This window comes from Mobula birostris, chromosome 5, assembly GCF_030028105.1.
Source record: "Mobula birostris isolate sMobBir1 chromosome 5, sMobBir1.hap1, whole genome shotgun sequence".
NCBI classification, from domain to species: Eukaryota; Metazoa; Chordata; class Chondrichthyes; order Myliobatiformes; family Myliobatidae; genus Mobula; species Mobula birostris.
In genome coordinates this window covers 181,609,447-181,660,891 of record NC_092374.1, presented here as the reverse complement: position 1 = coordinate 181,660,891, position 51,445 = coordinate 181,609,447, and the positions used below count along the sequence as shown (strand labels likewise).

Below are 51,445 nucleotides of genomic sequence, written 5' to 3'. Positions count from 1 at the left end.
GGACATTTGGCCTGTCCAGTCTGGTTCACTATTTCATCATGACTGATCACCCCAATCTCTTGTTTTCTCACTGTATTCTTTCATGCCCTGAGCAATTAAGAATCTATCAACCTCCACCTAAAATGTACATAAAGATTTGACCTCCGCAGCTGCCTGTGGCAAAGAATTCCACAAATAAAGTGAACCCCAACCCAACGATAATGATTCTGAATTCTGGACAGTTCCTCCTACACAGGCCCAGCCCCAGAATTAACAAACTGCCAGTGTGAGCCTGTTCAGAGCTTGAGCAAGCGTTCCAGCTCGGGTCCTATGTTCTATGGGTGGAGGAACAGCAGGAGCCTCTGACTCGCCCAGAGGTGTGTTGGCATGCTCATCGTCAAGTTGTGATGGCAGGAACAAGGTAGCTGAATCCTCCAGATCTTGGTGGGCCGGGTTAAGGCGATCCAACAAAACACATTCAGGCTTTCCCCTCTCATCTATGACAGAAATCTTTTTTTCCTGTTCCAAAGCACAAAATGGGCCAAAGCAGATGTTGGTGTGCATCGTGATGGACAAAAACAAATGAGGTGGAATGTAGCAACACACAGACCAAATGCTGGAAGAACTCAACAGACCAGGCAACATCTATGGACAAAATTCAATCGATGTTTCAGGTCAAAACACTTCAGCAGAACTGGAGAATAAAAGCTGAGGAGTAGATTTAAAAGGTGGGGAGGAGGGGAGTGAGAACCACCAGGTGAAAGGTAAAACCTGGAGGAGGTGGGATAAATTAAAGAGTTGGGAAGTTGATTGGTGAGATGACGTGACAGGGAAAAGGGGACTGGGGGGCATGACTGGAAGTTTGAGAAATCGATGTTTCCGCCATCAGCTTGGAGGCTACCCAAACGGAGTACAAGGTGTTGTTACTCCAACCCAAGTCTGGCCTCATCACAACAGTGCAGGAGGCCATGGATGGACATATCGGAATGGGAATGGGAAGTGGAATTAAAATGGGTGGTGACTTGGAGACCCCACTTGTTCTGGTGGATGGAGCGTAGGTTCTTGGCAAAGCAGTCTCCCAATCTATGTCAGGTCTCACCAGTATTGAGGAGGCCACACCGGGAGCACCAAACACAGTAAATGACCCCAACAGACTCACAGGTGAAGTGTCGCCTCACCTAGAAGGACTGGTTAGGGCCTGGCTGGTACTGAGGGAGGAGATGTAGGAACACAAGAACCCCAGAGTGCTGCACACCATGATGGGAGGTAGGAATAGGCACAAAGAAATTGAATTTATTGAGAAGGATGGGGTGCAGATGAGAGGCTACCTGTATACCAACTCAGCTGTAGACAACTGAAGGTCCTCTTGTGGAGCTCTTCTGAGCCCCAGCAGGACCCACGGAGGACAATCATGCCAACACGCATCCATCAGGGAAGTCCTCAGAGCAGCCTTTAAGGCATGGTGAAACACACGCATTGGCCACTGGACTGCAGCCGTATCGCCACCGTGTGATCTACCCTAATTCCAAGGTTCCGGGCCATCGCAGCCCAGGTGATCTGATATGAATTGGAAACCGCAGTCACAGGAAATATCAGATAGGGTGCTGAACCACGTCTGAAGACATCATCAATGCTAGAGGGACGACTGCTAGCCACCTGGTGGTCAGTTCACCATGGTAAAGAGGTGTGTGGACCCACGGGTGGGTGGTGGGGGAGGGGGGAAGAGGGCCAACAAGGTCCACATTGACATGGTCAAACTGTAGTTCAGGACCTCAAAATATGCCAATGGCGTCTGGACATCATGGATAATTTTTGCCCACTGACGCTTCACACAGGCTTCAGTCCAGTCATGTACGTCCTTGATAAGGCCATGCCACACAAACTTTAGTGCAACCAGTTTCTGTGAGGGCTTCCAGCCCAGATATGAGAGGCCATTGATGGAGTCAAAAATAGTCAGCCTCCAGTTTGTGAGCACTATGGGGCAAGGGTGATTGGTTGGAACATCACACAGGAGAGAAACCCCAGCTTCTCCAAAAGTAATGTCAGCCAACCGCTGGCCTGCGACCGCTGTTCAGTAAGCCTGAACCTACTGGTCAGTTGCCATGCTGGCACGGTTGATGCTGCAATGCAGTCGGCACTGTCTGGCATTCGTACCAAAGTGAGCGTGGTTAAAAACACAGTCCCGATGTCATCTGTTTCACAGCCGTAGGCATCCTTATGTTGGGGGCCTTGCTGACTGGGCTTATTTGAGGTGGAGAGAGGAGGAAGAATGATGCACTGTTGCCTGGCTCAGAGTCATCTATCAGCCTTATCAGCAATTTCCCCATAGTCCATTATGGAGGGCTATGCAAACTCGACCAGGCGTTTGCTGCATGAAGAGTTCTTTAAAACTAAAACAAGGATAGTGATTTCCCAGAAGGGACAGCATTAGCTCTGAAATAGCTGAGGCCGGGCAAGGAGAGCAGCTGTTCGGGGTGCTGAGAGTCTGATAGTCCAAAAGTCTGTAAAAGGTGAGTTTTCAGTGACTGGTATTTATCATGTTTAGGCGGGTGTTCTAGTAGACTCACCACTCTCGCAGCCGTGGAACTGCTGGGTGACGCTACCACATAGAAATATTTGGTGTTGTCACTGAAGATTTCTCTCAGCGCAAATTGGGCCTTGGCTTGCACATACCAAGCAATGGCATTTTGCTCCCAAAACTCCAGCCGACATGTTCAATAACTCTGGAATCATCCGAGAGCATCGGGATCACCAATGTAGGTTTTCACAAATAAAACAGTGGAGGAACTTAATGTTTAGAAAAATACGTAGCAAACCATTTAATCAACATCAAAAGTCTGAATACAAAGCACATTAAAGGTTCTGTATATAATTACCTCATCACGTCAGACAAACCTCTGAAAGTAAATCCCAACCCAATGTTCGTGGTTGTGAATCCTGTACATTTCCACCAATTACATTACCCTACAATTGCTGTACTGTCTGTGCTTCAGCAAGACTTCCAAACTCCAGTAGCTTTCCTTCATGTGTACTGCATAGACAATTGGTATTGAAGGGTGGACATTGCTGTTGTGTAACTGCACAGGGTTCAAGATTAACACTGAAGAATCAATAAAAAGACATCATTGTTATGGGTCAGGCTGGCAACACAAAGCAAACTTTTCAGCTTGTATTGTGGGTGATATTTCAATTGATTTGAATTATGAATTGAAAGAACAAATACAGGTGATTCCAAAAACCATGGCGCATGATCGGGAAATTTCATGGCGATTTTCATGATCAGCAGCCCAAAATCCATCAGATACACCCAAAAGTATTCAGGAAGCAAAATCTTTGTGACCAGTGTAACTGCTGCTCTTGTCACATCCTGAACAACAAATGCATAAAAAAAAATTGTGCAGTGGCTCTTTCAGTTACTGGCCTCTCACTGCCCTGGTCAGCTCACTGCAGGAAGGATGTGGATACTATAGAGAGAGTGTGCAGGAAATTTACAAGGATGTTGCCTGGATTGGAGAGCATTCCTTATGAGAGTAGGGTGAGGGAACTTGGCCTTATCTCCTTGGAGCCACGGAGGATGAGAAGTGACCTGATAGACGTGTATAAGACACTGAGAGGCATTGATCGTGTGGATGCTCAGAGGCTTTTCCTGGGGCTGAAATGGCTAACACGAGGGGGCATATTTTTAAGGTGCTTGAAAATAGGTAGCGAGGAGATGTCAGGGTTAAGTGTTTCACACAGAATGTGGTAGATATGTGAAATACGCTGCTAGTGGCGGCGGTGGAGGTGAATACAATTGCATATTTTAAGAGACACTTAGGTACATTGAGCTTAAAAAAAAGTAGAGGGCTATGCACTTGGGAAATTCGTGACAGTTTCTAGAGCAGGTTACATGTTTGGCACAATATTGTGGGCCGAAGAGTCTGTAATGTGCTGCAGGTTTCTTTGTTTCCATGTTTATTCACATTCAGGGGATGATCCTGAGTCAACGTGTCATGTCATCTGAAAATGCTGTGTCCTGAAATGTAACAACGAGGTGTTTCCAATAGTAAATTCCCAAATGAAACACATATTTACTGTTTTCATGGACAATATTTCTCAGCCATTTTTAAGGCTTTGAGGAGATCCGGATGCAGCAAATCACGGCATCTTTCAAATCGAGGCACTACGACAAACAGAAGAGCTTTTGTTATGTGCTGTGATCAAATGATTATGCTCATATAGCAGCAGCAGGAAAACAGATGGCAAACAGAGACAGAAACCACAAAATGGACAAAACAGAGAAGATAATGTGATGGGTCTAAATTAACAACCATCCTCACAAATGTGCATATTGGATGGAATTAAAATTACAATGAAGAAAATTCAAACAAATCATCAAGTTCTGGTGAAACAACCATTTCTCAGCTTTCTGTTCAAGGAGTTCAGCAGAGGTGAGACCACCTCTTCCTCATACAAAATGAACATGATTATAAGATTTAATACTTACAGCGATATGTTGCAAGGAACAACGAGATGACAGTAACACCGCTGACTATCAGCGCAGTAGGTACAGTCCATGTATAAATGCTGGTGTGACAACTTTGTTCTGTAAATGTATAACATTGAATACACTGAGTTCACAATGGACATCTCACATGGGAAAATATAAAAACCTGCATTAATGTAGCTTTTTACTGTGTAAACTATTCCAGAGAATATCTCAGGAGCATTATCAAACAAAGCTTGATGCTGAATTATCTAAAAGAACATAAAAGTCTGCAGAGAAACAAACAGTCTGTTGGAGGGTTGATGAACATCTGTGGGGGAAAGGAACTGTCAACTTTTCTGCTTGAAACTGTGCATCAGGACGAAAGAGATACTGAGTATAAAGGAGAGAGGGGGAAGAAGTGAGACAGGGGCCATTTGCTGATTGATGCATCAAGGAGGGGTGAAGCATGAAAGGCAGATTGAGCAAAGTGGGGGGAGGGAAAGAGAGGGATGGCATTGGCAGTCAGATGAATGATAGATGGAAACAGACAGAAAATGAAGAGGCAGGTGTAGCCAGGTGGTGGGGCAGGAGGGTAAATGTGAAGACATAGAGGAGGGAAATAAGCTTTAACACAAATGCAACCAGTGCAGGAAAATAAGCAAGGAAGGGGATAATGGCAGCCATTAGGGGAGAGGGGATGAGCAGGTGGACACAAAGACTGATGGGGGAAACAGTGGTGCTGGATGATCAACAAGTCCTTGATGGGCAGAAGGGCTCGTTCCATTCTCTCTCTCCCTGTGACTCCAGCAGGATAATTAGTCTGGAAATAGCACTGCTGTGAGCTGGAATTGACTTTACGGAGAGAATGGCCTTCTGTGTCGCAAAGATATATGGGATTATTTCATGTACAATACCATGTAAGCAAGCACTGTTGTAAACTTACTGCTTTGCTGAATCTCCTCCATCAAAATAGTGACCAAAATGAGGATCACAATCATATCATTCAAGCAAGTGGAAGAATGAGAATCTATGGAATACAAATGATAATTGGTTTGGAATATATGATTTTATCTTCAAATCTGTAAATTTTATTAAATAGGCAAATTGCTCCATACCTTTCTTTTCTTGGAATTCCTCAGTAAACAAGCAGCTGGACTTCTATATGACAACTGGTGAAACAATGGCCAGAAGATGAACACCCACCATGCATAATGCAACAGTGGGGATAAAGTTGGCACCTGGAGAGCAAAGATTCAACAATATTGGCTGGTTATTCCTCTGGGAAATTAAACTGATGAGCAGTACCAAGAGAAGTCACAAGCACAGGATTACATATTTTATACACGTCTCCTAGGAATATTGGTGACTGATTTTGTTCTCTTTGACATTTTGCCCTGTGCTTCACAGCAGGTAAATCTTGTTCACAATAGGCACTACAAACCTAATCCATCTACTCTCAATAAGACCAGAAGACATGGGAGCAAAATTAGGCTATTCGGCCAATTGAGTCTGCTCCGCCATTCCTTCATGGATGAATTATTATCCTTCTCTACCCCAATCTCCTGCCTTATTTCCATAACCTTTGACGCCCTGACTAATCAAGAACCTATCAAAACCCACTGTAAGTATACACTATCACTTGGCCTCCACAGCCACCCGTGGCAATGAATTCCACAGATTCACCACCATCTGGCTAAAGAAATTCCCATCCTGTTCTAACTGGACGTCCCTCTATTCTGAAGATGTGCCCCCGGTCCTGGACTCACCCATTATGGGAAACATCCTCTCCACTTCCACTCTATGTCGGTCTCTCAATATTTGACAAGTTTCAATGAGACTCCCTTCATGCTTCTAAACTCCAGTGAGTAGAGGCCCAGAGCCATCAAACACTCCTCACAAGTTAACCTTTTCATTCCCGGAATATTTCTCATGAACTTCTCTTGGATCCTCTCCAATGCCAGAATATCAATTCTTGGACAAGAGGAACAAAACTGCTCACAATACCGAGTGTGGTCTGACTGATGCCAGACAAGCCTTAGCATTACACCCTTGCTTTTATATTCTGGTGCATTCGAAATGAATGCTAACATTACATTTCCCTTCTGTACCACAGGCTCAACCTGCAAGTTGACCATTAGGGAGTCCAGCACAAGTCACTTTGTACCTCTGAATTTTGAATTTTCTCCCCATTTAGAAAATAGTCTACACCTTTATTCATTTTACAAAATTGCATGACCATACACTTCCCTGGACTATATTCCATCTGCACTTTTCCCATTCACACAATCTGCTAAAGTCCACCTGCAGACTCCCTGCTTCCTCAATACTACCTGCCCCCACCCCACCTATCTTTGTATTGTCCACAAACCTGGCCAGAAAGCCATCAATTCTGTCATCCAAGTCATTGACATATAATGTGAAAAGCAGTCCTAATACTGACCCCTGCAAAGTGACACTAACCACCGGCAGCCGACCAGAAAAGGCCCCCTTTATTCCCACTCTTTGCCTCCTCCCAGTCAGCCAAACTTCTATACATGCTCGTATCTTTTCTGAAACATCCTGTTATGCAGCTGCATGTGCAGGATCTTGTCAAAGGCCTTCTGAACATCCACTGGCTCATCTTTGTCTACCCTGCTTGTTGTTGCCTCAAAGATTTTGAGAGGCAAGACCTCCAAATGAGGAAACCATTCTGTCTTTGGCCTATTTGATCATGTGCCACCAAGTACCCCAAATCTTCATCCTTAATAATGGACTCCAACATCTTCCCAACAACTGAAGTCAGGCTAACTGGCTTATATTTCTTTTTCACTGCCTCCCTCCCTCCCTCCTTAAAAGAGAGGAAGAACATTTTCAATTTTCCAGTCCTCTGGAACCATTCTTGAAAGGTCATTACAAATGCCCCCACAGTCGCTTCAGCTACCTCTTTCAGAACGCTGGGGCATAGTCTATCTGGTCCAGGTGACTCGCCTTCCGTCAGGCTTTTTATCTTCACAAGCACCTTCTCCTTAGTAATAGCAACTACACTCACTCCTGCCTCCTAACACTCTTGAATTTCTGGCATATTGCTAGTAGACTGACGCAAAATACTTATTTAGTTGGTCTCTCATTACTACATCTCCAGCATAATTTTCGAGTGGTCAGATATCTACTCTCACATCTCCTTTACTTTTTATGTATCTGAAAAATGAACTAATATCCTTTTATACTGGTGGCTAGTTCCTTTCCATCTTCTCTCTCCTTATGGCTTCGTTTGATTGCCTTCTATTGATTTTTAAAAGCTTCTCAATCTACTAACTTCCATCTAAACTTTGCTACATTATATGCCCTCTTTTCTTTTTGTACTATGTCTGACTTCCATTGTCAGCCACAGTTGCCCCATCCTCCCTTTAGAATAGTTCATCTTTTGGATACACCTATCCTGCACCTTCCGAATTGCTCCCAGAAACTCCAGCCATTGCTGTTCTGTCATCATCCCTGCTTGTGTCCCCTTCTAATCAACTTTAGCCATCTCCTCTCTCATGCCTCTGCAATTTCATTCACTCTACTTTAATACTGAAAGGTCTGACTTTATCTCCTCCCTCTCAAACTGTAGCATAAATTTTACCAAAGTGGAACATGTGCCTTCAACTTATACTCATGTAACCTGCTCAAAAAGGCCCAGTTTAGGTTTTTATCAGAATCGTTTGCTTTCAGATCTCATCATGGCCTTCAGATCTCGACATTGACAAGAGAGATGAATGCCAGAGGCCTGCTCTTGACATCAAGGCACCTTTGATGAGGCCCTTGCAAAACTGAAGTCCAGAAGAATCAAGGGTAAAGTATCTCTCCACTGCTTGGAGTCATAGGTCACACAAAGATAGATGGATGTATTTGCTCAAAGTCAATCATTCCTATTTTCAGACATTGTCTCAGGAGTTTGTCAGAGTGGTATCGGACATCAGAAGATTTGAAATCAGCATGTTCACTTATATTTGTAAGTCCTCAGAACATCATGCGACTCATGTCTGTATACACAGAGTGATGTGGCAAAGCACATTTGCACAAGACAAGAATCAGGCAAAAACCATCTCCACAAAGAGAGTCTAAGAGCACTGGAATGTCAATGTTTGTGGAACTGATGATAGTTTTTTCAGCTTTTGTCTGTCACCAGCAATACCAGTTTAAAATGTTTAAATGAAGCAGCCACACAAATACTTTTGCTACAAGAACAGGGCAAAGGCTGAGAATTCTGAAATGAGTTTTCCTACAAAGTACAAGTTGTGAATATGGTGGAACAGTGTTCATTTGTCCAGTTCAGTGTCAATCAATACAGCACAAAGCAGTTAGTTTCATTGATACCCATCCACCATTGGAAACATTTGTGGCTCCCACCAATGATTCTTGGTGCAATGTGTATGACATAATAATTGGCTGTGGCTATTTTTACTCCACTAGCAACCTGCAAATCTGCAACCTCTACCACCAGGGACCACAAGTACATGGACACACTCCTACTTCCAGATCCCCTCCAAGTCATTCATCATCCTGAATGACATTCTCATGCACTGATAGTGTGACGGCCACACTGAAGATGACACCAGCATCACGAACATGACACAAGCTAGAAATGGACTGAATGTCAGAACATTGAAAAAGATTCAGGAGCTCACTCACACCAGTACAGGAGTGAGATGTTGGAATTCCCCACCCAGTCAGTATTGTTCAAAATCCTTAAGTTCAAGGTACATTTATTGTCAAATTATGTATAACATATATAGCCTGGAGATTCATCTTCGTGTACGCTGCCACAAAACAAAACCTTAAAAGAATCCATGAAAAAGCCCACAACAGGGAACATCAAACATCCAATGTGCGGAAAAAAACAAATCGTGCAAACAATATAAAGAGTAAACAAATAACATGTGGCAAATTAACCACAGCCCTGAAAGTGAGACCACAGCCACTGGACAGTTCATCGCTGAGGCAAGTGCAGGGGGTCAAGACTCCGGCACCTCACACCCAAGGATAATAGTGAGAAGAGAGGGAGACAGGTCAGATGCTGGCAGATGGAACCGCAGCACCATAGACATAGGAGCAGAATGAGGCCATTCAGCCCAGAGTCTGCTCTGCCCTTTCATCATGGCTGATCCAATGTTCCACTCAGCCCCAATCTCCTGCCTTCTCCCCATATTCCTTCATGTCCTGAGCAATCAGGAAAGCAACCTCCGCCTTAAATTTACACATAGACTTCACCTCCACAGCTGCATATGCCAAAGACTTTCAAAGATTCTCCACTCTCCGCCTAAAGAAATTCATCCTCGTCTCCATTCTAAAAAGAATACCCCTCTATCCTGAGGCTGTGTCCTCTGGTCCTACACTGTCCCAACTCATCAGTTAATAACTCATCAATTAATAACTCATCAAGGGTGATTAATAAGTTCGTGTCCTAAGGTAGAAGGAGATGAGTTATTAACTTCATATTTTCTGCATAATCACTCAAAGAGTTGAACTGCATGTGCACGTAACAAGAGCTAACTCCTCCCCTTCTACCTTAGGCCACGAACTTATCAATCAACCATGCTGTGGACACTTTCTGGAGGTCCAAGATCCGTATGCTCCATGACTGCTGCACTAAGTGTGTAAATGTAGGAGAGGACTATGTTGAAAAATAAATGCGCTAGGTTTTCTAAAATTGACTCCTTGCACCTTAGGCCACGAACGTACCAATCACCCCTCGTATAGTGCCTACTCAATACATATATATAAAATCCTTATTTATCTCCAATGTCTTCTTCTGTAGTTGCTCAACCTTTCAGTATGTTTGCCGAGACTTCTACTAGTACCCATGATTCTGAGAATATCTGGTGAACGGTTATACAAACAGGATGCATCTGCTCTGTTACTGTTTCTCGGTCTCCTGATTTACGATCTTGCAAAAGAAGATCACCTGTCACTTGTAACCATAGAAGCTTGTTGAATCCGCAGTTTGATTTCATTTCCTTTCCTCTAACAGACTTTTATCTCTCTTGCTTAAAATACGGTTGGTTTCTTTTCCATCACACTTTGAGGCTGTTTGCCTGTGGCCACAATTACTGTTGAGGCATTCGGGCAGAAGAGGCTCATCAGCCATGGTTGGCAGCTCATCTAGGAGAAGGAAAATTCTGATCTCAAACTTGCGCTGCCTTGCAGCTATACCCACTCATGGGGAAGGAATCGGGAATGAACCCTGAGGAAAAAATCCAGAGCTGGAGTTCCTAAGGTGATCCCACATTGAGTCCAACACTGACTGGCAAATCCTGCAATACTGTTGATACCAAACTGTATCGGCCTCTGCCATTCCTTGGGTTCATCAGATACATGGAGAGAGAGAGTTGCTACATTGGCAGCAGCTTGCTCTCCATATCACACTGCCCAGGCTTGCATATCTAGACAGCTAGACTGCAACATCTATGGTCGATCTTGACCAACAGAGGCCTCACTCATTCCCTGTTGAAGCAAGATCCATTGCTGTGCATGTTTAGATTTCTCCTCACACTGGGCCTTCTACCGTGGGGATATGGGAGGAAACCAGAGTTCCTGAGGGAAAATCTATGCAGTCCCAGGGAGATTGTACAATCAGAACTCAGGAAACACCAAGAGGTCAGGACTGAACCTGGGTCTCTGGAACTATGAGGTAGCAGTACTTATGTCAATCAGTGGCTTTGTGGCTCTTCTTCAGCTGTGACCAAACTCTGAAGCAGACACTCTAGATTTCTCCTCCCTCGTGCCTTCAACACAAAACTCCACTCATAAGCCAGTGAGATCGAGGACCGATTTCTACTTCAATTCTATTAGTTCACACAGGCTGCTCATCCATAAATTTATTGTTCTCATTTATATATTATTTCCAATCTTTAAACTTAATTTGCATCAGACTCATAAACAGACACAATTTGAATTACATCCTCATTAACAGAAACTATTGGATGTGAGTGGTGCTGCCTCCTTTATATTACATTGCCACTCTTACCAAGTTCTCACACTTAAAATAGAAAGAGTATTGTGAGCACCCGGATTGATCTCTTCCTGATCAATAGTGTCATAAAGTTTATATATAAATGGCTTTGGGTTGTGGGGCACACACACACACAAATGCTAGTGGCCAAACAGCTCTCACAACGTACAGGCAGATATTATTTCTAAACATCCTAGACATAATGAAGTGATAGGGTTTACTATTTGTGGATTTACCTTTAATCCCAATCCAGGAGGCAAGTGCAACAAAGGTAGCAGCAAGAAATAGAACTCTGTAAATCATCAAGCTCAAAGACGTTGTGGAGATACAATATGAAAACAGTTCAAATCCACTCTCACCCAAGGGGACCTACTATTTCCTGTCTACTCTCTTTCTTTTAAAAGATCTATAAAAGGTTTTGGGAATTTCTTTGATCTGTTGCTCAAAGGCCATTTAATGCCCCCCTTTTGCACTCAATGGTTTTCTTAATAGCTCTCGTAGTTCCTCTATAAACCTCAAATTTCATAATAACAATTTGATAACAACCTGATAAAATGCCTCCTTTTTCTGTCACTCATTCAGTGATTCCTTCAATGCCAGAGGTATAACAGGCAGTAACTAACTTTGGTAATGGATACTGAAATCTCCCAACCTTTTCAACATTTGACACATACCTCGCTTTGATTTCTTCTCCAAACACCACAGAAGCAATGATCCACCAAGATATAAAAAAGAAAATACCAGCCCTGAGATCGATGCAATAATAATTATAGAGTCTTCACTGGAAATACCTGCAATTAAAATATTTACATAATAAATTACACAGGACTGGCAAAAGTGACCAGAAGTGCCCCAACATCAGTCACAACCCAACTGTCGCGTTGAATTTCTTTAGGCAGTGAAAATGCCAGTCCTGCTTGGGTCTGGTTTTCAAGGTTTCAAACCCACAATGATTGATTTTTCTTTTTTGAGCAGGTGAATTACTGTCAGAAACAGTTGCCATTCAAAGCAAGAATGGGTGGTGTACATGATATTCTGTAACTGCTGCATTAATAATATTCCATGCACTTAGTTTCGCAGTGGGTTCAGTCAATAATCTACGGGTATCAAAAAAAAACTTAATAGCATCTTTCAAATTCCAATATATTCCAAAAAGTTCCCAGATGATAGAATACCTCAAATGCAGTCACTCTTGCAATGTGGGACTTGCAATTAGAACTCAATGAAGTTCAATGTGAAAAAACAGAGAATCAACTTTGTGACTATCGGTTGAGTGATATGTGTCTCTTCTGAAATGAGTGGACTGGTTATTATTATATCTCATCCACCCAAGCAGAACAAACAGGATCTCAACTAAGCATTCATTCTCAGAGAACACTTTGTTAGCCCTCCTGCAGGTTTTATCTGGGACTGTGTGCTGAAGGGACACTACAGATTCTCAGGGAACTATAAACTAGAACTGTGGGCATTTCTGTTGGGAGCAGGTCCCAAGGACTGGGAGCAAGTTGACAGTTGATGGAAAGTGGCAGACAGTGACTCTTGAATCACACTGCAAACATGGTGGGTAGGAAAGGCCCTTCCCCATGCTCTGTGAACCCATGGGTCAAGTGGTTGGTGGCTGTGGATTGGCATGAGAAACATTTGGATCAGAAACCAACTGGAATTCAGAAACTGCAGTGTTGTAAAATCAATAACCACTACCTCACTCAATCCATTTCACAGAACAGCCCAGGCTCCAACGACCCCAGTAAAGAATTTCTCCTGATCCTTCCTCTTTCTGAGTGACAACTAATTAACGATCCTGTTTCCCAGCCAGAAGTTACCCTTCCTCACCCTGTCAAAGCCGTTTTTAAGTCACGGTAACAATTTCATTAAACCTGCTGTGTGCTGTCCTTGATACAGTGTGATTTAAACAGGCTGCATTGCAAAGTTCACAAAGATCATAAAGTTTGCTCTCAAGAGGTCATCTACATCTATAGACATCTACATCTAAATCTATATCTATAAATGAAGCTTACCTGGGAGATTTATGGTGTAATTTGCCTGGTCAGAGCTGACAGGATTGGAGGCAACACAGGTGTATGTTCCACATTCACCTGTCAGGTGAGTCAAGATGATGAGGCTTGTGTTTCCTTTAATTAACCAGTGACGATGGGAGATTTTCCCTCCATTTCTCAGCCACTCATATTTCTGAGGATTTCCATCAACCTCACAGGTGAGTTGGATGATGTAACCAGGGGCACTATAGGTCCTTATAAAGTTTTCGACAGCTCATCTAGAGGAAAATATATGAATGAATTATAATATTTCATTCTTCACTTCCAATTAGCTCTCACTGGTTAAGATAAGAAGAATCCTGCATTTAGATAGAATGATCACTCATCCACAGATCTAACTGAAAACGGTCACTCCCAAATTTACTGCTATTTTAACTAGATGAGAGCTAATAAAATGTTGAGGTCCTGAACGAGTGGAATTGGTGAACTGGATTTAAAGAAATATTTCCAAAATGGCACATCACTTTGTCAATAATGCACTGCATTATGTTGTATTGGGTGCAGAAGAATCAATAATATGTTTGTAACAAACTCAAAGATTCAAAGTACAATTATTATCAAAGACTGTATAAATGGTTACTTGGGGAAAGTAATGAATAATTATACCAAATTTATTTTGAATCCCATGGAGCATGTGGAAACCTTCCAATAACCAGGCGGTTCTTTTCTTTTTTTTCTCTCTTTCTTTCTTTTTAGGTAGGACTATATATGGGGGGGCGGAGGGTTAAGGGGAGGGGGGGTGGGTAGATTTTATCTTTTCATGTATTCTTTTTGAAAATTTAATAAAAATTATATTAAAAAAAAGACTGTATAAATTATTCAACTTGAGATTCATCTGCTTACAGGCAGCCATAAAACAAGAAGTGTGAAAGAACCCAATTTAAAAAAATGCCAACACCCAATGTGCAGAGAAAGAGGAAAAACTAAACAAACCATACAAACATTAAAGCCATCATCAGCATTCAGAATTAAATTGAGTCCACAAACCCAGAACCCGGAGCAGTCGGAACAGGCCCATAGGCTTAGTCTCAGTTCATCACACAGTGGGGCAAATTGGCACCAAGCTCACAGACACCAAGCCTGGAGCAGCTGGGCCCACGCTGGCTGTTTCTAAATTGGCCTGGTGCTTCGATAGATCCAACCTCATTCCCAGTTTAAAAGGATGGGATCCGAGACAACTCCACTCTAAGCTTTCTCTGCTCTCTAGAACTCCCACTTCATCTCGAACACGCATCAACTACATTCTGATGCCGTCTCTCACCCGCATGCCTCGACCCGCGGATCAGTCTCATATTTTCTCACCTCTTCATTGTTTGTGGTGATCATATCCCACAATTTTCCACACAAAAATTGTTTATTAATGGAATATTTTGTCATATTACTGGCTTTGAAAACTGCCAGAAAGTTGTCACCCACCTTCAGTAGTGCCATTTTAAACTGGAATTTAACTGGGTCAGAGTTAACTCATTGAAATAAGAGTTTCTTCTCAGAGAGAGTCCTTTCTGTCATTGATATCAGGTGAATAAACACATGTCTGAGCACTGACAGCCAACTCTCTCCATACGAAATTGTGATATTAAACTAATGCAAATAATATGCCTGACAGAGGTAAAGTTTTAACACTAGAGTTGGTTCTTTGGGAATGCAGTTTACATAGAAATATCTCTAATATAAGAACTTTGCTTTCCCCAATGAAGATGACTGATGCCAGGTTCCTTGGTCTATTGATGAACATTGGGAGTGGATGGTGGGGGTGCTGCACCCCTCGATCATAGCAAGGACTAGGCCTCAAGCCTGTCTGCAGCCATGCAGGAGAGAGACATCCGAGTTGGTGCTGCTCTCCAGTGTTCGCTCAGCAGGAGATGAGCAGTATACTGTTCGACTAGACTGCTGCAACATTCATGGACTTCAACTATGTACTTTTTTCTCTTTGTGACTGTATTTTACTGCTATCTTATATGTACGTTGTGCTGTGTGTGACTGTTGTTGCTGTGATTTGCGCATTGTCCCTGGAGTAACACCATTACATTTGGCTGTATTCATGTATGACCGAATGCCAATTGAACTTGAATGTACAGTGTACGTCCTCCATGTTGCTGTGACAATACTTGTTAACCCATGGAGAAAGTGATATAAAATCAGGGCTGTTGTGCAGTTTCAGTTGTGGAAGCATCATGGAATGGGAACAAGGGTAGGGGGATAGTGGAGGGTTGGTACTGAAGTAGGCAGGAGGGAAACTTCAGGCAAGAGTTATGGAAATTTGATTCATGGGGAAAGTAGAACTTAATTGTACATGAGACAGAATTAAGATTGCGGTCATGACAGGGTATCAGTGTTTTGGTCTTGTTCTTTGTTTCAATGCCGATTTAAAGTAGGAGACGACAATGGTCAGACCAGCCCTCGATCAGGAGCACATTGGACTCGAAGGTGTTATGATCTAATTACTGAACAGAGCCACTACCATTTTGATAAGCAAGGCAGCACTGTGTAGATCATGTTTTTTGATTTCTCACATGCCTTCATTACCACACAGCCCTCATTGCTGGGGGAAAGCTCCATTCCATGCAGATTGACACTTCCATTGTATATTGGATAATGGACTACCCAACTGGCAGACCAGTTAGTGTGGCTTCAGAGCTGTGTGTCAGACACAGCTATAAACAGCACCGGGGCCTCACAGGGGACTGTATTGGCTCCCTTCCTGTTTGCCCTGTATACCTCGGACTTCAGATAAAACACTGAGTCACGTCATCTGCAGAAATTCTCTGATGACTCAGCAATGACTGTATAAAGGGAAGACAGGAGGATAAATAAAGGAAACTGGTGTTGGACTTTATAGAATAATGCAGGCTGAATCATCTGCAGCTCAAAGGAGATGGTGATGCACTTTCAGAAGACCAAGCCTGCTCTGCCCCCTGTTACTATTGATGGTGAGGATGTGGACGTGGTGGGGACCTACAATTACCTGGGGATACACCTGGACACCAGACTTGAATGGAGCATTAACAGAGGCTGTAGGCAAGGGCCAGGATCACCTTACTTTCTAAGGAGACTGAGGTCCTTTGGAGTATACCTGCCTCTCCGTCACACGTTCTACCAGTCTGTTGTCAAGAGTACAATTTTCTACGCAGTGGTGTGCTGGGGCAATGGCATCAACACGGGTGATGCCAACAGATTCAATAAACTGGTTAGAAAGGCTGGGTCTGTTATAGGAGTCAAACTGGACACGTTAGAAGCTGTGGAAGAACAAAGGATCCAAAGGAAAACGGAAAATCCTGGCATTTCTGAACAATGTATCTCATCCTCTGCATGCCACCTTGGCTGAACAGAGGAGCATTTTCAGTAATGGACTGAGAGAACTGCGCTGCTCCAAAGAGCGCTATATGAGGTCATTCTTACACTTGGCCATTAGGGTCTATAATGAGTCAACCTGTAGCCGGGGAAGTGATGACCCCTTGTGTTAGACTGTTTAAGGTAACTTTTTAAAAATTTATTCTTCTAACTTCTCCTCTAATATTGTACATCTGTGCACTTGTAATGCTGCTGTGACACTGTAATTATGTCTATGATATGGTCGCATTGTTTATTCCAGGGTCCAGCTGATTGCGCTTATGCTGGCCGGTTTAGCAAACAGAGCGGCAGACACCCTGGCTGAAATCTGGAGGAAAACACACACAGAATGCAGAGGGGGATCAAAAAGGTGAGGAAAGAGGACCAGGTCGAGACAACAGAGACTTACGGAGAAGAGGAGTTATACGCCATGTCTTCCCTCCCTCATTATGGGCAATATGAGATCACTGGGTAATAAAACGGATGAGTTGATGGTGCTAGCCAGGAGTCAGAGAACATTTTGGGAGGGTAGTGTTATGTGTTTTACTGAAACGTGGCTGCACGAGGACATACCCGACCAAAACATTTCCATGGAGGGCTTCCAGACCGTTCGAGCTGACCGGAAGTGCACTGAGAGCGGTAAGCATAAAGGAGGGGGCTTGCTGTTCTGGTTAACAACAGATGGTGCAATCCTGGTCATATTACAATCAAGGAACGTGTTTGTAGACCGGATATTGAACTTTTTGCTGTTGGACTCCGGCCATATTCCACCGAGATGCAACACTGGGCATCGTGGGAGGTTGTTCCTGCCTGTGGCCATCGAGCTTTGCAGCTCCTCCCGTGGAAGGTCAGACACCCTGAGCCAATGTGCTGGTCCTGGACTTATTTCCATCTGGCATAATTTGCATATTGTTGTTTCATTGTTTGTGGCTTTGTATTGCTATATTTATGCTCTATTCTTGGTTGGTGCTGCTGTAATGAAAGCCAATTTCCCTTGGGATCAATAAAGTATGTCTATCTATCTATGTCTATGTCTATCTATGATCAATAAGTATATATCTATTGAAAAGCGACTACGATAAGCACTTGCAGTTAGACTGCGCATCACCTTCGTGCATCAACTCCGACACCCCTGGAGCAACACGGTCCATACCAAGTCCAGCTCCTTCAGTTTCTCCACCAACGAGCAATTCATGATGGGATAGACCTGCAGAACTTTAAATTATTAATGTCCAGTAGTGACTTGCAATCATAAAAAATATATTTAAAAAAAGACAATATTTTTGGTTGGTCCCTGGAGACTGGTGAGTGAACAGTTGGGCTGCAATGCTCATGAATGCAGAGACCAATGTCTCAAAGTCTATAGTTCCCTGAATGTTGAACATATATCATTAGGTTTGGTGAAGAAGCTGAATGGTATGCTTGCTTTCATAGGTCAGGGAACAGAGTACAAAAGTTGCGATGTTAATTTGCAAACTTACAAAACACTGATTATTCTGCACTTGGACTACTGTGTGTATTTCTGGTCACCACACTATAGGAAAGACATGATTGAGCTCAAGAGAGTGGAAAGGAGATTCAACAGGATGTTTCCTGGATTGGAGGAATACAGTTATGAGGAAAGATTGGATAAACTTTCTTTCTCCCCCCTTGGACTTGAACGGTAACCTGGCAGATGGGATTGGAGTAAACAACAGAAAGATTGGCATAGATATGATGGGCTGAAGGGCTTGTATCTGGGATGTACAAATCTATGATTAAAGAGCTGCATTCATTTACTAGTGTTTTTTCCAATGGGTGAAGAAATGAGTTTTGTTTGCAATGAAGGCAACAATCACAAACCCCCTTGTGAACCATTCTAGAGTAAATGGGCAAAGTATTCACCAGCATCAGTGCTTCCAAAATATACAAACAAGTAAATACTTACAGAAGAGAAGCAATTCTACTGTAGTTGTTCTTCTCTCATCTACATCAAAATTATAAACACCTTGATCCTCAGGTTTTATCCTGTCTACCAGCAGACAGCCAGTAGAAGCGTTAAACTGTAAACGGGATCTGAATTGTTCATATGGTTCCTCCACAGGTTTATCTGGAACGTGATCCAAAATAGTAACAGGGCTTTTGTTGCTGCCAGTGAAGGTCCAGAAAATTTCACTCCTGCTGAGATCACCTTGGTGTTCAGGATCCAGAAAAACTCATGAACCAATGGTCCCAATTACTTCCTTACTCCTCACTGTTTGGAATTAAAACAGAAAATTATTCTGCTGATGTGAAATACAAATACCTTACAACACAAAAAGAGAACATCAACTTGTTTTTGAAGTAACTGTGTATCTCTGAAGACTGCAGTAGATAGTTCCAGAACGCTTGACAGAAACAGGCCCTTCAGCCCATCTAGTCTGCACCACACTATTAACCTGCCTCGTCCTATTGACCTACAGCCGGACAATAGCCCTCTAGGCTCCTCCAAATTTCTGGTTGGAAGGTTAATTGGTCTTTGTAAATTGTCCCATGATTAGGCTAGGATTAAAAACTGAGAAATTGGTGGGCAATGTGGCTCCAACGGCCAAAAGGGCCTATTTTATGGTATATCCCAATAAATAAATAAAAATTAATAAAATCTTCAAGAGAACCAATTTTATCTCTTACCATTCTTTTGGTCTTAATGCATCTGTAAAATCCCTTCAGATTCTCCTTCACCTTTTCTGCTAGGACAACCTCATTCCTTCTTTTAGCCATCCAGATTTCCTCAGTGTTCTCTTGCATTTCTTCTACTCCATCAGTTACCATTGTGCTACCATCAAAATTGGCCTTTCCCCAAGTGTGAATCTTACCCTGAGGAACAGACCCATCCTTCTCCACAGACTGGTTTACATGGACTCTGACAAGGTCCAAAATGGAAGACTGGTCCAATGCTTTAGGGCCAGTAGGATCCAGGACAGCTTGGCAAATTGGATCCAATACTAGCTTGGTAATGGAAGACAGACTGATAACGGAATGTTGTTTGTGACTGTATGCCTACAACAGAGCGATCAGTGCTAGGGCGCCCACTGATTGTAATGTATGTGAATGATCTGAATGTGAATACACAATCAGTAAATCTGCAGATGACAAAGGTCAGTGGAGTTGTTAATAGCATGGAGAGTATGCTATGTGTTGCTCAAATGGGCTGAGAGATGACAGATGCAGTTTCAAACCTGATCAGAGTGAGTTAATGCATTTTGAGACTACTAAGGCTAGGACAAGCAACATAAATGATAGGTTCCTCAGGAGTATTGAGAAACAGAGGAACATTGGTTTGCAAGTCGAACTATTCTTGAATTTGGCAGCACAGATAGGTGATACAGTTAAGTATATGGGATACTGGCTTATTTTAGTGAAGTCTTCAATAAAAGAACAGGGAAGTTATGTACAACTTTATAAAATATCGATCAGACCTGAACTTGAGTATTCTGTGCAGCTCGGGTCACCATAGTACAGGGAGCGGACGATCTGACTTGCCGCAGCTGTCACCTGCTTTCACAGCCACTGAGATCTAACATTTTTTTAAAAAATCAGATTCACTGCTGAAGACTTATTTGCTGACGCGTTTTCAGATTCAGTACAGGTTACTGGGCCCTCTCCGGCATTTTGGGAGAAGTTTCACACATTTCACCTTGTATGACTGTTCTGTACTTAATCTGTTGCCTCACTTCCATGAGAAAAAGGCGAGCATGGACTTGATCAAGGTTCATACCGCGGTAAAGCATAGTTGAAGGCTACCTCATCATTCACACCTCTGCCGTATCTTTCAACGAGGAGTGAAATCATGCGAGTAAAACTTAATTGCTCTCCTTACTTCCCCTCAATTCTTAATTGACATCCCTTTGAATAAATTCATTTTCAAGCAGAATGAAATGTTCCTATTATTGGTCTGTCACTAATATTCTGACTATATTGTGCTAATATGATGAACTGATAAGTGAGGTTTTGGGCCTACGGGTTCAGATCTGAGGACTTATTTTTGGTTTGCAATGCTCTTTGCTTCAGTTGTTCGTATGATATTCCCCCCTTTTCTCTTTCACTTGTGCATCAAGTGCTGCTCTTTTATTTTTTTTTAATTGAGATCTTTTGGGTTTCTTTCTTTGTGGCTCCCTGCAAGGAAGCAAATCTCAAGGTTGACAAGAGAAAATCTGCAGGCGCTGGAATTTCAAGCAACACACACAAAATGCTGGAGGAACACATAGGTCAGGCAGCATCGATAGGAAGAAGTATAGATGAAGTTTCAGGTCGAGACCCTTCGTCAGGACTAACGGAAAAAAAAAGATAGTAAGAGATTGAAAGTGAGAGGGGGAGGGGAGATCCGAAATGATAGAAGAAGACAGGAAGGGGATGGATGAAGCTAAGAGCTGGGAAGTTGATTGACGAAAGGGATACAAGGCAAAAGGATCTCAAGGTTGTATAATTTGTACATTCTTTGATAATAAATGTTCTTGAATCTTGTCAGCCATTTAGGAGCTCAACCCAAATCCTATTCCTGCATTGCCTAAATGTTTTCCCAATTAAGTGGCACACCAACCTGTATTATTGTTTAATGTAGGTTGGCTGTACTAAATTTGCAGAGTAAAATACGAAACCCACAAACTAATGGCAGCTAATGTTGAATAAAACAAATCAACTTGAAATGACTTTTAAAACCGATACCTTACAACTTTGGACTGAGGCTACAGCTGCTCCTGACAACCAAAGGATAAAGAACTGATTTCCTACACTGAGGGTTTAGCTGGGGAAAGTAACACCTTTTAAAGAATGAGAATAGGATTAGTGACTGAAAGCATGGAAACATGATCAGATGAATCTAATCCGTCTAACAGATTAAAAAAGCTAGTCAAAAAAGCTAGTTAAAAAAGCTAATTATTGGGCTTCTTTCAGGCTGAAGATTTAGGAACAAAAATGTAAGAACGACTGAAACCTTTGAAAGGGCCGCAGGATGGCTGAGAGCCCTCTTTTATTAATTTCAACACGAGAGGAACAAGTATGACCTGAATAAGCAAGTTGGATTCGTAGGATATCATAACAAGCACAGCTGGCATGAATACTGTGTACACAACAATGGCGGAAAGAAATGAGGCTTAAAATCTATTCATGTTCAAGCATTTACTTTCACACAGGTATGAAGACAACCACACTGACGGCGGGTTGAATCACGCAAGGGGAAACGGGCTATAATGTTGCAAAAAAAAGAGTAAATCCCAAGACTGGAAATATTTCAGAATTCAACAGAGGGCCAGGAAGGAAAGGGAAAGCAGAGCACTAGAGTGGCCTAGAGAGAAGCTCTTTGTACAATTGAGGAATTATATGCAGAATTAAAAGGGCTAAAACCTAACTGACTTATTGGCAGCTTGACAAGTCCTGCTGTGAGAATTATTTATGAACAAAGAAGTTTTTTTTGATTGAGAAAGCTGCTCTGTCTACCCGTATCACAGTACACATGTGATAATTTGCTAATAAACATTATGTACTTGTAAGTAAACAGTGTTTGACAATTATTCCCTGGGTCTGAACCTAAAGGCCTCTGGTAGAGAGGCAGATCTTGGCACAGCAGCGAGCAGGGTCCCAATATGTGGTTGACCCCTCGCCAAAACTGAATAAGTGGACAAACAGACCGTTGGGGTGAATCAGAGACGAATGGGCCCAAAAGGTAAGCTTTAACCTTGGTTCCTCTCTGCTCTCTGACGACTCTGTTTGTTCCCTCATTTTGGCAGGGAAAATCCACTGACGGAACCAAAGGGAATAAAGAGGATGGGCCGTTCAAGTCCCCCAGAATAGTAAGTCAAGACGGGCGGTTCAAGTCCCCCGGAATACGATGGGTGTGCACTTAGACAAATGTCGTTCCAATTGTCTAAACATTTGGGAAAAGACAATTGTCCTGCAGGAGGTACATTTGATTTCAATTTAATACGGCAGGCGGAACAGGGAATATGGAAAGGGAAGGCAGGGAAAGAGTAGGGTCGCCTGATGGGCTATGATGACAAGAGGCAAAAATAAAAGAAGACAGACATAAGTCAAATTGTTGGACCGATAACACTAAGCCAAGAGGGATCGGCGTACGTGATAAAAGAGGCAATCCTAGCAGTCAGCAAGAGTTGAGAGTGATTTGTGAAGAATGGAATAAGGGACAGAAACAGACAAAGGAGACGGGGAAATAAATTGTTTCAGAGACTGCTGTGTACATACATCTATTGATGCTTCTGGACACATCTTCAGTGATGTTCCTGGAATCATCGGGTGTTTCGGATCTTTCAACATCATACAACCTCCTCCAGGTGACCCAGCCAGGGCTGATCAGACCCCAGCTTGTGTCCAGATGGCTAGCTACTTATGACTCCATGGCTCCCCTCTTTTGAGCCACAGCCATCTTGAGGACCTTTCTGCACCATAGGTGGTACTGCGGATGGCTCTCCTCTTCCTCTCTCCCTCAATGCCCAAAATGCTGAAGGCTCTAACTAAAGAACGGGCTACGAATCCACTACAACCAGCCTCCACTGGGAGACACCTCGCTCTCCATCCAGCCTGCTGACAGTTGCTGACCAGTCCTGTGTACTTATACTGACCATGGAAAAACGAATAAAGGGAAAAGGGAAACGGAAAATAAAAATAATTCTGGGGTAACCCACCTCTATCCAGACATACGGACCGATTCCCCAGACGACACTGATGATGATTGAGAATGGCTAAGGCGACCTAATAATCCTGCCGTACTATCCACAGCTACGTCGGTACCTGTTCTACCATGGTCAAGCTCCCCACACCCATATGGTTCTCGCCCTGTTAACCCAGTCACCAACTCGAAAATCATTGCATCGCCACCGACCGATGTAGTTACATAGAGGTTACATAGAATAGTACGGCACATTACAGGCCCTTCAGCCCACAAAGTTGTGCTGACACTCAAACCCTGCCTCCCATATAAGCCCCCACCTTAAATTCCTCCATATACCTGTCTAGTAGACTCTTAAACTTCACTAGTGTATCTGCCTCCACCACTGACTCAGGCAGTGCATTGCACGCACCAACCACTCTCTGAGTAAAAAACCTTCCTCTAATATCCCCCTTGAACTTCCCACCCCGTATCTTAAAGTTCCTCCAGAATGGTTGGGAAGCCCGTTCCCTGTTTCTGCCTGCACATGCAGTCAGGCTGGACCTCTCCCGGACCGGAACCCTGAACAAGGGCCATTGGTTTTACCGGGACCGATACAGACTCAGCATCAATTGCCCATGAGGACTGTTCCTGACTCACAAGCCAGAGTGGCAGGACAAGCACCTACTTGTCATAAGGGGGCGTTGGGAGCAGACCCAAATGCAAGACACAGACACTGAAGCACTAGGAGCAGGACAAGGGTTATCAAGAATGCAAGGGGAGTCAGGAAGAAATGACATTGGACAGGGACATAGGATACAGGGCCTGGGCAAGGACTTGGACTAGAAAAGCGGGACCAGGACAAACAACTTGGAACTAGGAGCCTGGGCTAGGATTCCGAGCCAGAGACTGGACAGGGTCCCGGAACCTTGGTCTCGATTCGGGCTCGGACCCCGGATCTAGGTGAGGACAACTCGTGGCTACAGGACTGGATGTGGAACTCCTGCACAGGACGAGAACACAAAGCCTTGACTTGGACTGGATGAGGTTCTTGGACGTGGTGTGGACTGGACGAGAGACTCCTGGACAGGATGAGGGAACTCCAGCACTGGGCTGGGTGAGGTATTCCTGGGCAGGATGTGGCTCTTGGACTAGGTTTGGCTCGGCCTCCTTGGTTTGGTTCCTCCTTGGGAACAGGACTTAGGGCCAGGGCTCCACACAGAGTCAGGACCCCTCCTTGGGAACAGGACGTAGGGCCAGGACTCAAACACGGAACACAGAGCCAGGACCCCTCCTTGGGAACAGGACATAGGGCCAGGACTCTACTAGACACGGAACACTAAACATGAGGACACAAAGAAACAGCTCCAAAGCCAGCGATAGATTGTTCCTTATCTTGACACAACAAGGCTCCTGTCTTTCTCCGGAGGATTAACTTGATGGGGAATTCTGACGAAAAGGCAGACGAAGATAGCAGGCGAGGTTGCAGGCGAAGATTCAGAAGGAAGGTGTAGGGAACAGTCCAGCAGGGAATCCTTGGTTTGAGAGGTGATATGTGCCAGTCCAAAACAAGAATCAGGTGCCTCAATTAAGGCACCCAATGGAACAAGGGAAAACAGGAAAACACAGAATAAGGAATCGACGGATCAGACCGTGAACTGGAATGCGGACTTCACGGACCGGACCATGACACTACTATGCAAATCCATAAGCCCTGGATCGCTTCCAAACCCTGTAGTATATTGAATGCCGCCCCGACAGAAAGATCGACCCCCAAGGGTTCTGTAATTATCTAAGAAATGTCCTGACTATTTATTCCGTTAACTCCCGAGATTTGTTCCCTCTGGCTAAGGCTGCCTTTACACCATCTGATCAGACACAATTCACCACTCGGCTCCAACATGGCAACTCCGACCAGTTAATTGCGACCGGGCAAACTGAACCGCGGATGACTGAAAATATATTGGACACCTTGTCCCACGATCTGCCCTCTCCATAGATGGTAACTAAGGTCTTAGAGTGTAAACCCAGGAAAGGTGAGACTCCTGATGATTTCCTAGAATGCTTTAATGTCGTTTATTCTGCACGATTGGGAGATCCGCTGTACGCAGCAGGGAACCTGTCCCCACACTGCTGTGTTCTTCTCCTCCTCCAAGCCCTGCCCTGCAAGGTGGCCGACAGGGTTAAAGTCAACAATATGAACTGGCCAGAATCCACTCAACCTTCAGAAAGCCATTTAAAATTAGTTAGTAGTTCACAAAGACAAGTTATTTCTAGGAAAGCTGTAAATCAGATAAAGAGGTTCATTATTTATCATTGTAGTTGTATTAACAATCTGTGGCCTTGTCAGAAAGAAATGTCATAGTTCAGTCTTTCAAAGCAAACCACAGAGGCCACCTGAGGGGAAAAAGGTTCATTTAAATTTTAGTACATAACATTTCATTGGGTGGCTAGAGCAATCTTCTATATTTTAATTTGTTTCCTTTCCTTGTGAGGAAAGGTTGATTTTTGATTTTGTCCAATTCTGAACAAATATAATGACACTACATTATACTTTAAAAAAAAATTTAGTGTTTCAGTTTGGCAGAAAAAAAATTATTTGTTTTTAAAAGGTTTTGTTATCAAGTGTGGCATCAATATAGTACAGATCTTAATAGGCCAGAAGGTACCAGATTCAGCTCTTGACCTGTGCTAATTAACCCCCATTGTTAATACACTACTCCAACTCAGATGCATAAATTCCTTGGTCTTGTCAGTTTACACTGCACTAGATATGAGGTCCCTCCCCTGCAGAACCCCCTTCTCCATTTCCCCCCCTGTTCTACTGTGAACCCAGCCACCTTTTCAGAATGCCCACCTGAGCATCTAGATTCACCACCCCATGACTGTACAACAATAAAATCACCAATTGACAGAAGTCCAACCTGACATGACTGATGTCCCCCTCGTTAACCCGGAATTAGTTTTCTATGTAGATGGGAGCTCCTTTATAGGCAACCAAGGCCAGCACCGTGCAGGATATGCTATTGTTTCCGACACAGAAACCGTGCAGTCCGCTTCCTTTCTTTCTCCTCACTTGGCGCAGCAAACTGAACACTTTGCACTCACTGCAGCATGCATCAAGCCACTGGGAAATCGGCCAATATTTTTATAGACTCTAGATATGCCTTTGGAGTCACTCATGACTTCGGACAACTTTGGAAAGCTGGAGGTTATGTCACCTCCTCTGGTAGGTCCATCATTAATAAAATTTACATCGACAACTGCCATCTGTCTTCCTTCACAATTGGCCATTGTTAAATGCTCTGCACACACTAAAGGTACGACTGAGATTGACCGTGGAAATAACAGAGATGATTCAGCTGTGAAGCAAGCTGCCCTTACCAGAGCACTAATTGTTTCCCAAATGACGAATTGCCAGGGAAAAACTGAATCCCCCACTTCCAAATCAAAGGGTATGCCTGGAACTGAAAATGTTTGTGTTTTACAGAGAGACACCTCTGGAAAAGAGAAAGCCTCCTGGGAAACACTGGATGTTTTTATTCTGACCGAACACCTCTGGCTTACTCCTGCCCGTCAGGTCTGCGTACCTGAAACTATACCTGGCCATATTGTAGATTTTGTACATAACGATACTCAACCTGGCAAGGAGAGAATGGCAAGACAACGTTTGGAATCACGGTGGAGCCCGGACCCAGAGAAAAGCAGTAGAGAATGTTGCTTGACGATGTCTGATATGCCAAGACCACAATCCAGGAAAAGGCACCCCATGATCAAAGAGATATACCCCTTTGCCAAGGTACCCTTTCTGCCATCTCCAACTCAATTTTATTGAAATACCGTGCATGCACCATTACAAGTATTGTCTTCTAATTCTTTTAGTAGATGGATTGAAGCATATCCCAACGCAGATAACAAAGCAGATACCATGGTGCGTATTTTGTTGAAAGAAATCATTCCCAGATTGAGGAACTGAAGAAAGTTGTATCTGACAACGGCTCTGATTTTATGGATGAGATTAATACCCAATGATGCCAGGCTCTGGGTATTAAACAGACATTCCATTGCCCCACAGACCTCAGGCCACCAGCCTGATTTAAGGGGCTAATAGGATGCTGGAAAACAAACTGGCTAAACTAGGACAAGAAACTGGTAAAAATTGGCTCAAAGAGCTACCAATAGTCTTGTTCCAGATGAGAACTCATTATCACTTCAAACGTGGTCTGTTGACGGACGAAATAGTATATGGCAGACCGTTAAGAACCCCTTGTAAGTCTACCTTGCCGACCACAAAATTACCTGAGATGGACCTGAATCAAATGTCGAATGAAATTATAGGGTATATCCTGGCACTATCCAAACCTCTCCAAGTCTTGCATTCGCAAGTGAAGAAAGTCCACAGGGAATGAGAGGAAATGGAAAATAAACATCGATTTTGCCCAGGAGACTTTATTCTCGTAAAGAATCACCTTAGAAAGAAGCTTGAGCCTCACTGGAAAGGACCCTACCAAGTGTTACTGACCACTCCGATGGCACTCAAACTACAAGGACTTCCAAATGGACATATCTAGGACACGTCAAACGTGTGCATTCATGACTAAGCTATTACCGTCTATACTTGTAATCTTAAGCACTTGTGTTGTAGTAACCAAGCCATACACCTTCCTGTCCCTTTGTTATAATTATGCTGGGAAAGCTAACTCATCTGCCTGCTGGGTGTGTGCAGTAATTCCTCCCAATGGGAAGATAGGGGTTCCCCTAATGGCCATTCCGCTGAGCAGTGAACAATGGTCAGTCTGTGCCTTTTCTGATGACACTCACACTAGTGAGGCCCAGAATTACACCAGTGATGTGACTGGAGACTGTGGGTGTCACTGCTTTGATGGTTGGTGCACTCATCCCGCTGGAAAACACCATCCAATGGGGAGGTCAGACATCATGGCCCTCCACCATTGTCAGATCGACCAACCAGCGAGTACGATCTGCTAATGTAATTTCAAAGGTAAGGGGACTTGCTTTCTGGGCAATAGCACCTGTGCCATTTATTCAACAGCCAAGCCACCATGCCCCCTGAATGGAACTAGACACTAGACACTAGAATACCACAGCACAGTACAGGCCCTTCGGACCTTGATGTTGTGCCGACCCATATATTCCTTAAAAAAAACGTACGAAACCCAGACTACCCCATAACCCTCTATTTTTCTTTCATCCATGTGCCTGTCCAAGAGGTTCTTAAATACCCCTAATATTCTATCTGCCACCACCATCCCTGGTAAGTCATTAAAGGCACCCACAACCCTCTATGTAAAAGAACTTAGCCCTGATGTCTCCCCTAAACTTCCCTCTCTTAACTTTGTACATATGCCTTCTGGTGTTTGCTGTTCATGCCCTGGGAAACAGGTACTGGCTATTCACCCTATCTATGCCTCTCATAATTTTGTAGACCTCTATCAAGTCCCCTCTCATCCTTCTACGCACCAAAGAGAAAAGTCCCAGCTCTGCCTCATAAGACTTGTTTTCCAATCCAGGCAACATCCTGGTAAATCTCCTCTGCACCCTCTCCATAGCTTCCACATCCTTCCTATAATGAGGTGACCAGAACTGAAGACAGTACTCTAAGTGTGGTCTCACCAGAGATTTGCAGAGTTGCAACAGGACCTCTCTATGTTTGAACTCAATCTCCCTATTAATGCAAGCTAGCATCCCATAGGCCTTCTTAACTATCCTATCAACCTGTGCAGCGACCTTGAAGGATGTATGGATTTGAACCCCAAGGTCCCTCTGTTTGTCCACACTCTTAAGTAACAGACAATTAACCCTATACTCAGCCTTCTGGTTTGTCCTTCCAAAGTGCATCGCCTCACACTTATCTGGATTGAGCTCCATGTGCCACTTTTCTGCCCAACTCTGCATCCTATCTATATCCTCTTGTAACCTTTGACAACCTACAGCTCCATCCAGAACTCCTCCAATCTTTGTGTTGTCTGCAAACTTACTTACCCATCCTTCCGCCTCTTTATCCAGGTCATTTATAAATATCACAAAGAGCAGGGGTCCCAGGACAGATCCTTGCGGCACTCCACTAGTCACCGACCTCCAGGCAGAATACTTTCTTTCCACTACTACCCTTTGCTTTCTTCCTGTAAGCCAATTTTTTATCCAAACAGCCAAGGTTCCACTGATCCCATGCCTCATGACTTTCTGAATGAGTCTCTCGTGGGGGACCTTGTCAAATGCCTCGCTAAAATCCATGTAGACAACATCTACTGCCCTACCCTCATCAATTTCTTTTGTTACCTCTTCAAAAAACTTAATTAGGCTCGTGAGGCACAACTTTCCCTTCACAAATCCATGTTGACTATCCTTGAGTCGACAGTGCTTCTCCAAATGCTCATAGATCCTATCCTTAAGAATCCTTTCCGATAGTTTGCAGACCACTGACATAAGACTCACCGGTCTATAGTTCCCAGGATTCTCCCTATTACCTTTTTGCCATTCTCCAATCCTCCAGCACCTCCCCTGCAACCAAAGAGGATTCAAAGATCATAGCTACTGCTCCAGCGATTTCTTCTCTCAGTTCCCACAGCAACATCCAGCCCTGGGGACTTTCAATCTTGATATTTTTAAGAAGATCCAACACTTCTTCTTCCTTCATCTCCACATTGTCCAGCACACGGACCTGTTCTATTTTGACCTCACCCTGATCAAGGTCCTTTTCACTTGTGAATACTGAAGCAAAGTATTCATTTAGGACCTCCCCAACCTCCTCCACCTCCAGGCACATGTTGCCTTCTTTATCCCTTAGCGGCCCCACATTTATTCTTGTCATCCTTCCGTTCTTCACATACACATAGAATGCCTTGGGGTTCTCCTTAATCCTACATGCCAAGGCCTTCTCATGCACCCTTCAAGATCTCCTAAGTCCTTTCTTAAGCTCCTTCCTGACTACCCTATATTTCTCATGAGCCCTTCCTGCTTCTTACATCTAACGTATGCTTCCTTATTCCTCTTGACGAGTTGCCTCACGTGTTTTGTCACCCACGGTTCCCTTTTCCTTGTCTCAGTGGGACAAACCTATCCGGAACCCAGCACAAGTGGTTCCTAAACTTCCTCCACATTACTTCTGTGTTTTCACCCTTGAACATGTTTCCAATTTACTCTCGCTACTTCCTGCCTCATTCCTTCAGCGTTAGCCCTTCTCCCATTAAGCACTTTCCAATTTTGTCTGTTTTTATCCTGTTCCATAGCTATGCTGAAGCTAAGGGAGTTGTGGTCACTCTCACCAAAATGCTCTCCCACCAAGAGGTCTGCCACCTGATCAAGTTCATTACCCAGAACTACATCCAGTATGGCCCCTCATCTCGTCGGCCGGTCCACATACTGCGTCAGGAATCCTTCTTGAACACACCTGACAAACTCAGCCCCATCTATCACCCTTGCAGTCAGGAGGTGCCAGTCAATATGAGGGAAGTTGAAATCACCCATAACTACAACCCTGTATTTCCTGCACCATTCAAAAATCTGCCTGCTTATCTGCTCTTCAGTGTCCTGAGGGCTATTTAGGGGCCTATAGACTACTCTCAGCACAGTGATTGATCCCTTCCTTTTTCTGACTTCCACCCACACCGATTCAGTGGACACTCCCTCTGCAGCGTCCTCCCTTTCTATAGCCATGATACTATCCCTGACCAGCAACGCTACTCAGCCCCCCACCTTTCTACCTCCCATCCTATTCTTTTTAAAACAGCTAAACCCCGGCACCTGCATCAGCCAATCCAAAGGGTTTGCAGGGAAAGGGCCTACTTGTGGCTCCCAGGAGAGACAGCTAGCTGATGGGACACACAACGAGAGAGCAGAAATCAGATGGGATGCTGCTTCTTGGCTTACCTTGTACCCCACATGCGAATGCTGAAAACCCTGGACTAGCACCCTTCCCTTCTACGGCAAATACGAGGAATCTCACAACCAGAGTGCTTCCGGATGATAGCTTTCCCCTTCTACAGGGTGGCCCACAATTCAAGGGAAATCATCAACCTGGCCGCCATTTTAGAGATGGCCAATAGTACCGCCTAGGCCACAGATGGTGTCCAGGATCAGATGAGGGCCATCATCGCTGAAATGATGGCGCTACGACAGATGGTTTTGCTGAACCGAATGGCCCTCGATTTTGTTCTAGCTAAAAAAGGAGGTGCATGTGCTGTAATAGGACAAGGGTGCTGCATCTACATCCCAGGTGAATCAAAGAACATTACCTCTGTCTCCATTCACATTCAAAAAGGAGATAAATAAAATTCAGAAAACCAGGGCCAACCTACATTGCTTTAGCTCCACAGGGGGATTGCGGCCCTTCAGTGGCATCTTTACAGGATGGAGCGGTATACTGCTACATTATGTCATCATCATTGCAGGAGTACTCATACCTATTGCACTTTACTGACGTGTCGGGCCCCTTGTCAGCCGGTGCATTTGCCCTTCACCCACTGGGATATTTATACAAGAGTCCCCCTAGAAGGAAAGGGACCTCAGAGAAACCAAGATGCAATTGATGAGGATGGAGACTTCGATGACACAGAAAGCCCTTTGGCTCATCCCAAGGGTTGCTATCCACCCTTCTAACATAGATATGAAAATTATGGTGTACAACAACCCTGACATTGATAACACTGGACAACAATTTTTTTCAGAACTGTTGCTTCCTCAGAATTTTCTTTTGTTTCTGATAGGCTGCTTGAAGGTGAACACAAATATAATTTCAATGTACTTATATCACATAGGAATTTGGAGAAACAACAAATTAACTTTTATTGAATATAATGTCTTTAATTACATGATGGTGCTGATGCTTTGCAATAGTTCAACTAAGTTAAAAATATTTTGTTAATGATTTTCAGTTGTACTCAGTGTCTGAGGTTCCAAAAATAATTTGCCAGCATTGATGGATTCCAGTTGCCCTGGTACCTTTTCTCCATGACCGCAATGTCCTGGTGAAACCTTTCACCATGTTCATCACTAATAGCACCAAGATTTGCAGGGAAGAAGTCTAAATGGGAATGCAGAAAATAAGTCTTTAGCGAAATGTGCATTTCATGGTTTTATTTGCTTGAAGCATGCTTTCAACCAGCTGCATGTAGTTTGGAGCTCTGTAGATGCCAAGAAAAATTTCAACAACTTCCTTGAATGCCTTCCATGTGATATTCTCCGGTCCCACTAGAAATTCTTCAAATTGCCTGTCATTGATGACCTGTTTGATTTGTGGAACAACAAAAATGCTTTCCTTAATCTTAGCATCAGTTATTCTGGGAAGCATCTGTCTCAAATATGAAAATCCTTCATAGAAACTTTTGTGCCTGGTGATAGCAAATTTCATCCTTACAGTCCTGAACCCAATAATTATTACTAAAACCTGTCCTGCCATGCAGCAGCTGCACCGCCTAAACATGCCCAAGTATGCCTGGACAAGATAGGAAAGTTTCTAGCTTACATTGTAGACAACATTTTAATTGACTTGAATTATGAATTGAAATAATTAACATAAGTGATTTCAAAAAATGGAGCATGACAGGGAAATTTAATGGTGATTTTCATGATCAGTAGCCCAAAATAAACCAGATACACCTAAAGGTATTCAGGAAACAAAATCTTTGTTGTCCAGTGTAATCCTGGTTGACAAAAGGAGGGAATCAGGAATTATATGCAGAATTAAGAGGGCTAAAACCTAACACACTTATTGGCAGCTTTGCAAGTCATGCTGTGAGCCCAGACCCAGAACCAGAACGGCCACACACGGAGGAGTACTACCAGCAGTACCTGAGCCCACAGGAGGTGGAAAACTTCACAAAGGCGGTGGGAATGAAGGCTCAGGATGGCAAGAGTGAGGACGGAGAGCAGCCAAAATAAAAGACTTAACGATGGCAGACCTTAAATTGGCGTGCTTGAATGTGCGAAGTTTGAAGAGTACTGGGCGATGCGTCAGCACGCTCCAGTACCTGGACACTGTAAAGGCCGATGTGACCTTCCTCCAGGAGTGTGGACTACCACATCTCCGTAACTACCGGAGGTGGTCACGGTGGTGGAAAAAAGGTTTGTCGGTGTGGTCGGGGGGCAACGATTGTCGCGCCTCCGGCCTGGGGATTCTGCTGCGGGGAGGCAACTTCTCAATCACCCAAGTTAAAGAGGTGGTTGCGGGGCGCCTCCTGGTAGCAGACGTCAAATACCGGGGCACTCCGCTCCGGCTGATCAACATGTACGCCTCCCCCGTGCGGAGCGAGCGGCTGACCGTCTTCGAGCAGCTCCCACGGCTGCTGGTGACGACCCAGCCGGTCGTTCTGGCCGGAGACTTCAATTGCACCATTGATGCGGCTGGAGGACCCGGCAGTGCCGACGGCAGGCTAGACAGTACCTCTAGACTCCTGAGGGAAATAGTGAAGACAGCCAAGCTGCGCGACGCCTTTGGCACCCCCACAGGTGGAGCACAGCCGCAAGCCACCTGGACACGATCGGACGGCTCAGCCCGCTCCCGGATCGACTTCCTCTTCCTGTCTGAGTCCCTCACGGTCAGGTCCACCGACGTCACGCCGGTGTTCTTCTCTGACCACTGCCTTCTGAGAGCCACCTGTCACTTACGGGAGGACCAGAAGGCAGGCAGGGGGACGTGGAAGCTGAACGTAAAGCTGCTGACCCCAGAGAACATCGAGGAACTAGAGAGGGAGTACACAGGTTGGAGAACCTTGAAAGCCTTCTTTGATTCCCCGGTTCACTGGTGGGAAGCCACCAAGGAGAACATTAAGAGGTTCTTCATCCGCAAGGGTATTCAGAAGGCAAGGCAGGAGCAGAGGGAACTGCGTAAACTCCAGACAGAGTTGCAGCAACTTCTCCTTCTGCAGTCGAAGGGGGTGGATGTCAGGGAGGAACTGCGAGAGGTGAAGGGCCGGCAAGCCCAGCACCTCGCCGCGGAATCCTCCAAGATCATCTTCCGATCAAGGGTCCAAACCGTGGAGCAGGACGAGACGTGCTCACGCTTCTTCTTCCAAAAGGTGCACAGGGGGAGCTCTGTGATCCACAACCTTAAGGAAGAGGACGGCTCAGTCGCGTCCTCGCAGACCGACATACTGAGGATCTGCAAGTCCTTCTATGCCGGTCTGTACGAGGAAAAGGCCACAGAATCCACAGCCTCCCGCAACTTCCTGTCGTCTATCACGCAGGTCTTAGACGACGGCAAGCGGGAGAGTCTGGATCAGCCACTGACCCTGGACGAGCTGACAGGCTCCATCCGTTCCTTCGGGTCGGGTAAGACTCCCGGAAGCGACGGCTTACCGGCCGAGTTGTACTCGGCTCTGTGGAACTGGATGGGCCCAGACCTGCTGGAAGTGTACAACGCTATGCTTCTGGCCGGCAGTATGTCTGAGTCCATGAGGAAGGGCATCATCACCCTCATCTACAAGCAGAAGGGGGAAAGGGAGGACATTAGGAATTGGAGACCCATCTCTCTCCTGAATGTGGACTACAAGATCCTGTCCAAGGCTATCGCCAACAGGGTCAAGTCTGCTCTGGGACAGGTGATCCACCCGGACCAAACCTGTGCTGTACCGGGCAGGAAGATCTCAGACAGCCTCGCGCTGCTGAGGGACACCATCGCCTACGTGCAGGACAGGGGGGTGGACGCCTGCCTGGTCAGCTTGGACCAGGAGAAAGCCTTCGACAGGATATCGCACACGTACATGGCGGACGTGCTCTCCAAAATGGGATTTGGGGAGGGAATCCGGAATTGGATCAGACTGCTCTACACAGACATCCGTAGTGCAGTCCAGGTCAACGGGTGGGAAACAGACAGCTTCCCCATCAGGTCTGGAGTCAGGCAGGGCTGCCCCCTCTCCCCTGTCTTGTTTGTCTGCTGCATAGAACCCTTTGTGGAAGCCATCAGGAGGGATGGGGGCATAAGAGGGGTGACGCTGCCAGGCAGTGGAGGGACCCAAGTGAAAACCTCCCTGTACATGGACGACGTCACCGTCTTCTGCTCTGATCCGAGGTCAGTTCGCAGGTTGATTGGCACCTGCGAACAGTTCGAGCTAGCGTCGGGGGCCAGGGTCAACCGCACGAAGAGCGAAGCCATGCTCTTTGGCAACTGGCCCGACCGATCCAGCGTCCCCTTCACCATCAGGTCTGACCACGTGAAGGTGTTGGGGATCTGGTTCGGAGGGGCTGAGGCGTGCAACAAGAACTGGCAGGAGCGGACTGCCAAGGTGAAACAGAAACTGGGACTGTGGGGAGGGCGCTCCCTGTCGATAACGGGCAAGAACCTGGTCATCAGGTGTGAGGTGCTCTCAGGGCTGCTGTACTTGGCGCAGGTCTGGCCCGTCCCCCGCTCCTACAGCTCGGAAATCACCCGGGCTGTCTTCAGATTCGTCTGGGGATCCAAGATGGAGCGGGTGAGACGGACCGCCATGCACAAGTCCCTGGACAACGGGGGCAAGAACGTCCCCAATGTCGCCCTCACCCTGATGGCCAGCTTCGTATGTGGCTGCATCAGGTTGTGTGTAGAGCCCAGGTATGTGGGCACCAAGTACCACTATGTGCCCAGGTTCTACTTGTCGCCCTGGCTGCGAAGGATGGGTCTGGCCCCACTCCCGCGCAACGCCCCAGTCAGCTGGTCGTTGCCGGCATACCTATCCCACGTAGCAAAGTTCTTCCAGGAGAACGCCTTTGACCACAAGGCCATCAGGCAGTGGTCGGCACGAAGTGTCCTGCAGGCACTGCAGGAGAAGGACGTGATGGACACAGTGGGGTGGTTCCCTGAGCAGACTGTCCAGTTCATCTGGCAAAATGCCTCATCGCCAGATCTCACCAACAGGCACCAAGACCTCGCCTGGCTGGCGGTGAGAGGGGCCCTCCCAGTCAGAGCCCTCCTGTACGCCCGGAACGTCGTCTCCGCACCCCACTGCCCACGGGAGGACTGCAGTGAGGAGGAGTCTGTGACCCACCTCTTTGCACACTGCCAGTTCGCAAAGAGGGTGTGGAGGAGGATGGACGGGCTAGTGTCACGTTTCATCCCCAGCAGCTGCGTGACAGAGGACTCTCTGATCTACGGGCTGTTCCCGGGGACGCACACGGAGACCAACATCCGGTGCTGCTGGCAGATCATCAACTCGGTGAAAGACGCTCTTTGGTCAGCCCGAAACTTGATCATCTACCAGCACATGGAGATGTCCGTGGGAGAATGCTGCCGACTGGCACACTCTCGGCTGCAGGAGTACGTGCTGAGGGACGCACTGAAACTCGGTGCAGCCACCGCAAGGGCCCGGTGGGGAAGGACCACAGTATAGGTTTCTCCACCCGTGGGAGTGGGAGGGGTCGGTGGGCGGGGAGTATACCCCTCAACAATGAGATGCTAAGCTGAACTACTGGAGTGCCACGTGGGTGGCTATAAACACGGGTATTTTACTGAGTATAATGGAAACGTATGTAAAGGATGAAAAGTTATTGAACGGTTTATTGTATATATTTATTTTTGAATAAAGTATATTTTGAAATAAAAAAAAAAAAAAAAAATAATGTAGGAACAAACAAGTGTTTGTTGCATGAGAAAGCTGCTCCGTCTACCCATATCAAAGTATGTATGTGGTAACGAATGTATATCAGCAGCCCAGACAGTACTTGGGGGCTCACTTGGGTTGCAGATTTTCCGAAACTCTGTGAGTGGGGCTCTGCAGTTCAACTGAGAGACACAAGCTTGCTAATAAACAGTATATACTTTTAAATAAACTGTTTTTGACAATTATTCCCTGGGTCTGAACCTAAAGGCCTCTGATTGAGAGGGAGATCGACACAATTATGCAAATAATTTTGCTATACAAATTTTTTTCAGAGCACTTGTTGGATACTACACAATTAATGAATTCAGGAACACTCTCTGTGTTATGCTGGCTGAATTTTGTGATCGGTATTGATCGGAAACTAGAGATGCAGTGAAGAATTAATTTGGAAATTGAGAAGCAGAAGGACAAGCAATGTTGGTGTAACGTCTCTGCAGTAACCAGACACAAATGATTGTTAAAAGGGCAGGTTCTGCTTTTACTGCTGACATATTAGGGAACTGAAGAGAACATTTCCACAAGGCAACACATTCTTTAGTAATAAAATAATTTTGAAAAACCTGTTGGGGGGAGTAACTTTGTTATTGTAAGTCGAATACTCTCCAGTCACTACTTCCCTCCCCCCCCCGCCCTGCTTTTCACATTGGCTTAACTTTTTTTAATACCGTGATTGTCTCTAAAACAGGAATTCTTCAGAACACAACTATCATGTTACAGCTAAACTATCTTACAGCCACCAATGACAGTGGCAGGTATGAACTTTAGCCATGTTGTGTAACTATGAACGTAGAGCCCATAGCGTCAGGGCACAGTACTAACGATAAAGCATTTTCAGGATGCAATCTGTTACCAGTGGGGTTGAAGGACATCACAATCAAACTCTCTCTGCAGCAGTCAGAATTACACATCTGCTTCACAAGGATATCTCTCACACCAGTGTCCAAGAGCAGGGTGAGCTGCCTCTATTACTATCACCTGGGAACCCTCACATCTACTGTGGTGACATGCATTAAGGAGGTTGGTCATGGATAGAGTTACCACCTGCCTGAGCAAGGACCTGGATCCACTGCAATGCCTATCACCACAATGTGTCCAGAGCAGATGCAGTCTCACTGGCTCTCCACTTGGCCCTGCATCACCTGGACAAAAGTAATACCTGTCAGGCTGTTGCTTATTGATTACAGTCATATACTTTATTCATTGAGATACAGCACAGACCCTTTGAGCTACAGTGCACAGTTGCAGCTGATTTAACCCTAGACTAATCACAAAACAATTTACAATGACCAATTAACCTACAAACCACTACATTTTTGGACAGTGGGAGGAAACCAGAGCACTCAGAGGAAACCCACACAGTCACAGGGAGAACATACAATCCCCTCACAGACAGCAGTGGGAATTGAACGTTGGTCGTCTGTACTGTAAACTGTCCTGCTAACCACACTGCTACCGTGCTGCCCATACCCTCAGTTCTAATCAACAAGCCTCAATACACGAGGGGCTCTGTCACTCCATCTGCAAATGTGTCCTTTACTTCTTCACCTGAGAGATCACAGTCCATGTGAATTGGTAATTAAATCTCCTGCTCACAGACAATCAACATAGGTGTACATCAAGGACGAGTGCTTAGCCCACTGTTCTACTCTCTCTACACCTGCAAATGCCATCTATAAATTAACTGATGTTAACTGTTAGCAGAATATCAGATGATGATGATGAGGAGGTGTACAGGAGTGAGATAAATCAACTGGTTGAATGGTGTCACAACGGCAACCTTGCACTCAATGCCAGGAAGTCCAAGGAATTGATTGTGGACTTCAGGAAGGGGAACAGTTGACAATGCTCAAAGTGTGGCCGGACTAGTGTCTTAAAAAGACCAGCATTATCTCCTTGCTTTTACATTCTATTCCTCTTGAAATAAAAGCCAAAATTTCATTTGCCTTCTATCCCACAGACTCAATCTGTAAATTCACATTTAGGGAGTCTTGCACGAGGACTCCTAAGTCCCTCTACATCTCTGATGTTTGAATTTTCTCCCCATTTAGATAATAGTCAGCACTATTGTTACTTTTACCAAAATGCATTATCATACATTTCCCAACACTGTATTCCATCTACTACTTCTTTGCCTAGTCTTTCAATTTGTTTAAGTCCTGCTGCAATGCATTGCTTCCTCAGCACCACCTACTCCTGTACCTATCTTAATGTCAGCCTCAAACTTTGCCTCAACTCTATCAATTCCATTATCTAAATCATTGACAACCAATGTGAAAAGTAGCAGTCCCAATACTGACCCCTGAGAAACACCACTAGTCACTGGCAGGCAAACAGAAAAAGCCCCTTTATTCCCATTCACTTCCTCTTGCTTGTCAGCCATTCCTCTATCCATGCCAGTATCTAATTTGTAACGCCATAGGTTTTATCTTGTTAAGCAGCCTCAGTCCAGGTAAATGACATCCACTGTCTCTCCATTGTCCACCCTGCTTGTTATTTCCTCGAAGAATTCTTACAGATTTGTCAGGCAAGATCTCTCTTTACAGAAACCATGCTGACTTTGACTTATTTTGTCATTTGTCTCCAAGTACCCCGAAACCTCATCCTTAATTATAGACTCCAGTACTTTCCCAACTGCAGAGCTTAGGCTAACTGGCCTAAAGTTTCCTTTCTTTTGCCTTCCTCTTTGCTTAAGGAGTGGGCTGACATTTGCAATTTTCCAGTCCTCTGACACTATGCCAGAATCAAGTAATTCTTGAAAAATTATGACCAATGCATCCGTATCTCTTCAGCAACCTCTCTCAGGACTCTAGGATGTCATCTATCTAAGTCCAGGTGACTTACCCACCTCAATACCTTTCAGTTTGCCTAGCACTTTTTCCATTGCAATAGCAATGGCACGCACTCCTGCTCCCTGATACTCACAGACATCCGGCACACTGCTAGTGTCTTCCACAGTAAGGACAGATGCATAGTACTTATTGTGTTAGTCTTCCATTTCTTTGTCATCCATTATAACACTAATTATGCACCAATTGTGAGCTGGAAAGCTAAGAGAAAGAAGGCAGCGAGCCAGTCCGGAAACAAAGTTTAAAAGGGGAAAGATTTGCCGGAACTCACCTATAACCAGAGCACCAATTGTGTGTTGGAGAACAGGAAAGGTTCAGGCAGAAAAGGAAGACACTGCCTAGCGGAGCATTCATCGTCGAAGCGGTCTGTGTCAGAGTGGTAAGGCCTTGGCTCATTCGGGCTTTGGCGAAGGTAAGTGGGTAAGTGAACTTCAGTTTTCCTTGCATTTTTTGAGAAATAGGGAGCATGCCTGTAGGGTTAGTACTTTCCTTTGGGCATCCTGTGAATCTTCCAGTCTCCCAGCTGGCCACATCTACACCAGGTGCTCAGAGAAGCAGCTCCTGAGAGACAGTGTTAGGGATCTGGAGCTGCAGCTTGATGACCTACAGCGTATTAGGAAAGTGAGTAGGAGGTAGATAGGAGCTACAGGGTGTTGGGCACCCTGAGGCTGCAGGAGTTAGACAAGTGGGTGACTGTCAAGGAAGGGAAAAGAAGAGCTCAGATAGTAGAGAGCATCCCTGTGGCCATCCCCCTCAGTAATTGTTATTTCATTTTGGATGCTGTTGAGGGGGATGACCTGACAGAAGGGACAGAAGAGGAATGCGGTAGTCATAAGGAATTCCATAGGAAGGGGAACAGAGAAGAGGATCTCTCAGCCTGATAGAGATACCCGCATGGTGTGTTGCCTCCCAGGTGCCAGGGTACAGGATGTCTTGGATCAGGTGTAGAGTATTCTGAAGGGAGAGGGTGTACAGCCAGCAGTCTTGGTACACATTGATATCAATGACATAGGTTGAAAAAGAGAGGAGGTCCTGAAGACAGAATTCAGGGATTTGGGTAGGAAGCTGAAAAGCAGGACCTCCAGGGTAGTAATCTCAGGATTGCTGCCTGTGCCATATACTAACAAGTGCAAGAATAGCATGATCAGGTATACTAATGCATGGCTGAGAGACTGGTGTAGGGGGCAGGACTCCGGATTCCTGGATCATTGGAGCCTCTTCTGGGGGAGGGACAACCTGTACAAAAAGGACGGGTTACACCTGAACCCAAAGGGGTCCAATATCCTAGCAGTCAAATTTAATAGAGCTGTCAGGGAGGGTTTAAAGTAATTTGGCGGGGGGGAGGGGAACCACAGTGATAGGGCTGAGGAAGGGAAAACAAATAAATCAAAAATAGTGTGCAACAGAGACAATAGAAAAGACAGGCGGGAGCTGAGGCATAATTGCAGCCAGTGGGATGAGTTACAGGGCAATAGAAGTGTGGTGCAGTTAAAACAGAAAGCAACAAATACTGGACTGAAAGTGTTCTATCTGAATGCACTAGCACAAGAAATAAAATGGACGATCTTGAAATTCAGCTACAGATTGGCAAGTATGACGTTGTGGCCATCCCTGAAACTTGGCTAAAGGATGGCTGACATTGGGAGCTGAACGTCCAAGGACATATGGTCTATCAGAAAGATAGGTTGAGTTAAGAAATGGCAAGGGTAAAAGCACCCTGATGGCAGTTGTATACAGGCCTCCAAACAGCAGCAAGGATGTGGATTACAGATTACAGCAGGAGATAGAAAAGGTGTGCCAAAAGGGCAATCTCATGATAATCTTTGGGGATTTTAACATGAAAGTGAATTTTGAAAACCAAGCCAGTACTGGACCTCAAGAGAAAGAATTTGTAGAATATCTAAGGGATGTCTTTTTACAATAGCTTATTGTTGAGCCCACTTGGGGATTGACTGTGCTGGATTGGATGTTGTGTAATGATCTGGAAGTGATAAGAGAGCCTAAGGTTAAGGAACCCTGAGGGAACAGTGATCACAATATGATCGAACTCACTTTGAAATTTGAGAAGGAGAAACTAAATTCCAATGTGTCGGTATTTCAGTGGAATAAAGGAAATTACAATGGCATGAGAGGAAACTGGCCAAGGTTGACTGGAAAGGAGCACAAGCAGGAAGGACAGCAGAGCAGCAATGGCTAGAGTTTCTGTGAAAAATAAGAGAAGTGCAAGACAGATATATTCCAAATAAGAAGAAATTTTCAAATGGAAGGAGGACACTACCGTTACTGACAAGTGAAGTCAGCGCCAAAGTAAAAGCAAAAGCGAGGGCATACAAGGGAGCCAAAGCTAATGGGAAGGCAGAGGATTGGAAGCTTTTAAAAACTTGCAGAAGGAAACTAAGAATGTCATTAGGAAGGAAAAGATGAATTATGAAAGGAAGCTAGCGACTAATATCAAAGAAGCTACAAAAAACTTTTTTAAGTATATAAAGGGTAAAAGAGTTGAGGGTAGATATAGGACCAATAGAAAATGATACTGCAGATGTTGTACTGAGGGATACAGAGATGACAGAGAAACTGAATGCATGTTTTGCATCAGTCTTCACAGTGGAAGACATCTGCAGTATACCGGACATCCAAGAGTGTCAGGGAAGTGAAGTATGTGTACTGAAAATTACGACTGAGAAGGTGCTCAAGAAGCTTAATGATCTGAGGGTGGATAAATCTTCTGGACCTGATGGAATGCGCCCTCAGGTTCTGAACGAAGTAGCTGGAGAGATTGCTTAGGCATTAACAATGATCTTTCAAGAATCGATAGATTCTGGCATTGTACCGGATGACTGGAAAATTGCAAATGTTACTCTGCTATGTAAGAAGGGTGGGAGGCAGCACAAAGGAAACTATAGACCTGTTAGCCTGACATCAGTGGTTGGGAAGTTGTTGGAATCAATTGTTAGGGATGAGATTACAGAGTACCTGGAGACACATGACAAGTTTGGCCAAAGCCAGCATAGTTTCCTAAAAGGAAAATGCTGCTGACTAACCGACTGCAATTATTTGAGGAAATTACAAGCAAAGTAGACAAAGGAGTTGTAGTAGATGTGGTGTATTTGGATTTTCAGAAGGCCTTTGATAAGGTGCAGCACAAGAGGCTGCTTAACAAGGTAAGATCCCATAGAATTACAGGAAAGTTACCAGCATGGGTGGAGGATTGGCTGATCGGCAGAAAACAGAGTGGGAATAAAGGGATCTTATTCTGGCTGCCTGCCGGTAACCAGTGGAGTTCCACAGGGGTAGGTGTTGGGGCCACTGCTTTTTATGATGTATGTCAATGATATGGACTATGGAATTAATGGATTTATGGCTAAATTTGCCGATGATACAAAGATAGGTGGAGGAGTGGTTAGTGTTGAGGAAACAGAGAGTCTGCAGAAAGACTGGGAAATGGGCAAAGAAGTGGAAAATGAAATACAATGTGACAAGTGACAGGACCTGCAGGAAAAGGGGCTTTGGATGAAATTTGAATGTGTGCTGTTTACTGAATAAATTTACTACCCGTTTATTCCTTTGGACCTCTGTGCAGCAGCTGTCACCAAGAATTACTGATGGCTCAAAAACTGCAAGTGTTTCTTCCCCCTCAACTGTTAAAAGTGATTAACATCAACATTATCATTAGAGTCAAATCAATCTTTCAGAATGTTGACTTATCAAACTTTCCCACAGCCAAGATGTTATCTACATGGTCTTTAGCATGTGGAAAAACTCTACAAGTTTGGTTAGGCACAAGCTACCAGGCACAAAGTTAATCAGTCCCTGTCTACCGAAATACTCATACTTAGAATACTTAGAATATTTTCCAATCATATTTTCCAAGAATACTTTAGAATATTTTCCAATAATATTCTCACTACTGACATCAGGCTCACAGGCCTATAATTCCTGGTTTATTTTTAGAGCCTTTCTTAAACAGTGGAACAACATTAGTGATCCTCCAATCCTTCGGTACCTCAACTGTCGCCAAAGATATTTGAATATCTCTGCTAGAGACCCTGCAATTTCTGCTCTTGCCTCCTGCAGGGTCCAAAGTAGCACCTTGTCAAGCCCTGGGGATTTATCCATCCCAATCTACCTCAAGGCAGCAAACACCTCATCCTCTGTAATCTGTACAGGGTCCATGACCTTGCTGCTACTTTGTCTCACTTCTATAGAACCGATGTCTGTCTCCCGAGTAAATACAGATGCAAGAACCCATTGCCTTGCAAGGGCAGCCTCATGCCCTCGTTTTGCCCTCCTGATTTCTTTCTTAAGTGTTCTCTTGCATTTCTTATACTCCAAAAGTACGCCATTTTCTCCTCCCTGCCTATACAGTTTGTGCACCTTCTTCATTTTCTTAACCAAGGCCTCAATATATCTTGAAAACCAAGGTTCCATACATCTTTTACCTTTACTTTTATTCTGACAGACACATACAAGCTCTGTACTATCATAATTTCACTTTTGAAGGCCTCCCACTTACTAAGTACACCTTTGCCAGAAAACTGCCTGTCCCATTCCAGGCTTCACAGATCATCTCTGATACCATCAAAATTGGCCCTTCTCCAATTTAGAATCTCAATCCAAGGACCAGACTCATCTTTTTCCATATTTTCTTTGAGACTAATGGCATTGTGACTACTAGATGCAAAATGTTCCTCTGCACAAACTTCTGTCACCTCTATCTCATTTCCCAATAGCAGATCAAGTATTGCACACTTTCTCATTGGGAATTCCATGTACTGATTAAGGAAAGTTTTCTGAACACATTTGACAAACTCTTATCACATCTCGTTCTTTTACAGAATTCAAGTCCCAGTCAATATGTGGAAAAATCACCTACTATAACAACATTACATTTCCTACAACAGTCTGAGGTCTCTCTACATATTTGTTCCTCTAAATCCTAGTTGGTAAATGACACAGCCCCATTAATGTGGTCATAACTTCCTTGTTTTCAGTTCCAACCATAAAGCCTCACTAGTCAAGCTCTTCAGTCCGTCCTGACAGAACACAGTCAGAACTGTTTCCCTGACCAGTAACACCACCTCTCCATTTAATCCCTTTCGCTGTGTCGTGTCTAGAACAGCAGATCCCCAGAATATTGAGCTAACAGTCCTCCCCTTCTGGACCAAGTCTTCTGGGACACCACTCCTTGAAGATGTCCTGGGTACTTTGTAGGCTAGTACCCAAGATGGAGCTGACAAGATTTCAGAATCAGAATCAGGTTTATTATCACCAGCCTGTGACATGAAATTTGTTAACTTAGCGGCAGCCGTTCAATACAATACATAAACTAGCAGAGAAATAATAATAATTATAATAATAAAAATAAAAATAAATAAACAAGTATATCAATTACGTATATTGATAGATTTTTTTTTAAAACGTGCAAAAACAGAAATACTATACATTTTAAAAAGTGAGGTAGTGTCTGTCCAAGGGTTCAAAGTCCATTTAGGAATCGGATAGCAGAGGGGAAGAAGCTGTTCCTGAATCGCTGAGTGTGTGTCTTCAGGCTTCTGTATGTCTTACCTGATGGTAATACTGAGAAAAGAACGTGGCCTGGGTGCAGGAGATCCTTAATAATGGACGTTGCCTTTCTAACACTCCGCTCCCTGAAGATGTCCTGGGTACTCAGTACAGCCCTCTGCAGCTTCTTTCGGTCCTGTGCAGCAGCCCCTCCCCCTCCCCCATACCAGACAGTGCTGCAGCCTGTCAGAATGCTCTCCACAGTACATCTATGGAAGTTTTTCAGGCATGTACACATCACCAGTACGTGCTGAACCGGTGCTTGCTGATTACAATACTCACCTCCCGTTAGTGTGTTTCTTCATTAAAACCAATGTAGTATTTAACCCTTTGTGCCTGTGAATGTAAATCTTTTAAACTCCTGACTGTTGTTGGGGTGAGAGCGCGCCCGGCGGCGCGATTTACAGCGGAGCCACGTTCCTGCCTGCAACTCCGAAAGACAACACAAACCATAAAAGAACGTGGAAAAACATGTCCGGTGCTGCGAAACCCCGAAAGGGTGCTCGCTAAATAATTCAGATTTTGTGCCGTTTGTGCCCTATTATCACGAAGTTTTCCCCTTTCAAAACTAGACTTTATTCATGATAAAGAAATAGAGAAGAAGAAACAATGCAAACAATAAAAATTTCGCATTGGTGATCGGTACATTCAGAACTGTAAAATTTATACAGTTACTTCAGATCTAGTTCGAGTTTATTTTAAGCGAGGCGCACACGTATTATGTGCGGCGTGTTGACGCAATCTACGTGTTTTACAGATTACCCGTAATACATTATTTTTAAATGAACAAGAATGTTTAATCAACCTATACACAAGATTACTCAAATATTATTGAAATATCAAACACACAACACTCCTCTCTGCTTAGCTATAAACTCCAACTCAATGTTGAATGCACCTCCACTCTATCACTGTATATTATACAATACAAGTTCTACACACAGACATCCACAGCACAGTAAATTTTAAATTGTTCTATTCAGGACTAAAGATTCAGTCACTGCAGAGGAATTCTTACGCTTGTGGGATAACTTATTTCCTGACAAAGGAGGTTAATCTGGTTGACAAGAGAATTGGCAAAAGAGGGCCCCAAACAGTCCTTCCAGGTGAGGCGATTGCATACACCTGTGAGGCGACTCTTCACCTGTGAGTCTGTTGGGGTCATATGTGTCCAGTGCTCCCGGTGTGGCCTCCTGGAATATCGGTGAGAACTGATGTAGATGGGGAGAGCGTTTTGCCGAGCATCTACGATCTGTCCGGCAGAAGAAGCGGGTCTCCCAGTGGCCACCCATTTTAATTCCACTTGTCATTCTCATTCCAATATGTCTATCAATGGCCTCGTCTACTGTCGGAATGAGGCCACACTCAGGTTGGAGGAAGACACCTTATATTCCTCCAACCTGATGGAATGACCATCCATTTCACTAACTTCTGGTAACGTCCCCCTTCACCATTCATTCCCCTTCCTCTTTTCCCTCTCTTACCTTATCTCTTTGCCTGCCCATCGCCTCCCTTTGGTTTTCCTCCCCCTTTTCTTTCTTCCATGGCATTCTGTCTTCTATTAGTTTCCCCTTTCTCCAGCCCAGTAACTCTTCAACAATCAACTTCTTTACTTCATCACTCGCCCTCCCGATCCCACCTATCATCTTGTGCTTCTCTCTGCCTCCCCTCCCCTACACACCTTTAAAATCAACTCCTCATTTTTTTCCGACCGAAGGGTCTCGGCCTGAAACGTTGACTGTACTTTTTACCATAGATGCTGCCTGGCCCACTGAGTTCCTCCAGCATTTTGTGTGTGCAATCTGGTTAGCAGCTCGGACTTAGAGCAGTGAAATCAAACTCAGGTTCTGGTAAATCCTCCATTGTGGTTGTAGGAATTGACTCTGAGACTGTAGGAAGTGGTTCTGATGGTGGTCACCACCTTTCTTTTTATAGTTTGTTCATCTTGATCTTGGGAAGGTGCATTTTGTTCACTGGAGTTTTCTCTTATTAATCGCTTTATTGTTCCCCTTACAATTTGATCTCTCCTCGTGGTTTCCTCATCCACAAACATCATCTGACAAATCTTCTGATTGAACCAGTGTCAGTGGTGGTGCCAGAGATTTTTTCTTGCTTGTGTTACAGTGGGGCTGAATTATTCAGTGATGGTGCTGAGGGACATACTGTATGGTAATATGTATTCGCAAGGCCAGACGCGTGGCGTTCAAAAGTTAGTGTCAAGCATTATGTGCCTACTATAAATGCCTCTGTTGATTCACAGGCAACAGCAATTGATAGATCTAATATAGAAGTTAACTGTGACAGTGTCAACAGCATTGGAGGCAACCTGGGCTACACAGAGCATCAACAAACAAGCATCCGACCCACAGCGCACAATGTGAATCATGCACCAAACCCGCAATCAGCGTCAAATGCGTGCTTTTCAACTGAAAAACACAACACTAACTCACAATGTCTACTGCTATTCGCATTACATAGACAGACAATGCCAAAAGATACACCGTTATTAAAGTCAAATCAGGCAAACAACAGATGCAAGGCCTTACCAGGAGTTGGACAAATCATACTCTGACCATGCAATACCTCAATTAATTCAGCTACTGAATTTAAAACAAAAATCAACAGAATCACCACTTGGAAGTCTAAGCAAAACCAGTAGGCTTAATAGCAGTAAATGTAATAGTTTAGGATTTTCAGGAAACATAAGGACTATGGGGTATCCACCACAAAATAATAATAATAATAATAATCAGCATTAGTCTTGGCCCAAATTTTTAAAAAATCAACTGCACTCACCATTGATGTTTTCAGAGAAGCACAATCCATCTGTTGTTGTGATTGGTGGCGAAAGCATCAATGATTTTCTGGATGTCAAGTGCTTTGATCCTCCGGCTGTTTATGGCCAACAGGGCCAAGTTGCTGTTCCGAGCATCGCCGCTGCTATTCCTTAGGTAGTTTTTGAGGCATCTGAGGTAAGACAAACTCTCTCTGCATGAGGCAGATGTCACAGGTAGAGTCAGTGATATGCAGATTAGTTTGTATAAATCTATAAATGCATTGCGGTAGGGTCTCATTAGAGCTAGAAATTCCACTGTGTCATTCACTGTCTGTCCTTGCTGGAGACTCAACCACTGCTCTCATATATTCACGATTTTCTTGGACAATCTTTGCATGTCCTTTATCAAGCATATTTCCCAATTTGATCCATCTTGTTTTCTCAATCTGAATTCGGCCCGTGGCTCCACAGCAAAACTTATGAGCTGCACTTACATGGTGGGTTTTGAAAGCTGTTGTAGCTTTCCGCCAGTTGTGGTAACCGGTGACAGTGAAGGTAGACTCAGAATGGAACCCATGTCCTCCACACAGGAAATGCTTGCATGTGTGATCGAATATTCCAGTCAGTCAAACCAGCCATGAATAAAACTCCTTTGCTGATTGCCAAACTGTTGCAAAGGGTACTTTTTCAATGCTGGCCAACGGGGTTCTTCCTCAGACTGCTGGCTAACATCGCTAACAGTATTCCCACTAGCACTAAGAGCAGCTTCACCCACGTTCTCCTCCGAATCCCGCTCCATTTCTTGGTCCTCTACTTCACCCTCACACTCCTTTGATGAATTGCTATCATCCTTATCCCCCACTTACTTCTTCCTGCTTGTCACTTTCAATTAAGACAGGCTCAGGCTGAAACACACTGATTCCTCTGGATGAGGTCATTTTCTCACTAAAAATTGAACAATTTTTCATGCTGGCCAAAATAATGCACGTGCCAGGCCGACACTAGCTTGTAAAAGCACAATGTGTGTGTGTGCGTGTGTGGCATCTGTTAGTCTCGTGAGACCATGAATCTGTGGCTGTATGTATACTATCAATCTCTTATGTGAGTGAGAGTGAGTGACATCACCACCTTAAGAGATCTTAGATCAGCTTAACTGATCTGAGGACAGCAACCAGCAAGACATTGACAATGAATGAATAAGCAGAAGTGTAGAATGGATCTGACAGAGTTTATAACTTTATTGCTGTGTGGGTGCTATGGTAATTGGGGGTGCTGTTTCACTAGATCAACTGGAAAAACAAGCTGTATTCAAAACTTGTGCAGAGAAAGCAAAGCAGCTGCAATTTGTATGTGAAATTTCAGTTAATTTCTTGGTGGTGCTACGCTGGTGCTATTGCAATTTCTGTTGGGGCTATAGCACGAGCTAGCACCACCTTAGCGCCGCCCTTGACCAGTGTCCAGTTGCATTTTAATTAATTTGCCGTTCAGTTCTGGTGTTTGTCTATTGTTAATTTTCACACTGTTAATCAAGAGTGGACTGAAAGAAGGATAAAGATCCTGCTCAATGTGCATCTTATAGACCAATATCCTTATTAAATGTTGATTCTAAAATCTTTTCTAAATTATTAGCAAACAGATTAGAAAAAGTATTTCCTTATTATTTCGGAAGACCAAACGGGTTTTATTAAAGGTCGTTACTCTTTTTATAATATTCGTACACTGTTAAACATTGTTTATACTCCCTCACAAAATGATCCTGAGTGCATCATTTCCTTAGATGCTGAAAAAGCCTTCGACAGAGTCGAATGGCCATTTAAGGTGCTTGAAATGTTCAATTTCAGCCCGAAATTTATATCCTGGATTAAATTGCTATATCACTCTCCTATGGCATCAGTCCATACTAACTCTTTAAGCTCACCTTTTTTCCCTCTTTTTCGAGGTACCAGACAAAGTTGTCCTCTTAGTCCCTTATTATTTAATATTGCATTAGAACCTCTTGCAATTGCCATTCGAGAATCTCCAAATATTATTGAGATAACTCAGGGTTTAAAGTCCCATAAAGTATCACTCTATGCTGATGACTTACTTTTATATATTTCTAATCCTCAAAAATCTATCCCTGCTGCTTTAGATTTATTAGCACAATTTAGTCTTTTTTCAGGTTATAAGTTAAATCTCGGTAAGAGCGAACTTTTTCCGATCAATAAGCAAGTTCCCTTATATCAGAATCTTCCGTTTAAATTGGTTAATAATCATTTTTCATATCTTGGGATTAAAGTTAACTGTAAACATAAAGATTTATTTAAGACTAATTTCTTACCCTTAATCGATCACATTACTCAACTCTCATTTAAATGGCCTCCATTTTATTTAACTTTGCTTGGTCATATTAATGCTGTTAAGATGTTTATTCTTCCAAAATTTTTATATGTATTTCAGGCACTACCGATTTTTGTTCCCAAATCCTTTTTTGATAAAGTTGACTCTAAAATTTCTTCATTTATTTGGCAAAATAAAAACCCGAGATTGGGTAAAATACATCTACAGAAAGCTAAGAGAGATGGAGGTTTCGCATTACCTAACTTTAGATTCTATTATTGGGCAATTAATATTCGACATATGAAATTTTGGTTACTTGATCAAGATACACTATCCATTCCTAAATGGGTAGTATTGGAATTACAATCTGCTCAAGGTTATGCACTTGGCTCCATTTTAGGTTATTCTTTTCCTTTTGATTTGAAATGCTGTAAACTGGTTTGTAACCCAATAGTTAAATATACCTTACGTATTTGGTTTCAATTCCGAAAATTTTTCGATCTTAATCAATTTGGGCTTGCGATTCCTATTTTAGGTAACATATTCTTCCCTCCCTCTTCCACTGACCGTGCCTTTCAAATATGGAAGACTAATGGTATTTCATGGTTTTTGGATTTATTTTTAGATGGTTCCTTTATATCCTTTGAGCAATTATCTAACAAATATAACTTACCAAGAATACATTTTTTTAGGTATCTCCAAGTTAGAAATTTCCTAAGTACTATACTCTCTTCCTTTCCGGCGTTACCTCCTACATATATTTTAGATACTATAATTAATCTTAATCCATGTCAGAAAGGTGTAACGGCTATTATTTATAATACTATTATGAAACTTAGGAAAGCGCCATTTGATAAGGTTAGATCAGATTGGGAAAAGGAATTGAGTCTAATTATTCCGGTGGATGACTGGGCGCATATTTTA

General features: G+C 44.0%; 1 long non-coding RNA gene across 2 annotated transcripts; it reads right to left on the bottom strand.

The window, feature by feature from the left end:
• Nucleotides 1-4,280: 4,280 nt before the first annotated feature.
• On the bottom strand, nucleotides 4,281-45,518 carry LOC140197389 (uncharacterized). Of its 2 annotated transcripts, none has more exons than XR_011885942.1 (8): nucleotides 45,430-45,518; nucleotides 18,735-19,040; nucleotides 17,916-18,014; nucleotides 13,439-13,695; nucleotides 12,095-12,211; nucleotides 5,563-5,685; nucleotides 5,391-5,474; nucleotides 4,281-4,564 (listed from the first exon to the last, which is right to left on the bottom strand). It is a non-coding gene; the product is annotated as an uncharacterized lncRNA (long non-coding RNA). The 2 variants fall into 2 exon arrangements; XR_011885943.1 differs by lacking the exon at nucleotides 45,430-45,518 and adding an exon at nucleotides 26,351-26,413.
• Nucleotides 45,519-51,445: the final 5,927 nt, after the last annotated feature.